General features: G+C 42.1%; 2 non-coding genes across 2 annotated transcripts; both read left to right on the top strand.

Moving 5' to 3' along the window:
- The first annotated feature begins 48,332 nt into the window (after positions 1–48,332).
- TRNAA-UGC (transfer RNA alanine (anticodon UGC)) lies at positions 48,333–48,404 on the top strand. Its single transcript has one exon. It is a non-coding gene; the product is annotated as a tRNA-Ala (tRNA).
- Positions 48,405–63,298: 14,894 nt separating this feature from the next.
- Positions 63,299–63,370, top strand: TRNAA-UGC (transfer RNA alanine (anticodon UGC)). Its single transcript has one exon. It is a non-coding gene; the product is annotated as a tRNA-Ala (tRNA).
- Positions 63,371–72,089: the final 8,719 nt, after the last annotated feature.

The following is a 72,089-nucleotide window of genomic DNA, read 5'->3' as shown; positions in this document are numbered from 1 at the left end:
ACCCGTACACCGTACTGCCATCAAGCCATGAGAACCCAAAAATCTGCGTAATCAGTAAGGATGGAGGAGAAACCACAGCCATTGTCTCCAGAGACCACCTGAAGAAGTGTCCCGAGCAGCTGCAAAGCCCTGAAGAAGATCAAGAAAACCCTCAACCCGCAGAGGAAAGGGAAGAAATGATCAGTACTGTACTCGGAGACTTCCCCCGGTCTTGGACACAAGTAAACGGCGCTGTCGTAGTACCCGTCCTCACCTTTCTCCAGCCAGCCCCGCAAGTGCCTACAGAGGAACCGGTAGAGCTGGAAGAGCAGCCGGCCCAAGAGGCAGAAGAGTCCACACCAGCAGTACAGGAGGATCAACCCTCTGCTAGTAGTGAGCCTGCTGTGCCCCTAGTGAGCCAAAGAGTGCGCAGAAAGCTGCCCAGCTTGCCCATAACACCTCCTACACCCTGTAGTGCAGAACCAGTTAGTGAGCTCCGTAGGTCCACTAGAGTCACTAAAGGTCAGATGCCCGCTCGCTGGAGAATCTAAACCAGTGCACTGTAAAGTTGACTGTTTATTGAAAAATGTTTATGGTTTATGTTTGTTGCCTGTTACTAATTATGTTTCTCAGTTACCCTGCAGATTTATTTGGACTAACAGGTTATGGACACTGGATAACCGGAACAGTTTTGTAGATAGTTGCACCTTGGTGCCTCTTGTGAAGATGGCCGCAGAAGAGAAAACCTGTCTGGCGTGGCCTACTGGCGGCCCAAAGTAGCTAGCTCCAGCCTTGCAGCCACGCCCAAGGACAACGCAAGGGGTTTGCTTTGGACAGGTCCCCTACTTCCCTTAAAACTTCACCTTGGGTGATATGGACACCCGGTCACGGAAACGCCGTGACCTCTACAGACTAAAGCTTCTTGTAAATATGTTGTCTTGTTATTGTTATACCTTGTATTTATGTTTCTTTAAAAAATGTGTTTAGTCCCGGAGTACTAAAATTTACTAGGGGGGAATGCGACACCCCAGGGGTATGGTTGCCACAGTAATAGAGATATTATGTCTGAGAGCAAGTGGGAGGTTTCTCTGGTCAGGATCCCTAAGCATGCAACACGGTCCGCCCAGACCTGGGAGGGGAGGAATCTGCCCTTTTAAACTGGGTCTGGGGCGGGATTAGAGCAGTCAGAGTGAAGCTGCAGACAGAGTCAGAGTCTGGAGAGGGAAAGTGAGATCAGGAGCTCTGGAGGAGCAGTAGCAGAAGTCCAGGGGCTGGAGCTGAGCAGAGTTCGCCCTGGACGAAGATACTAAAGCCGGACACAGGAGTCCGAGGCTGTGGGGACTGATATACACCCAGCAGCAGAAACCAGCCGGCAGGGGATTCCAGGTCCTCTGGCCATAGAAGCCCGGAGGCTCAGTCACAGAGAAGGGACCAGCGCCGCCATCCAGGAGCGGAGGCTAACAGAAGGCCCCAAGTCACCAGCCATACGGGTGAGCACCACACGGTATACTCAGGGACGTGGGCTACTTGTAACCGCTGATAGCAAGGTAGCCAGGAAGAGTGCAGATTAACGGGGAGGCCTACAACTCCACCTGGCCAGGGGAACTCCTGCTTGCTCGCAGACTGACCAGGCCCCTTATACTAGCCAGTACTCCCGGGAGGGTCTGCCTTGTACCATCAGTAAAGACCCTGAACTGCACCACACGTCTCTGTGATTCCTTGCCGCTCCAGCACCATTAGCGCTGGGACCCTCACACCATCACTCCCATCATCTTCCACATTAGCTGCCCTGAGGCAATACTCCTCCCGTGGGGAGTTATCCCATACTCGGCTGCGCAACCAACATCAGCCTCAGCGGTCGGCAGCGCAGCGGCGGTCCCCACTGACCGCAATCCACGGGTGGCGTAGTCGGACACTTATTACAATACAAATAGACTGCCACTGGTTTGACCGCCCTGGGCACAGACCGGGTCACCGCCACGGAGAACTACAACCCCCAGCGATCCGGCTCTGGGTATTCCCCCTACACAGCAGCAGCAGCACAGGCCCAGGGGGCGCGTCAGATGCAGCTAAAAATTATTATTAATTTTAAATCTGGTGGAGCTTAGTATAGATGGCCTAATAGGATCAGTGCTGCACACTGCTACAAAGCCCAAATTATTTTCCAGTCAAGATACAGATAAACATGATTAGTAATTTGAAAGCTTAAAACGGTTGGTAGGGTGAATTTAACCAATCATCAAGCTTTTACTCTCCCCAGGATGACACAGGGGTAGAAAAGTCGTTTCGGATCCATGATTTGTTCATCTTTATGAACGTGAGTCTGTCTACATTATCAGTGGAGAGCCGCGTGCGCTTATCTGTCAGCACACCACCAGCAGCGCTGAACACACGTTCAGACAGAACGCTGGCTGCGGGGCATGACAAGATCTCCAAGGCGTAAGTGGCGAGCTCCGGCCATTTATCCAGATTGGAAGCCCAAAAAGAGCAAGGGTCCAGTGACACAGTCATGGCTTCAATGTTTACTTGGAGATACTCCTGTACCATCGTCTCTAGGCGTTGACTATGTGTCAGACTTCTTGTCTCCTGTGGCCTTGCAAAGGATGGGCTAAAAAAGTGGTGAAATGATTCCGCAAAATTGATGTTACCAGCAGATACTGTGGTTCTGTTACGGTTTGAGTGCTGAACACTTGACAGTCCCACGGTTGGCAAGTTGGAACTGTGAGATTCACTACGTGCACCACTGGTGTTTTGTGGAAAAGCACATGTAAGATTCTGCAACAGTCTCTGCTGATACTCCTGCATGCGTGCATCCCTTTCTATGGCAGGAATAATTTCTGCAAATTTACTTTTGTACCGGGGATCTAACAGTGTGGCAACCCAGTAGTCAGGATTATTTCTAATTCTCACAATTCGAGGGTCATGTTGCAGGTAGTGCAGCAAGAAGGCACTCGTGTGTTGCGCATCCAGGAGCACCAAGTCCCTGTTGTGTTGGTGGCGAGGTAACAATCATGCTTCCTTCCTCTGTCCTCTCCCCCCAACCTCGCACAACAGAAATGTGATCAAGGTCTCCCTCATCTGATGAGTCTTCCATCAGTTCGTCCTCCACTTCTTCCTGGGCTCCTGCACCTTCCTCACTTGTTTGGCTGCTACCATGCGCCCTGGTAAAACCATCTCCCCCACCCTCACATGCCTGCCGCCTTGGTGCTGCCGACCGTCTGGACCTTGCAGATGTTAGCCCTTCCGCATACAACTCCTCCTCCTCTACTTCCTCCACCTCCTATTGTCGCACCACCTGACTCCGAATTCTGTTTAACATGTGCTCCAGCATGTAAATCACCGGAATAGTCATGCTAATAATGGCATCGTCAGCACTAAAAATCTTCGTCGCCATTTCAAAACTGTGCAGAAGGGTGCATAGGTCCCTGATCTGAGACCACTCCTCCAGCGTGATTTGCCCCACCTCCGGATCTCGTTGGCCCAGGCTATACGTCAGAACGTATTGCACCAGGGCTTGTCGGTGCTGCCACAGTCGCTGCAACATGTGCAGAGTTGAATTCCACCGGATAGGCACATCGCATTTTAGCCGGTGAAGTGGCAAGCCCAACGACTTCTGTAGAGATGTAAGTCGCTGAGCTGCGGGATGCGAACGGCGGAAGTGAGCACACAGCGACCGTGCCCTCTGCAGAAGGCCATCTAGTCTGGGATAGTGGGCTAAAAATTGCTGGACAACCAGGTTCAACACGTGAGCCATACAAGGCACGTGTGTGACATTGCCCCGGCGAAGGGCCACACCCAGGTTTGCAGCATTGTCGCACACGGCCTTCCCTGGTTTCAGGTCCAGTGGAGACAACCATTCATGAAATTGGTTCTCCAGAGCTGACCACAACTCCTCAGCTGTGTGACTCACATTTCCCAGACATTTCAAAGTAAAAACCGCCTGATGACGTTGAGCCCTACTGCCAGCATAGTAAGGAGGTGTGCAGGATCCCTTCTGCGCAGTTAGAAAGCTTGTGGCATGACCAGACAGGCTTTGGGTGCAGGTGGAAGACCGAGAGGAGGTTGAGGAGGCAGAAGCAGTGGAGGAACTTTGACATAAAGAGGATTGACGCACAACTCGTGGGGACGGCAAGACTTGGACAGCAGCCCCTTGTCCTGCTGTCACCATAGTTACCCAGTGCCCAGTCAGCGACATGTAACGCCCCTGTCCATGCCTACTCGTCCAAGTGTCTGTGGTGAAATGCACCCTGTCACACACAGAGTTTCTCAAAGAAGCGGAGATGTTGTGTGCGACATGCTGGTGGAGCGCAGGCACACCTTTCTTTGAGAAGTAGTGCCGACTGGGCATCTGGTACTGGGGCACTGCGAAAGACATAAGGTCTCGAAAATCCTCTGTGTCCACCAGGCGGAAAGGCAGCATTTCTGTAGCCAAGAGCTTGCAGATGGTGAAATTCAACCTCTTAGCTTTCTCATGGCTAGGAGGAAATGGTCTTTTACTTGTCCACATCTGAGGGACCGAGGGCTGGCTATTGTGCTTAGACGGGGTTGATAAGGGTGTCCCCGGCAAACTGCCGGTCTGTGAGGAAGATGCAGGCGGACATGTTAGGTTGCCTTGATCCAAAGGTGGTGCTATCGATGTCGGACAGCGCTCAACACCAGCTGGTGTTACCACCTCCAAAGAAAATGATGACCTGCCAATCACGCTGGCTGTTGCGGGTAAAGAGGTGGCAGGTCTGCGCCCCAAAACAGGTGTGACTGCTGTCCCCCAAGTCACAGAGGATGAAGAGGCCGCGGATGCACAAGATATGGCAGACGGTGGTTGGCCCGGCCGGCTAGGCCGCATTGTAGCACACTGAGCTTCCCACTGCAACTTATGCTTCATGTCCATGTGCCGGTTCATGCATGAAGTACTCAAACTATGTATTTTTTGGCCTCTACTTAGCTTTTGCTGACAAATGTTACAGATAACACGAGTTGGGTCATCTTTATCGATCTGAAAAAATGCCCAGGCTATGCAAGGCTTAGCACCCATGCGACCTGAAGAGCCACCACGACTTGTGGTGAGAGGCAGAGTTGTGTTTGAGGATGCAGTTGTTGACGAGCTTCCAGTACTACGTCTCTTTCCAGGAAGGCGCAACCTGACCTCGTCGTCACTAGCATCTTCCTCCACCTCCTCTGCTGACCTCATCTCTTGGCTGACTGTGGGTTGACAGTAAGTGGAATCTCCAGCCTCATCATCATCACCCTGTGCGTTATCACACCCGTCGTCCTCAGAGCCAACCTGTTCCTGCCCTGACAAAAAACTAAAGTTGTCGCTCCAATCAGGTATTTGAGTCTCATCATCGTCTTCCTCATTGTCTCCACCAACAGGAGTTACAGTTTGGGAATGAGGGTCTACATTATGGTCAGAACCTTCTGCGTCTGGTCCTGGATCCGATTCATAAAGATTCTGGGCATCAGTGCAGATCATTTCCTCGTCTGGATTCACAGAAGCGCTGGAGTCGACCTCTGATTCCCAGGCTATAGTATGAGTAAACAGCTCTGCAGACTCAACCATCTGTTCTACCTCATACTCAGACGGGCAGCTGGAGATTTGGGAGCTGTGAGGAAGCAAGTGCGATTGGGGTGACACCTTTGAGGACTGGAGTATTTGTGATGTTGAAGTTGATGTGGAGGAGAGCCCACTTAAAGGAGCACTTGATATCCGTTGAAGCACCTGCTGTTTTTGTGCCTCATCTGGAATTTGTAGCGATTGGCGTGGCCGTAAGAAAGGGATCTTATCACATTGTCCGCTAAAAGAAGTAGACATTTTAGTTTGGCTGGAAGATGGTCTTTCTTCTGCAGATGTTACTGTTGCTTTAACACCTACCCCACGGACACAACCTTTTTTCCCCTTCCCAACACGCCTATTCCCCTTTCCACCAGCAGCAGGCCTTTTTCCACTCATTTTGGTGGTTAACTAATTCACAACTCTGGAGTTGTTTGCACAAAAAAACAATGGATGGGAACCGAGCAGAGCTGAGTGGCCAAACTGTGGTATTAGGCCAAAACTATTGGCTGGGTTAGATGCAGAAAAAAATTATATTCAATTTGCAACCTGATGGAGGTCAGTATAGATGGACTAATAGAGAAAGTCCCACACACAGCTAGAAGCCCAAATATTTTTTCAGAGGTAGATGCAGATAAAAATTATTTTTAATTTGCAACCTGATGGAGGTCAGTATAGATGGACTAATAGAACAAGTCCCACACACTGCTAGAAGCCCAAATATTTTTTCAGAGGTAGATGCAGAAAAAAATTATATTCAATTTGCAACCTGCTGGAGGTCAGTATAGATGGACTAATAGAATGATGCTATGCCCAAAAGATTTTACTTCACTAGGTGCAGTAAAAAAATTGGTATTCTATACACAGGTGGTATATCTTGCAACACAGATAGGCTACTCCACTGACTAACACACTCTGCAATAGGCCAAAAAGGATTAGCTTTGCTAGATTCAGCCAAATGCTGTGAAAAAAACTTGCACAGCACTGGCACAGACCTGCCTGGCAAAAACTGATAGGAACTGATGTAACCTAGTCCTGAAAAGGACTGCAATTACAATTAGTCTTTACTCCCACAATCTATCTATTTAAGAGCACAGACCTGCCTGATAAAAGTCGTAGGAAATGCTGTAACCTAGTCCTTAAAAGGACTGCAATCACAACTATTCCCTACTCCCAAGCTATCTGTAGATTTGTGCGAAAATTGGCTTGAAATTAACAAGGTATAGCGCACACAGCAACAGCGGTGCCGTCTAACACGCAGCTGCAGCAGTGAGAAAATGGTGGCGACGGGGAAAATGGCTGGGTCTTATAGGGCAAGGACATGTGACATACACTGCCAATGACACATGCCCTTGCTTGTGTGAAAAAAGCACTTCGCTCCGTGTGTGCGCTGCTGATAGGCTGACAGATTGCACCTCCCCACTGTAAATGCGGGAAAGAGAAAAAAAAATGGAGATCTTCATTGTTCCTGCAGAGATCCATCCCCTGCCCCTCCCCCCGCCCCGCTGTACACTCAAACTGCGTATTAACATTAATTTTCATCATTACTGAGAAAAAATCCAGTTATGATTTTGGTGCACGAACAGTTATCGAACATAACCTCGAACAGCCGAATTTTTCTCAAATTGTTCGTGTTCGCCGAACGGCTCGAACACCGCCCAAAACAGCTCGAATTTGAGATTGGCGAACAGTTCGAGTAGAACAACGCTCATCTCTACACAGTACAGAGATAATGCACATAGTGATGTCACAGTACATAGATAATGCACATAGTGATGTCACATTACAGAGATAATACACATAGTGAGGTCATATTACATGGATAATGCACATAGTGAGGTCACAGTACAGAGAAAATGCATATAGTGAGGTCACAGTAGAGAGATAATAAACACAGTGATGTCACATTACAGAGATAATACACATAGTGATGTCATATTACAGAGATAATACACATAGTGCTGTCACAGCACAGAGATAATGCACATAGTGAGGTCACAGTACATAGATAATGCGCATAGTGAAGTCACAGTACAGAGATAATGCAAATAGTGATGTCACAGTACATAGATAATGCACATAGTGAGGTCACAGTATAGAGATAATAAACACAGTGATGTCACATTACAGAGATAATCCACATAGTGAGGTCACAGTACATAGATAATGCACATAGTGAGGTCAGAGTACAGAGATAATGCACATAGTGAGGTCACAGTACAGAGATAATGCACATAGTGAGGTCACAGTATATAGATAATGCACATAGTGAGGTCACAGTAGAGAGATAATAAACACAGTGATGTCACAGTACAGAGATAATGCACATAGTGATGTCACAGTACAGAGATAATGCACATAGTGATGTCACAGTACATAGATAATGCACATAGTGAGGTCACAGTACAGAGATAATGGACATAGTGAGGTCACAGTACATAGATAATGCACATAGTGTGGTCACAGTACAAAGATAATGCGCATAATGATGTCACAGTACATAGATAATGCACATAGTGATGTCACAGTACATAGATAATCCACATAGTGAGGTCACAGTACATAGATAATGCACATAGTATGGTCACAGTACAGAGATAATGCACATAGTGATGTCACAGTACATAGATAATGCACATAGTGAGGTCACAGTACAGAGATAATACACATAGTGAGGTCACATTACATAGATAATGCACATAGTGAGGTCACAGTACATAGATAATGCACATAGTGAGGTCACAGTAGAGAGATAATAAACACAGTGGTGTCACATTACAGAGATAATCCACATAGTGATGTCACAGTACATAGATTATGCACATAGTGAGGTCAGAGTACAGAGATAATGCACATAGTGATGTCATAGTACAGATATAATGGACATAGTGATGTCACAGGACAGAGATAATGCACATATTGATGTCACAGTACATAGATAATGCACATAGTGAGGTCACAGTACAGAGATAATGCACATAGTGAGGTCACAGTACAGAGATAATGCACATAGTGATGTCACAGTACAGAGATAATGCACATAGTGAGGTCACAGTACATAGATAATGCACATAGTAAGGTCACAGTACATAGATAATGCACATAGTGAGGTCACAGTACAGAGATAATGCACATATTGATGTCACAGTACATAGATAATGCACATAGTGAGGTCACAGTACAGAGATAATGCACATAGTGAGGTCACAGTACAGAGATAATGCACATAGTGATGTCACAGTACAGAGATAATGCACATAGTGAGGTCACAGTACATAGATAATGCACATAGTAAGGTCACAGTACATAGATAATGCACATAGTGAGGTCACAGTACAGAGATAATGCACCTAGTGAGGTCACAGTAGAGAGATAATAAACACAGTGATGTCACATTACAGAGAAAATACACATAGTGATGTCACAGTACATAGATAATGCACATAGTGATGTCACAGTACATAGATAATGCACATAGTGAGGTCACAGTACATAGATAATGCACATAATGATGTCACAGTACATAGATAATGCACATAGTGATGTCACAGTACAGAGATAATGCACATAGTGATGTCACATTACAGAGATAATAAATACAGTGATGTCACGTTACAGAGATAATACATATAGTGATGTCACAGTACAGAGGTAATGCACATAGTGAGGTCACAGTACATAGATAATGCACATAGTGAGGTCACAGTACATAGATAATGCACATAGTGATGTCACAGTACAGAGATAATGCACATAGTGATGTCACATTACAGAGATAATAAATACAGTGATGTCACGTTACAGAGATAATACATATAGTGATGTCACAATACATAGATAATGCACATAGTGAGGTCACAGTAGAGAGATAATAAACACGGTGATGTCACATTACAGAGATAATAAACAGTGATGTCACAGTTTAGAGATAATGCAAATAGTGACGTCACAGTAGAGAGATAATAAACACAGTGATGTCACATTACAGAGATAATACACATAGTGATGTCACAGTACAGAGATAATACACATAATGAGGTCACAGTACAGAGATAATAAACACAGTGATGTCACATTACAGAGATAATACACATAGTAATGTCACAGCACAGAGATAATGCACATAGTGATGTCACAGTACATAGATAATGCACATAGTGAGGTCACAATACATAGATAATGCACATAGTGAGGTCACAGTACAGAGATAATAAACACAGTGATGTCACATTACAGAGATAATACACATAGTGATGTCACAGTACATAGATAATGCACATAGTGATGTCACAGTACATAGATAATGCACATAGTGAGGTCACAGTACATAGATAACGCACATAGTGAGGTCACAGTACAGAGATAATGCACATAGTGATGCCACAGTACATAGATAATGCACATAGTGAGGTCACAGTACATAGATAATGCACATAGTGAGGTCACAGTACAGAGATAATGCACATAGTGATGTCACATTACAGAGATAATAAACACAGTGATGTCACATTAGAGAGATAATACACATAGTGAGGTCACATTACATAGATAATTCACATAATGAGGTCAGAGTACAGAGATAATGCACATAGTGAGGTCACAGTACAGAGATAATGCACATAGTGAGGTCACAGTACAGAGATAATGCACATAGTGAGGTCACAGTAGAGAGATAATAAACACAGTGATGTCCCATTAGAGATAATGCACATAGTGAGGTCACAGTAGAGAGATAATAAACACAGTGATGTCACATTACAGAGATAATGCACATAGTGAGGTCACAGTACAGAGATAATGCACATAGTGAGGTCACAGTACAGAGATAATGCACATAGTGAGGTCACAGAACATAGATAATGCACATAGTGAGGTCACAGTAGAGAGATAATGAACACAGTGATGTCCCATTAGAGAGATAATGCACATAGTGAGGTCACAGTAGAGAGATAATAAACACAGTGATGTCACATTACAGAGATAATGCACATAGTGATGTCACAGTACATAGATAATGTACATAGTGATGTCACAGTACATAGATAATGCACATAGTGAGGTCACAGTACATAGATAACGCAAATAGTGAGGTCACAGCACAGAGATAATGCACATAGTGATGTTACAGTACAGGGATAATAAACACAGTGATGTCACATTACAGAGATAATACACATAGTGATGTCACAGTACAGAGATAATACACATAGTGAGGTCATATTACATAGATAATGCACATAGTGAGGTCACAGTACAGAGAAAATGCACATAGTGAGGTCACAGTACAGAGATAATGCACATAGTGAGGCCACAGTATATAGATAATGCACATAGTGAGGTCACAGTAGAGAGATAATAAACACAGTGATGTCACAGTACAGAGATAATGCACATAGTGATGTCACAGTACAGAGATAATGCACATAGTGATGTCACAGTACATAGATAATGCACATAGTGAGGTCACAGTACAGAGATAATGGACATAGTGAGGTCACAGTACATAGATAATGCACATAGTGTGGTCACAGTACAAAGATAATGCGCATAATGATGTCACAGTACATAGATAATGCACATAGTGAGGTCACAGTACATAGATTATGCACATAGTGAGGTCAGAGTACAGAGATAATGCACATAGTGATGTCACAGTACATAGATAATGCACATAGTGAGGTCACAGTACATAGATTATGCACATAGTGAGGTCAGAGTACAGAGATAATGCACATAGTGATGTCATAGTACATAGATAATGCACATAGTGAGGTCACAGTAGAGAGATAATAAACACAGTGGTGTCACATTACAGAGATAATCCACATAGTGAGGTCACAGTACAGAGATAATAAACACAGTGATGTCACATTACAGAGATAATACACATAGTGAGGTCACAGTACATAGATTATGCACATAGTGAGGTCAGAGTACAGAGATAATGCACATAGTGATGTCATAGTACAGAGATAATGGACATAGTGATGTCACAGGACAGAGATAATGCACATATTGATGTCACAGTACATAGATAATGCACATAGTGAGGTCACAGTACAGAGATAATGCACATAGTGAGGTCACAGTACAGAGATAATGCACATAGTGATGTCACAGTACAGAGATAATGCACATAGTGAGGTCACAGTACATAGATAATGCACATAGTAAGGTCACAGTACATAGATAATGCACATAGTGAGGTCACAGTACAGAGATAATGCACCTAGTGAGGTCACAGTAGAGAGATAATAAACACAGTGATGTCACATTACAGAGATAATACACATAGTGATGTCACAGTACATAGATAATGCACATAGTGATGTCACAGTACATAGATAATGCACATAGTGAGGTCACAGTACATAGATAATGCACATAATGATGTCACAGTACATAGATAATGCACATAGTGATGTCACAGTACAGAGATAATGCACATAGTGATGTCACATTACAGAGATAATAAATACAGTGATGTCACGTTACAGAGATAATACATATAGTGATGTCACAGTACAGAGATAATGCACATAGTGAGGTCACAGGACATAGATAATGCATATAGTGAGGTCACAGTACATAGATAATGCACATAGTGAGGTCACAGTACAGAGATAATGCACATAGTGATGTCACATTACAGAGATAATAAATACAGTGATGTCACGTTACAGAGATAATACATATAGTGATGTCACAGTACAGAGATAATGCACATAGTGAGGTCACAGGACATAGATAATGCACATAGTGAGGTCACAGTACATAGATAATGCACATAGTGATGTCACAGTACAGAGATAATGCACATAGTGATGTCACATTACAGAGATAATAAATACAGTGATGTCACGTTACAGAGATAATACATATAGTGATGTCACAATACATAGATAATGCACATAGTGAGGTCACAGTAGAGAGATAATAAACACGGTGATGTCACATTACAGAGATAATAAACAGTGATGTCACAGTTTAGAGATAATGCAAATAGTGACGTCACAGTAGAGAGATAATAAACACAGTGATGTCACATTACAGAGATAATACACATAGTGATGTCACAGTACAGAGATAATACACATAATGAGGTCACAGTACAGAGATAATAAACACAGTGATGTCACATTACAGAGATAATACACATAGTAATGTCACAGCACAGAGATAATGCACATAGTGATGTCACAGTACATAGATAATGCACATAGTGAGGTCACAATACATAGATAATGCACATAGTGAGGTCACAGTACAGAGATAATGGACATAATGAGGTCACCGTAGAGAGATAATAAACACAGTGATGTCACATTACAGAGATAATACACATAGTGATGTCACAGTACATAGATAATGCACATAGTGATGTCACAGTACATAGATAATGCACATAGTGAGGTCACAGTACATAGATAACGCACATAGTGAGGTCACAGTACAGAGATAATGCACATAGTGATGCCACAGTACATAGATAATGCACATAGTGAGGTCACAGTACATAGATAATGCACATAGTGAGGTCACAGTACAGAGATAATGCACATAGTGATGTCACATTACAGAGATAATAAACACAGTGATGTCACATTAGAGAGATAATACACATAGTGAGGTCACATTACATAGATAATTCACATAATGAGGTCAGAGTACAGAGATAATGCACATAGTGAGGTCACAGTACAGAGATAATGCACATAGTGAGGTCACAGTACAGAGATAATGCACATAGTGAGGTCACAGTAGAGAGATAATAAACACAGTGATGTCCCATTAGAGATAATGCACATAGTGAGGTCACAGTAGAGAGATAATAAACACAGTGATGTCACATTACAGAGATAATGCACATAGTGAGGTCACAGTACAGAGATAATGCACATAGTGAGGTCACAGTACAGAGATAATGCACATAGTGAGGTCACAGAACATAGATAATGCACATAGTGAGGTCACAGTAGAGAGATAATGAACACAGTGATGTCCCATTAGAGAGATAATGCACATAGTGAGGTCACAGTAGAGAGATAATAAACACAGTGATGTCACATTACAGAGATAATGCACATAGTGATGTCACAGTACATAGATAATGTACATAGTGATGTCACAGTACATAGATAATGCACATAGTGAGGTCACAGTACATAGATAACGCAAATAGTGAGGTCACAGCACAGAGATAATGCACATAGTGATGTTACAGTACAGGGATAATAAACACAGTGATGTCACATTACAGAGATAATACACATAGTGATGTCACAGTACAGAGATAATACACATAGTGATGTCACAGTACATAGATAATGCACATAGTGAGGTCACAATACATAGATAATGCACATAGTGAGGTCACAGTAGAGAGATAATAAACACAGTGATGTCACATTACAGAGATAATACACATAGTGATGTCACACTACATAGATAATGCACATAGTGATGTCACAGTACATAGATAATGCACATAGTGAGGTCACAGTAAATAGATAACGCACATAGTGAGGTCACAGTACAGAGATAATGCACATAGTGAGGTCACAGTACATAGATAATGCACATAGTGAGGTCACAGTACATAGATAATGCACATAGTGAGGTCACAGTACAGAGATAATGCACATAGTGATGTCACATTACAGAGATAATAAACACAGTGATGTCACATTAGAGAGATAATACACATAGTGAGGTCACATTACATAGATAATTCACATAGTGAGGTCAGAGTACAGAGATAATGCACATAGTGAGGTCACAGTAGAGAGATAATAAACACAGTGATGTCACATTACAGTGATAATGCACATAGTGAGGTCACAGTACAGAGATAACGCACATAGTGAGGTCACAGTACAGAGATAATGCACATAGTGAGGTCACAGTACATAGATAATGCACATAGTGAGGTCACAGTAGAGAGATAATGAACACAGTGATGTCACATTACAGAGATAATGCACATAGTGAGGTCACAGTACAGAGATAATGCACATAGTGAGGTCACAATACATAGATAATGCACATAGTGAGGTCACAGTACATAGACAATGCACATAGTGAGGTCACAGTAGAGAGATAATAAACACAGTGATGTCACATTACAGAGATAATGCACATAGTGATGTCACAGTACAGAGATAATGCACATAGTGATGTCACAGTACATAGATAATGCACATAGTGAGGTCACAGTACATAGATAACGCAAATAGTGAGGCCACAGCACAGAGATAATGCACATAGTGATGTTACAGTACAGGGATAATAAACACAGTGATGTCACATTACAGAGATAATACACATAGTAATGTCACAGCACAGAGATAATGCACATAGTGATGTCACAGTACATAGATAATGCACATAGTGAGGTCACAATACAGAGATAATGCACATAGTGAGGTCACAGTAGAGAGATAATAAACACAGTGAGGTCACAGTAGAGAGATAATAAACACAGTGATGTCACATTAGAGAGATAATACACATAGTGAGGTCACATTACATAGATAATGCACATAGTGAGGTCATAGTAGAGAGATAAAAAACACAGTGATGTCACGTTACAGAGATAATACACATAGTGATGTCACAGTACAAAGATAATGTACATAGTGATGTCACAGTACAGAGATAATAAACACACTGATGTCACATTACAGAGATAATACACATAGTGAGGTCACAGTACAGGGATAATAAACACAGTTATGTCACATTACAGAGATAATACACATAGTGATGTCACAGTACATAGATAATGCACATAGTGAGGTCACAGTACATAGATAATAAACACAGTTATGTCACATTACAGAGATAATACACATAGTGATGTCACAGTATATAGATAATGCACATAGTGAGGTCACAGTACATAGATAATAAACACAGTTATGTCACATTACAGAGATAATACACATATTGATGTCACAGTATAGAGATAATGCAAATAGTGAGGTCACAGTACATAGATAATAAACACAGTGATGTCACATTACAGAGATAATACACATAGTGATGTCACAGTACAGGGATAATAAACACAGTGATGTCATATTACAGAGATAATACACATAGTGATGTCACAGCACAGAGATAATGCACATAGTGAGGTCACAGTACATAGATAATGCGCATAGTGAAGTCACAGTACAGAGATAATGCAAATAGTGATGTCACAGTACATAGATAATGCACATAGTGAGGTCACAGTATAGAGATAATAAACACAGTGATGTCACATTACAGAGATAATCCACATAGTGAGGTCACAGTACAGAGATAATAAGCACAGTGATGTCACATTACAGAGATAATACACATAGTGAGGTGACAGTACATAGATAATGCACATAGTGAGGTCAGAGTACAGAGATAATGCACATAGTGAGGTCACAGTACAGAGATAATGCACATAGTGAGGTCACAGTATATAGATAATGCACATAGTGAGGTCACAGTAGAGAGATAATGCACATAGTGATGTCACAGTACAGAGATAATGCACATAGTGATGTCACAGTACATAGATAATGCACATAGTGAGGTCACAGTACAGAGATAATGGACATAGTGAGGTCACAGTACATAGATAATGCACATAGTGTGGTCACAGTACAAAGATAATGCGCATAATGATGTCACAGTACATAGATAATGCACATAGTGATGTCACAGTACATAGATAATCCACATAGTGAGGTCACAGTACATAGATAATGCACATAGTATGGTCACAGTACAGAGATAATGCACATAGTGATGTCACAGTACATAGATAATGCACATACTGAGGTCACAGTACAGAGATAATACACATAATGAGGTCACATTACATAGATAATGCACATAATGAGGTCACAGTACATAGATAATGCACATAGTGAGGTCACAGTAGAGAGATAATAAACACAGTGGTGTCACATTACAGAGATAATCCACATAGTGAGGTCACAGTACAGAGATAATAAACACAGTGATGTCACATTACAGAGATAATACACATAGTGAGGTCACAGTACATAGATTATGTACATACTGAGGTCAGAGTACAGAGATAATGCACATAGTGATGTCATAGTACCGAGATAATGGACATAGTGATGTCACAGGACAGAGAAAATGCACATATTGATGTCACAGTACATAGATAATGCACATAGTGAGGTCACAGTACAGAGATAATGCACATATTGATGTCACAGTACATAGATAATGCACATAGTGAGGTCACAGTACATAGATAATGCACATAGTGATGTCACAGTACATAGATAATGCACATAGTGATGTCACAGTACATAGATAATGCACATAGTGATGTCACAGTACAGAGATAATGCACATAGTGATGTCACATTACAGAGATAATAAATACAGTGATGTCACGTTACAGAGATAATACATATAGTGATGTCACAGTACAGAGATAATGCACATAGTGAGGTCACAGGACATAGATAATGCAAATAGTGAGGTCACAGTACATAGATAATGCACATAGTGAGGTCACAGTACAGAGATAATGCACATAGTGATGTCACATTACAGAGATAATAAATACAGTGATGTCACGTTACAGAGATAATACATATAGTGATGTCACAGTACAGAGATAATGCACATAGTGAGGTCACAGGACATAGATAATGCACATAGTGAGGTCACAGTACATAGATAATGCACATAGTGAGGTCACAGTACATAGATAATGCACATAGTGATGTCACAGTACAGAGATAATGCACATAGTGATGTCACATTACAGAGATAATAAATACAGTGATGTCACGTTACAGAGATAATAGATATAGTGATGTCACAGTACAGAGATAATGCACATAGTGAGGTCACAGGACATAGATAATGCACATAGTGAGGTCACAGTACATAGATAATGCACATAGTGATGTCACAGTACATAGATAATGCACATAGTGATGTCACAGTACAGAGATAATGCACATAGTGATGTCACATTACAGAGATAATAAATACAGTGATGTCACGTTACAGAGATAATACATATAGTTATGTCACAGTACAGAGATAATGCACATAGTGAGGTCACAGTACATAGATAATGCACATAGTGAGGTCACAGTTGAGAGAAAATAAACACAGTGAAGTCACATTACAGAGATAATACACATATTGATGTCACATTACAGAGATAATACACATAGTGATGTTACAGTACATAGATAATGCACATAGTGATGTCACAGTACATAGATAATGCACATAGTGATGTCACATTACAGAGATAATAAACAGTGATGTCACAGTTTAGAGATAATGCAAATAGTGAGGTCACAGTAGAGAGATAATAAACACAGTGATGTCACATTACAGAGATAATACACATAGTAATGTCACAGCACAGAGATAATGCACATAGTGATGTCACAGTACATAGATAATGCACATAGTGAGGTCACAATACATAGATAATGCACATAGTGAGGTCACAGTACAGAGATAATGGACATAATGAGGTCACAGTAGAGAGATAATAAACACAGTGATGTCACATTACAGAGATAATACACATAGTGATGTCACAGTACATAGATAATGCACATAGTGATGTCACAGTACATAGATAATGCACATAGTGAGGTCACAGTACATAGATAACGCACATAGTGAGGTCACAGTACAGAGATAATGCACATAGTGATGCCACAGTACATAGATAATGCACATAGTGAGGTCACAGTACATAGATAATGCACATAGTGAGGTCACAGTACAGAGATAATGCACATAGTGATGTCACATTACAGAGATAATAAACACAGTGATGTCACATTAGAGAGATAATACACATAGTGAGGTCACATTACATAGATAATTCACATAATGAGGTCAGAGTACAGAGATAATGCACATAGTGAGGTCACAGTACATAGATAATGCACATAGTGAGGTCACAGTACAGAGATAATGCACATAGTGAGGTCACAGTAGAGAGATAATAAACACAGTGATATTCCCATTAGAGATAATGCACATAGTGAGGTCACAGTAGAGAGATAATAAACACAGTGATGTCACATTACAGAGATAATGCACATAGTGAGGTCACAGTACAGAGATAATGCACATAGTGAGGTCACAGTACAGAGATAATGCACATAGTGAGGTCACACTACATAGATAATGCACATAGTGAGGTCACAGTACATAGATAACGCAAATAGTGAGGTCACAGCACAGAGATAATGCACATAGTGATGTTACAGTACAGGGATAATAAACACAGTGATGTCACATTACAGAGATAATACACATAGTGATGTCACAGTACAGAGATAATACACATAGTGAGGTCACAGTACAGAGATAATAAACACAGTGATGTCACATTACAGAGATAATACACATAGTGATGTCACAGCACAGAGATAATGCACATAGTGATGTCACAGTACATAGATAATACACATAGTGATGTCACAGTACAGAGATAATACACATAGTGAGGTCACAGTACAGAGATAATAAACACAGTGATGTCACATTACAGAGATAATGCACATAGTAATGTCACAGCACAGAGATAATGCACATTGTGATGTCACAGTACATAGATAATGCACATAGTGAGGTCACAATACATAGATAATGCACATAGTGAGGTCACAGTACAGAGATAATGCACATAGTGAGGTCACAGTAAATAGATAACGCACATAGTGAGGTCACAGTACAGAGATAATGCACATAGTGATGCCACAGTACATAGATAATGCACATAGTGAGGTCACAGTATATAGATAATGCACATAGTGAGGTCACAGTACAGAGATAATGCACATAGTGATGTCACATTACAGAGATAATAAACACAGTGATGTCACATTAGAGAGATAATACACATAGTGAGGTCACATTACATAGATAATTCACATAATGAGGTCAGAGTACAGAGATAATGCACATAGTGAGGTCACAGTACATAGATAATGCACATAGTGAGGTCACAGTACAGAGATAATGCACATAGTGAGGTCACAGTAGAGAGATAATAAACACAGTGATGTCCCATTAGAGATAATGCACATAGTGAGGTCACAGTAGAGAGATAATAAACACAGTGATGTCACATTACAGAGATAATGCACATAGTGAGGTCACAGTACAGAGATAATGCACATAGTGAGGTCACAGTACAGAGATAATGCACATAGTGAGGTCACAGTATAGAGATAATAAACACAGTGATGTCACATTACAGAGATAATGCACATAGTGAGGTCACAGTACAGAGATAATGCACATAGTGATGTCACAGTACATAGATAATGCACATAGTGAGGTCACAGTATAGAGATAATAAACACAGTGATGTCACATTACAGAGATAATCCACATAGTGAGGTCACAGTACAGAGATAATAAGCACAGTGATGTCACATTACAGAGATAATACACATAGTGAGGTCACAGTACATAGATAATGCACATAGTGAGGTCAGAGTACAGAGATAATGCACATAGTGAGGTCACAGTACAGAGATATTTCACATAGTGAGGTCACAGTATATAGATAATGCAGATAGTGAGGTCACAGTAGAGAGATAATAAACACAGTGATGTCACAGTACAGAGATAATGCACATAGTGATGTCACAGTACAGAGATAATGCACATAGTGATGTCACAGTACATAGATAATGCACATAGTGAGGTCACAGTACAGAGATAATGGACATAGTGAGGTCACAGTACATAGATAATGCACATAGTGTGGTCACAGTACAAAGATAATGCGCATAATGATGTCACAGTACATAGATAATGCACATAGTGATGTCACAGTACATAGATAATCCACATAGTGAGGTCACAGTACATAGATAATGCACATAGTGATGTCACAGTACATAGATAATGCACATACTGAGGTCACAGTACAGAGATAATACACATAATGAGGTCACATTACATAGATAATGCACATAGTGAGGTCACAGTACATAGATAATGCACATAGTGAGGTCACAGTAGAGAGATAATAAACACAGTGGTGTCACATTACAGAGATAATCCACATAGTGAGGTCACAGTACAGAGATAATAAACACAGTGATGTCACATTACAGAGATAATACACATAGTGAGGTCACAGTACATAGATTATGTACATACTGAGGTCAGAGTACAGAGATAATGCACATAGTGATGTCATAGTACCGAGATAATGGACATAGTGATGTCACAGGACAGAGATAATGCACATATTGATGTCACAGTACATAGATAATGCACATAGTGAGGTCACAGTACAGAGATAATGCACATATTGATGTCACAGTACATAGATAATGCACATAGTGAGGTCACAGTACATAGATAATGCACATAGTGATGTCACAGTACATAGATAATGCACATAGTGATGTCACAGTACATAGATAATGCACATAGTGATGTCACAGTACAGAGATAATGCACATAGTGATGTCACATTACAGAGATAATAAATACAGTGATGTCACGTTACAGAGATAATACATATAGTGATGTCACAGTACAGAGATAATGCACATAGTGAGGTCACAGGACATAGATAATGCAAATAGTGAGGTCACAGTACATAGATAATGCACATAGTGAGGTCACAGTACAGAGATAATGCACATAGTGATGTCACATTACAGAGATAATAAATACAGTGATGTCACGTTACAGAGATAATACATATAGTGATGTCACAGTACAGAGATAATGCACATAGTGAGGTCACAGGACATAGATAATGCACATAGTGAGGTCACAGTACATAGATAATGCACATAGTGAGGTCACAGTACATAGATAATGCACATAGTGATGTCACAGTACAGAGATAATGCACATAGTGATGTCACATTACAGAGATAATAAATACAGTGATGTCACGTTACAGAGATAATACATATAGTGATGTCACAGTACAGAGATAATGCACATAGTGAGGTCACAGGACATAGATAATGCACATAGTGAGGTCACAGTACATAGATAATGCACATAGTGATGTCACAGTACATAGATAATGCACATAGTGATGTCACAGTACAGAGATAATGCACATAGTGATGTCACATTACAGAGATAATAAATACAGTGATGTCACGTTACAGAGATAATACATATAGTGATGTCACAGTACAGAGATAATGCACATAGTGAGGTCACAGTACATAGATAATGCACATAGTGAGGTCACAGTTGAGAGAAAATAAACACAGTGAAGTCACATTACAGAGATAATACACATATTGATGTCACATTACAGAGATAATACACATAGTGATGTTACAGTACATAGATAATGCACATAGTGATGTCACAGTACATAGATAATGCACATAGTGATGTCACATTACAGAGATAATAAACACGGTGATGTCACATTACAGAGATAATAAACAGTGATGTCACAGTTTAGAGATAATGCAAATAGTGAGGTCACAGTAGAGAGATAATAAACACAGTGATGTCACAGTACAGAGATAATACACATAGTAATGTCACAGCACAGAGATAATGCACATAGTGATGTCACAGTACATAGATAATGCACATAGTGAGGTCACAATACATAGGTAATGCACATAGTGAGGTCACAGTACAGAGATAATGGACATAATGAGGTCACAGTAGAGAGATAATAAACACAGTGATGTCACATTACAGAGATAATACACATAGTGATGTCACAGTACATAGATAATGCACATAGTGATGTCACAGTACATAGATAATGCACATAGTGAGGTCACAGTACATAGATAATGCACATAGTGAGGTCACAGTACAGAGATAATGCACATAGTGATGCCACAGTACATAGATAATGCACATAGTGAGGTCACAGTACAGAGATAATGCACATAGTGATGTCACATTACAGAGATAATAAACACAGTGATGTCACATTAGAGAGATAATACACATAGTGAGGTCACATTACGTAGATAATTCACATAATGTGGTCAGAGTACAGAGATAATGCACATAGTGAGGTCACAGTACATAGATAATGCACATAGTGAGGTCACAGTACAGAGATAATGCACATAGTGAGGTCACAGTAGAGAGATAATAAACACAGTGATGTCCCATTAGAGATAATGCACATAGTGAGGTCACAGTAGAGAGATAATAAACACAGTGATGTCACATTACAGAGATAATACACATAGTGAGGTCACAGTACAGAGATAATGCACATAGTGAGGTCACAGTACAGAGATAATGCACATAGTGAGGTCACAGTACATAGATAATGCACATAGTGAGGTCACAGTACATAGATAACGCAAATAGTGAGGTCACAGCACAGAGATAATGCACATAGTGATGTTACAGTACAGGGATAATAAACACAGTGATGTCACATTACAGAGATAATACACATAGTGATGTCACAGTACAGAGATAATACACATAGTGAGGTCACAGTACAGAGATAATAAACACAGTGATGTCACATTACAGAGATAATACACATAGTAATGTCACAGCACAGAGATAATGCACATAGTGATGTCACAGTACATAGATAATGCACATAGTGAGGTCACAGTAAATAGATAACGCACATAGTGAGGTCACAGTACAGAGATAATGCACATAGTGATGCCACAGTACATAGATAATGCACATAGTGAGGTCACAGTATATAGATAATGCACATAGTGAGGTCACAGTACAGAGATAATGCACATAGTGATGTCACATTACAGAGATAATAAACACAGTGATGTCACATTAGAGAGATAATACACATAGTGAGGTCACATTACATAGATAATTCACATAATGAGGTCAGAGTACAGAGATAATGCACATAGTGAGGTCACAGTACATAGATAATGCACATAGTGAGGTCACAGTAGAGAGATAATAAACACAGTGATGTCCCATTAGAGATAATGCACATAGTGAGGTCACAGTAGAGAGATAATAAACACAGTGATGTCACATTACAGAGATAATGCACATAGTGAGGTCACAGTACAGAGATAATGCACATAGTGAGGTCACAGTACAGAGATAATGCACATAGTGAGGTCACAGTACATAGATAACGCAAATAGTGAGGTCACAGCACAGAGATAATGCACATAGTGATGTTACAGTACAGGGATAATAAACACAGTGATGTCACATTACGGAGATAATACACATAGTGATGTCACAGTACAGAGATAATACACATAGTGAGGTCACAGTACAGAGATAATAAACACAGTGATGTCACATTACAGAGATAATACACATAGTAATGTCACAGCACAGAGATAATGCACATAGTGATGTCACAGTACATAGATAATGCACATAGTGAGGTCACAATACATAGATAATGCACATAGTGAGGTCACAGTACAGAGATAATGGACATAATGAGGTCACAGTAGAGAGATAATAAACACAGTGATGTCATATTACAGAGATAATACACATAGTGATGTCACAGTACATAGATAATGCACATAGTGATGTCACAGTACATAGATAATGCACATAGTGAGGTCACAGTAAATAGATAACGCACATAGTGAGGTCACAGTACAGAGATAATGCACATAGTGATGCCACAGTACATAGATAATGCACATAGTGAGGTCACAGTATATAGATAATGCACATAGTGAGGTCACAGTACAGAGATAATGCACATAGTGATGTCACATTACAGAGATAATAAACACAGTGATGTCACATTAGAGAGATAATACACATAGTGATGTCACAGTACAGAGATAATGCACATAGTTAGGTCACAGTACAGAAATAATGCACATAGTGAGGTCACATTACAGAGATAATGCACATAGTGATGTCACAGTACAGAGATAATGCACATAGTGAGGTCACAGTACATAGATAATGCACGTAGTGAGGTCACAGTACATAGATAATGCACATAGTGAGGTCACAGAACAGAGATAATGCACATAGTGAGGTCACAGTACATAGATAATGCACATAGTGAGGTCACAGGACAGAGATAATGCACATAGTGATGTCACAGTACATACATAATGCACATAGTGAGGTTACAGGACATAGATAATGCACATAGTGAGGTCACATTACAGAGATAATACACATAGTGATGTCACAGTACATACATAATGCACATAGTGAGGTCACAGGACATAGATAATGCACATAGTGAGGTCACATTACAGAGATAATGCACATAGTGATGTCACAGTACAGAGATAATGCACATAGTGATGTCACAGTACATAGATAATGCACGTAGTGATGTCACAGTACATACATAATGCACATAGTGAGGTCACAGGACATAGATAATGCACATAGTGAGGTCACAGCAGGGTCGGACTGGGGTGTCTGGGGCTCACAGGTAGAATGACTCTAGGGGCCACCTACAGCCATATGCAAATATCTGTTATCCGCTCTCCCTGTTATAGTGGAGCATTGACTGGCGGCTCCTGCACATCTACTGGGCGACACTAACTGGGATGAACGATTACAGTAATTTGCTTTAAAGGGCTTCTTTGGTTAAAACAAGTTATCACCGATCCATGGGCTCTACAGGATCGGTGATCACTTATTGATCGTTTGGGTCCGAACATTGGAAAACGCACCTATCGGAAGAATGGGGAAGTTTCATCCCTGACAGGACACTTATCCCCATTTTAAAATGCAGCGGCAGGTGGGACGTCTGACCGCAGCTCTATTCATTCTCTTTGGGGCTTCCAAAAAAGAGCAGCGCTCACAGTCACTGAGGGAATGAATGGATCAGTGGTCGCATCTCACATGCCGCTCCAGTCTAATGGGGAGAAAAGCTTCACATTCTGCCGATTCTGTGCCAGCAGTCAGACCCCCACCAATCAATATTATCACTGATCCTGTGGAGAAGTGATTACTTGTTTTCACCGGAGAACCCCTGTAAGTGCATCTCTGCCGCTCTGGTCCAAGTATTTAATCTCTAAAGCCACGGCCCCACTATCAGTATTGGGTCAGTATTTTTTCTCAGGAGTGGGAGCTAAAACCAGGTGAGGAACAATCAGAGAAAAGGTATAATAGAAACAAGTCACCAATTCTGCATTTATCACCCACTCCTGGTTTTGGCAGCGACTCCTGAGAAAAAATACTAACCAAATACTAATGGTGGGGCTGTGGCCTAATGGAAAAAAATCTTTTCCTAGTTAATATCAGCAAGAACAAAATGACCGCCATACACAACACAGTCCACTATATCAACACCAATAATACCACATACAAAAGGGACAAATATCGCCAGACCATGACTAGATCACATATTACCACCACATAGTGACCGAATAATACCACATACAAGGAACAAATACGGCCACACCATGACCAGACCACATATTACCACCCCAAAGTGACCAAATACTACAATACTGATCATGAATACAAACCACAATACTAACAACACTGTTATTACCACCAGCGACATTATACACAGGAGCTCTGTATATAGTGTCAGTGTACAGGTAATACAGGGATCACCAGTGACATTATACACAGGAGCTCGGTATATAGTGTACAGGTAATACAGTGATCACCAGTGACATTATACACTGGAGCTCTGTATATAGTGTCAGTGTACAGGTAATACAGGGTTCACCAGTGACATTATACACAGGAGCTCTGTATATAGTGTCAGTGCACAGGTAATACAGTGATCACCAGTGACATTATACACTGGAGCTCTGTATATAGTGTACAGGTATTACAGTGGTCACCAGTGACATTATACACAGGAGCTCTGTACATAGTGTATAGTGTACAGGTAATGCAGTGATCACCAGTGACATTATACACAGGAGCTCTGTATATAGTGTACAGGTAATACAGTGGTCACCAGTGACATTATACACAGGAGCTCTGTATATAGTGCACAGGTAATACAGTGGTCATCAGTGATATTATACACAGGAGCTCTGTATATAGTGTACAGGTAATACAGTGGTCACCAGTGACATTATACACAGGAGCTCTGTATATAGTGTACAGGTAATACAGTGATCACCAGTGACGTTATACACAGTAGCTCTGTATATAGTGTATAGTGTACAGGTAATACAGGGATCACCAGTGACATTATACACAGGAGCTCTGTATATAGTGTCAGTGTACAGGTAATACATTGATCACCAGTGACATTATACACTGGAGCTCTGTATATAGTGTACAGGTAATACAGTGGTCACCAGTGACATTATACACAGAAGCTCTGTATATAGCGAATACGTAATACAGTGATCACCAGTGACATACACAGGAGTTCTGTATATACTATATACACACGTGGTCAGAATTGTTGGTACCCCTCGTTTAATGAAAGAAAAACACACAATGGTCACAGAAATAACTTGAATCTGACAAAAGTAATAATAAATTAAAAATCTATGAAAATGAACAAATGAAAGTCAGACATTGCTTTTCTGCTTCCACTGAATTTTTAAAAAAAATAAACTCATGAAATAGACCTGGACAGAAATGATGGTACCCCTGAAAATAATGTAACAAAAGGGACATGTTAAATCAAGTTGTGTCCACTAATTAGCATCACAGGTGTCTGCAATCTTGTAATCAGTCAGTGGGCCTGAATATAGGGCTACAGATACTCACTGTGTTGTTTGATGACATGGTGTGTACACACTCAACATGGACCAGAGGAAGCAAAGGAAAGAGTTGTCTCAGGAGATCAGAAAGAAAATTATAGACAAGCATGTTAAAAGGTAAAGGTTATAAGACCATCTCCAAGCAGATTGATGTTCCTGTGACTACAGGTGCACATATTATTCAGAAATTTAAGATCCATGGGACTGTAGCCAACCTCCCTGGACGTGGCCGCAAGAGGAAAATTGATGACTAATCAAAGAGACGGATAATATGAATGGTAACAAAAGAGTCCAGGAAAACTTCTAAAGAGATTAAAGGTGAACTTCAAGCTCAAGGAACATCAGTGTCAGATCGTACTATCCACCGTTGTTTGATCCAAAGTGAACTTCATGGAAGACGACCAAGGAGAACACCATTGTTGAAAAAAAAAATAATAAAGAAGCCAGACTGGAATTTGCCAAACTACATGTTGACAAGCCACAAAGCTTCTGGGAGAATGTACTATGGACAGATGAGACACAAATGGAAGTTTTTGGCAAGGCACATCAGCTCTATGTTCACAGACGGAAAAATGAAGCATATCAAGAAAAGAACACTGTCCCTACTGTGAAACATGGGGGAGGCTCTGTTATGTTCTGGGGCTGCTTTGCTGCATCTGGTACAGGGTGTCTTGAATCTGTGCAGGATACAATGAAATCTCAAGACTATCAAGGGATTCTAGAGAGAAATGTGCTGCCCAGTGTCAGAAAGCTTGGTCTCAGTCGCAGGTCATGGGTCTTGCAACAGGATAATGACCCAAAACACACAGCTAAAAACACCCAAGAATGGCTAAGAGGAAAACACTGGACTATTCTGAAGTGGCCTTCTATGAGCCCTGACCTAAATCCTATGGAGCATCTTTGGAAAGAGCTGAAACATGCCGTCTGGAGAAGGCAACCTTCAACCACGAGACAACTGGAGCAGTTTGCTCATGAGGAGTGGCCAAAATACCTGTCGAGAGGTGCAGAAGTCTCATTGACAGTTACAGGAATCGTCTGATTGCAGTGATTGCCTCAAAAGGTTGTTCAACAAAATATTAAGTTAAGAAGAAGAAGAACCATCATTTCTGTCCGGGCCGATTTCATGAGGTTAATTTTTTTTAAAATTCTGTGGAAGCAGAAAAGCAATGTCTGACTGTCATTTGTTCATTTTCAAAAAATTGTAATTTATCAGATTCAAGTTATTTCTGTGGCCATTGTGGGTTTTTCTTTCATTAAACGAGGGGTACCAACAATTTTGACCACGTGTGTAGTGTTAGGGTATGTGCACACGATGCAGAAATGCTCAGGATTTTTTCCAGAGCATTTCTGCATCTCCCTGGCAGGAAAAAACGCATGCGGATTGTACATGCGGATTGTACATGCGGATTGTACATGCGTATTGAACATGCGGATTGTACATGCGGATTGTACATGCGTATTGAACATGCGGATTGTACATGCATATTGAACATGCGGATTGTACATGCGGATTGTACATGCGTTTTCCTGCCAGGGACATGCGGATGTGAAGCGGTCTTCATTTTCATTTCCGCATGCGGGTTGACAAGCGCTTCCCAAGCGATTTTAGCATCACTTGGAAAGTGCTTGTCAACTTCACACTATATAAATCCATGCAACCAGCATGGATTTATATAGTGTGTGAATGTCAAAAAATAAAAAATAAATCTATACTTTACCCTCTGATGGCCCCCGGTGTCCGGCTTCGCTCGGTCCCGGCTGCCGGCAGTGAAGACTTTAGGACCTGCCGACGTCAGCGCCACGTGACCCGTCACATGACTCTGACGTCAGCGAAGGTCCTGCCGGGAACCAAGCAGGAGCGCTGCACGGGCCGTCAGAAGGTGAGTATATATATATTTTTTATTTTATTCTTTTTTTTTTAATGGTACCTGGGTCTGGATGAGAGTCCTCTCCTCCACACCCGGGTACCATCCGCACATTAGACCGCACGGAATGCGCATCAACATATACAGTGATGCAGGTTCCATGCGGTCTAATGCTAGTCAATGGCGGCAAGAAAGCAGCGTTTCCGCAAAATTAATTGACATGCTGCGGATTTTTGAGCGCAGCGTTTACGCTGCGGAAAAATCCACATCATGGGCACAGCACATGCGGATTTCAATTGGGGAACATTGCTGCCCTTCTACCATGCGTTTTTAATGCGTTTCCGCTGCGTTTCTGCACCTGCAAAAACGCCGCGGAAACGCATTAAAAACGCATCGTGTGAACTCAGCCTAAGTGTACATGCAATACACTGACTCACCAGTGATGTCTCTAGGTGAAGTCCTTCATCTTCGCTTTTCTTCTTCATCTGGCACAGACGGCCATCACTTCTTCCAGCCAGGAATCATCTCTGCAGAAAATAACACACAGTTATCGATAACTGATCTCTTCTAGAGAATATTCCCACTTTTCCCCCCCGACTTCTACACTACACCAGTTGAGGAAAAAAAGCAACATAGTGCCGTCCTGCACAATAACAGGACCCCTCTTTTGTCCCATCCCATGGAAAACAATTTCCTAAAAAGTAAATTATATTACAGAAGTAATAATGTAATAATAATAATTGGAATCTAAAGTAATAATGTTCCCCACTGGTCACCATAAACTAATAAAGTATGTTCCTCAATCTGGCCCCCAAACAGTAATTAAGTCCCTTGTCTAGCCAGGCACCCCCATTTGTCCCTTCTGGCCCCCATTTGTCTAGTGTGACCCCTCCATATATTGATCCTAGCACACGTGTATCGAGCCTGCCCCCTCCCATATACCCATCCTAGCCCCCCCCACATATCCATCCTTGCCTCCATGCTTCCAGCCTGCGCCCTCATATATCCCCCCCCCCATATATCTTCCATGTGTCCAGCCAGCCCTCTACATATCCATCCTGGCCTCCATGTGTCCAGCCTCCCCCCTCATATATCCATACTGCCCTTACCCCCTGCATATATCCATCCTGGCACCCCCTATATATCCAGCGTGCCCCTCCATATATTTATGTTAGCCCATGTGTATCGAGCCAGCCCCCCCACATATCCATCCTAGCCCCCCATGGGTCCAGCCTGTCCCCCTCATATATCCATCCTGGCCTCCATGTGTTCAGCCTGCCCCCCCATATATCCATCCTGGCCCCCATATATCCATCCTGGCCTCCATGTGTCCAGGCTGCCCCCCCATTTACCCATCCTGCCCACCCCTTTTGCCTGGGTCCAGCCAGGGTTCCCCCTTGTGTGTCCAGCCAGGGCCCCCCCTTGTGTGTCCATCCAGGGCTCCCCCTTGTGTGTCCAGCCAGGGCCCCCCCTTGTGTGTCCAGCCGAGCCCCCCTTGCGCGTCCAGCCAGGGTTCCCCCTTGCGTGTCCAGCCAGGGTTCCCCCTTGCGTGTCCAGCCAGGGACCCCCTTGCGTGTCCAGCCAGGGCTCCCCCCTCGTGTGTCCAGCTTGCCCCCCCTCATGTGTCCAGCCAGGGTTCCCCCCTCGTGTGTCCAGCCAGGGTTCCCCCCTTGTGTGTCCAGCCAGGGTTCTCCCTTGTCTGTCCATCTAGGATTCCCCCCTTGTGTGTCCAGCCAAGGTCCCCCCCTTGTGTGTCCAGACAGGCTACCCCCTTGTGTGTCCAGCCAGGCTACCCCCTTGTGTGTCCAGCTGGGCCCCCCCTTGTGTGTCCAGCTGGGCCCCCCCTTGTGTGTCCAGCTGGGCCCCCCTTGTATGTCCAGCTGGGCCCCCCCTTGTGTGTCCATCCGGGCCCCCCCTTAGGTGTGTCCAGCTAGGCCCCCCTTGTGTGTCTAACCAGGGTTCCCCCTTGTGTGTACAGCCTGGCTACCCCCTTGTGTGTCCAGCTGGGCCCCCCCTTGTGTGTCCAGCTGGGCCCCCCCTTGTGTGTCCAGCTGGGCCCCCCCTTGTGTGTCCAGCTAGGCCCCCCTTGTGTGTCTAGCCAGGGATCCCCCTTGTGTGTACAGCCAGGGCCCCCCCTTGTGTGTCCAGCCAGGGTTCCCCCCTTGTGTGTCCATCCAGGACCCCCCCTTTTGTGTCCAGTCGGCTCCCCCCTTGTGTGTCCAGCCAGCCTACCCCCTTGTGTGTCCAGCCAGGGTTGCCCCTTGTGTCCAGCCAGGGTTCCCCCCCCCTGTGTGTCCAGCCAGGATCCCCCTTTTGTGTCCAGCCAGGCTACTCCCTTGTGTGTCTGTCCAGCTGGGCCCCCCCTTGTGTGTCCAGCTGGGCCCCCGCTTGTGTGTCCAGCTAGCCCCCGCCTTGTGTGTCCAGCCAGTGGGTCCAGACCATTACACACACACACACACACACACACACCTCTTACCTTCCTGCGCTCCCGTGCGGTGTCCTCCTTCTCCTGAGTTGCGCGCCTCCTTCACAGCAGGCGCATGACGATGACGTCATAAGCCGGCCGGCGAAGGGAGACACGCAGCTTCAGCTGCTTCACTGGGACGTGCGCCGCGGTGGTTCAGGTAATGAACGCTGCGTGCGCGCGTCCCGGCATACACTGTGCCTGCGCTTTTAAAGGGCCCGTGCCCCTTAAAACCGCAGGATTGTTTTTTTGTTCTCTTCTCCCCCTCTCCTCTGCAGCAGGGGGCGGGGCCCACCGGGAAAATTCCCGGTATCCCGCCAGCCCAGACCGACCCTGTGTCACAGTACATAGATAATGCACATAGTGAGGTCACAGTACAGAGATAATGCACATAGTGAGGTCATAGTAGAGAGATAATAAACACAGTGATGTCACATTACAGAGATAATACACAAATTGATGTCACAGTAGAGATAATAAGCACAGTAATGTCACATTACAGAGATAATACACATAGTGATGTCACAGTATAGAGATAATGCAAATAGTGATGTCACAGTACAGAGATAATAAACACAGTGATGTCACATTACAGAGATAATACACATAGTGATGTCACAGTATAGAGATAATGCAAATAGTGAGGTCACAGTAGAGAGATAATAAACACAGTGATGTCACATTACAGAGATAATACACATAGTGATGTCACAGTAGAGATAATAAGCACAGTAATGTCACATTACAGAGATAATACACATAGTGATTTCACAGTACAGAGATAATAAACACAGTGATGTCACATTACAGAGATAATACACATAGTGATGTCACAGTAGAGATAATAAGCACAGTAATGTCACATTACAAAGATAATACACATAGGGATGTCACAGTACAGAGATAATAAACACAGTGATGTCACATTACAGAGATAATACACATAGTGAGGTCACAGTACATAGATAATGCACATAGTGATGTCACATTACAGAGATAATACACATAGTGATGTCACAGTACAGGGATAATAAACACAGTGATGTCATATTACAGAGATAATACACATAGTGATGTCACAGCACAGGGATAATGCACATAGTGAGGTCACAGTACATAGATATTGCACATAGTGAGGTCACAGTACATAGATAATGCACATAGTGAAATCACAGTACAGAGATAATGCAAACAGTGATGTCACAGTACATAGATAATGCACATAGTGAGGTCACAGTACAGAGATAATTCACATAGTGAGGTCACAGTAGAGAGAGAATAAACACAGTGATGTCACATTACAGAGATAATAAACATAGTGAGGTCACAGTACATAGATAATGCACATAGTGAGGTCAGAGTACAGAGATAATGCACATAGTGAGGTCACAGTACAGAGATAATGCACATAGTGAGGTCACAGTAGAGAGATAATAAACACAGTGATGTCACATTACAGAGATAATGCACATAGTGAGGTCCCATTACAGAGATAATGCACATAGTGAGGTCACAGTAGAGAGATAATAAACACAGTGATGTCACAGTACAGAGATAATGCACATAGTGATGTCACAGTACAGAGATAATGCACATAGTGATGTCACAGTATATAGATAATGCACATAGTGAGGTCACAGTACAGAGATAATGGACATAGTGAGGTCACAGTATATAGATAATGCACATAGTGTGGTCACAGTACAGAGATAATGCGAATAATGTCACAGTACATAGAAAATGCACATAGTGATGTCACATTACATAGATAATACACATAGTGAGGTCACAGTACATAGATAATGCATATAGTGTGGTCACAGTACAGAGATAATGCACATAGTGATGTCACAGTACATAGATAATGCACATAGTGAGGTCACAGTACAGAGATAATGCACATAGTGAGGTCACAATACATAGATAATGCACATAGTGAGGTCACAGTACATAGATAATGCACATAGTGATGTCACAGTACAGAGATAATGCACATAGTGAGGTCACAGTAGAGAAATAATAAACACAGTGATGTCACATTACAGAGATAATACACATAGTGATGTCACAGTGCATAGATAATGCACATAGTGATGTCACAGTACATAGATAATGCACATAGTGATGTCACAGTACAGAGATAATGCACATAGTGATGTCACAGTACAGAGATAATGCACATAGTGATGTCACCTTACAGAGATAATAAATACAGTGATGTTACATTACAGAGATAATACATATAGTGATGTCATAGTACAGAGATAATGCACATAGTGAGGTCACAGGACATAGATAATGCACATAGTGAGGTCACAGTACATAGATGATGCACATAGTGAGGTCACAGTGCAGAGATAATGCACATAGTGAGGTCACAGTTGAGAGAAAATAAACACAGTGAAGTCACATTACAGAGATAATACACATATTGATGTCACAGTAGAGATAATAAGCACAGTGATGTCACATTACAGAGATAATACACATAGTGATGTCACAGTATAGAGATAATGCAAATAGTAAGGTCACAGTACAGGGATAATACACATAGTGATGTCACAGTACAGAGATAATACACATAGTGATGTCACAGTACAGGGATAATAAACACAGTGATGTCATATTACAGAGATAATACACATAGTGGTGTCACAGCACAGAGATAATGCACATAGTGAGGTCACAGTACATAGATTATGCACATAGTGAAGTCACACTACATAGAAAATGCACATAGTGAAGTCACAGTACAGAGATAATGCACATAGTGAGGTCACAGTAGAGAGATAATAAACACAGTGATGTCACATTACAGAGATAATACACATAGTGATGTCACAGTACATAGATAATGCACATATTGAGGTCACAGTACAGAGATAATGCACATAGTGAGGTCACAGTAGAGAGATAATAAACACAGTGATGTCACATTACAGAGATAATCCACATAGTGAGGTCACAGTACAGAGATAATAAGCACAGTGATGTCACATTACAGAGATAATACACATAGTGAGGTCACAGCACATAGATAATGCACATTGTGAGGTCAGAGTACAGAGATAATGCACATAGTGAGGTCACAGTACAGAGATAATGCACATAGTGAGGTCACAGTACATAGATAATGCACATAGTGAGATCATAGTAGAGAGTTAATAAACACAGTGATGTCCCATTACAGAGATAATGCATATAGTGAGGTCACAGTAGAGAGATAATAAACACAGTGATGTCACAGTACAGAGATAATGCACATAGTGATGTCACAGTACATAGATAATGCACATAGTGAAGTCACAGTACAGAGATAATGCACATAGTGAGGTCACAGTACATAGAAAATGCACATAGTGTGGTCACAGTACAGAGATAATGCACATAGTCATGTCAGAGTACATAGATAATGCACATAGTGATGTCACAGTAGATAGATAATACACATAGTGAGGTCACAGTACATAGATAATGCACATAGTGTGGTCACAGTACAGAAATAATGCACATAGTGATGTCACAGTACATAGATAATGCACATAGTGAGGTCACAGTACATAGATAATGCACATAGTGATGTCACAGTACAGAGATAATGCACATAGTGATGTCACATTACAGAGATAATAAATACAGTGATGTTACATTACAGAGATAATACATATAGTGATGTCATAGTACAGAGATAATGCACATAGTGAGGTCACAGGACATAGATAATGCACATAGTGAGGTCACAGTACATAGATAATGCACATAGTGAGGTCACAGTTGAGAGAAAATAAACACAGTGAAGTCACATTACAGAGATAATACACATATTGATGTCACAGTAGAGATAATAAGCACAGTGATGTCACATTACAGAGATAATACACATAGTGATGTCACAGTATAGAGATAATGCAAATAGTAAGGTCACAGTACAGGGATAATACACATAGTGATGTCACAGTACAGAGATAATACACATAGTGATGTCACAGTACAGTGATAATAAACACAGTGATGTCATATTACAGAGATAATACACATAGTGGTGTCACAGCACAGAGATAATGCACATAGTGAGGTCACAGTACATAGATTATGCACATAGTGAAGTCACACTACATAGAAAATGCACATAGTGAAGTCACAGTACAGAGATAATGCACATAGTGAGGTCACAGTACAGAGATAATGCACATAGTGAGGTCACAGTACAGAGATAATGCACATAGTGAGGTCACAGTAGAGAGATAATAAACACAGTGATGTCACATTACAGAGATAATACACATAGTGATGTCACAGTACATAGATAATGCACATATTGAGGTCACAGTACAGAGATAATGCACATAGTGAGGTCACAGTAGAGAGATAATAAACACAGTGATGTCACATTACAGAGATAATCCACATAGTGAGGTCACAGTACAGAGATAATAAGCACAGTGATGTCACATTACAGAGATAATGCACATAGTGAGGTCACAGCACATGGATAATGCACATTGTGAGGTCAGAGTACAGAGATAATGCACATAGTAAGGTCACAGTACAGAGATAATGCACATAGTGAGGTCACAGTACATAGATAATGCACATAGTGAGATCACAGTAGAGAGTTAATAAACACAGTGATGTCCCATTACAGAGATAATGCACATAGTGAGGTCACAGTAGAGAGATAATAAACACAGTGATGTCACAGTACAGAGATAATGCACATAGTGATGTCACAGTACATAGATAATGCACATAGTGAAGTCACAGTACAGAGATAATGCACATAGTGAGGTCACAGTACATAGAAAATGCACATAGTGTGGTCACAGTACAGAGATAATGCACATAGTCATGTCAGAGTACATAGATAATGCACATAGTGATGTCACAGTAGATAGATAATACACATAGTGAGGTCACAGTACATAGATAATGCACATAGTGTGGTCACAGTACAGAAATAATGCACATAGTGATGTCACAGTACATAGATAATGCACATAGTGAGGTCACAGTACAGGGATAATGCACATAGTGATGTCACAGTACAGAGATAATACACATAGTGAGGTCACATTACATAGATAATGCACATAGTGAGGTCACAGTACAGAGATAATGCACATAGTGAGGTCACAGTAGAGAAATAATAAACACAGTGGTGTCACATTACAGAGATAATCCTCATAGTGAGGTATCAGTACAGAGATAATAAACACAGTGATGTCACATTACAGAGATAATACACATAGTGAGGTCACAGTACATAGATAATGCACATAGTGAGGTCAGAGTACAGAGATAATGCACATAGTGAGGTCACAGTACATAGATAATGCACATAGTGAGGTCACAGTACAGAGATAATGCACATAGTGAGGTCACAGTACAGAGATAATAAACACAGTGATGTCACATTACAGAGATAATTCACATAGTGATGTCACAGTACAGGGATAATAAACACAGTGATGTCATATTACAGAGATAATACACATATTGATGTCACAGCACAGGGATAATGCACATAGTGAGGTAACAGTACATAGATAATGCACATAGTGAGGTCACAGTACATAGATAATGCACATAGTGAAATCACAGTACAGAGATAATTCAAACAGTGATGTCACAGTACATAGATAATGCACATAGTGAGGTCACAGTACATAGATAATTCACATAGTGAGGTCACAGTAGAGAGATAATAAACACAGTGATGTCACATTACAGAGATAATCTACATAGTGAGGTCACAGTACAGAGATAATGCACATAGTGAGGTCACAGTACAGAGATAATGCACATAGTGAGGTCACAGTATATGGATAATGTACATAGTGAGGACACAGTAGAGAGATAATAAACACAGTGATGTCCCATTACAGAGATAATGCACATAGTGAGGTCACAGTAGAGAGATAATAAACACAGTGATGTCACAGTACAGAGATAATGCACATAGTGATGTCACAGTACAGAGATAATGCACATAGTGATGTCACAGTATATAGATAATGCACATAGTGAGGTAACAGTACAGAGATAATGGACATAGTGAGGTCACAGTACATAGATAATGCACATAGTGTGGTCACAGTACAGAGATAATGCGAATAATGATGTCACAGTACATAGATAATGCACATAGTGATGTCACATTACATAGATAATACACATAGTGAGGTCACAGTACATAGATAATGCACATAGTGTGGTCACAGTACAGAGATAATGCACATAGTGATGTCACAGTACATAGATAATGCACATAGTGAGGTCACAGTACAGAGATAATGCACATAGTAAGGTCACAGTACATAGATAATGCACATAGTGAGGTCACAGTACAGAGATAATAAACACAGTGTTGTCACATTACAGAGATAATACACATAGTGAGGTCACAGTACAGAGATAATGCACATAGTGAGGTCAGAGTACAGAGATAATGCACATAGTGAGGTCACAGTACAGAGATAATGCACATAGTGAGGTCACAGTACATAGATAATGCACATAGTTAGGTCACAGTAGAGAGATAATAAACACAGTGATGTCACATTACAGAGATAATACACATAGTGAGGTCACAGTACAGAGATAATGCACATAGTGAGGTCAGAGTACAGAGATAATACACATAGTGAGGTCACAGTACATAGATAATGCACATAGTGAGGTCACAGTACAGAGATAATGCACATATTGATGTCACAGTACATAGATAATGCACATAGTGATGTCACAGTACAGAGATAATGCACATAGTGAGGCACAGTACAGAGATAATGCACATAGTGAGGTCACAATACATAGATAATGCACATAGTGAGGTCACAGTACATAGATAATGCACATAGTGATGTCACAGTACAGAGATAATGCACATAGTGAGGTCACAGTAGAGAAATAATAAACACAGTGATGTCACATTACAGAGATAATACACATAATGATGTCACAGTGCATAGATAATACACATAGTGATGTCACAGTGCATAGATAATGCACATAGTGATGTCACAGTACATAGATAATGCACATAGTGATGTCACAGTACATAGATAATGCACATAGTGATGTCACAGTACAGAGATAATGCACATAGTGATGTCACAGTACAGAGATAATGCACATAGTGATGTCACATTACAGAGATAATAAATACAGTGATGTCACAGTACAGAGATAATACATATAGTGATGTCACAGTACAGAGATAATGCACATAGTGAGGTCACAGGACATAGATAATGCACATAGTGAGGTCACAGTACATAGATAATGCACATAGTGAGGTCACAGTGCAGAGATAATGCACATAGTGAGGTCACAGTACAGAGATAATGCACATAGTGAGGTCACAGTGCAGAGATAATGCACATAGTGAGGTCACAGTTGAGAGAAAATAAACACAGTGAAGTCACATTACAGAGATAATAAGCACAGTGATGTCACAGTACAGAGATAATAAACACAGTGATGTCACATTACAGAGATAATAAACATAGTGATGTCACAGTATAGAGATAATGCAAATAGTGAGGTCACAGTACAGGGATAATACACATAGTGATGTCACAGTACAGAGATAATACACATAGTGATGTCACAGTACAGGGATAATAAACACAGTGATGTCATATTACAGAGATAATACACATAGTGGTGTCACAGCACAGAGATAATGCACATAGTGAGGTCACAGTACATAGATTATGCACATAGTGAGGTCACACTACATAGAAAATGCACATAGTGAAGTCACAGTAAAGAGATAATACACATAGTGAGGTCACAGTAGAGAGATAATAAACACAGTGATGTCACATTACAGAGATAATACACATAGTGATGTCACAGTACATAGATAATACACATAGTGATGTCACAGTACATAGATAATGCACATAGTGAGGTCACAGTACATTGATAATGCACAGTGTGGTCACAGTACAGAGATAATGCACATAGTGATGTCACAGTACATAGATAATGCACATAGTGAGGTCACAGTACAGAGATAATGCACATAGTGAGGTCACAGTAGAGAGATAATAAACAGAGTGATGTCACATTACAGAGATAATCCACATAGTGAGGTCACAGTACAGAGATAATAAGCACAGTGATGTCACATTACAGAGATAATACACATAGTGAGGTCACAGTACAGAGATAATAAACACAGTGATGTCACATTACAGAGATAATGCACATAGTGAGGTCACAGTACATAGATAATGCACATAGTGAGATCACAGTAGAGACATAATAAACACAGTGATGTCACACTACAGAGATAATGCACATAGTGATGTCACAGTACATAGATAATGCACATAGTGAAGTCACAGTACAGAGATAATGGACATAGTGAGGTCACAGTACATAGATAATGCACATAGTCATGTCAGAGTACATAGATAATGCACATAGTGATGTCACAGTAGATAGATAATACACATAGTGAGGTCACAGTACATAGATAATGCACATAGTGTGGTCACAGTACAGAAATAATGCACATAGTGATGTCACAGTACATAGATAATGCACATAGTGAGGTCACAGTACAGGGATAATGCACATAGTGATGTCACAGTACAGAGATAATACACATAGTGAGGTCACATTACATAGATAATGCACATAGTGAGGTCACAGTAGAGAAATAATAAACACAGTGGTGTCACATTACAGAGATAATCCACATAGTGAGGTTTCAGTACAGAGATAATAAACACAGTGATGTCACATTACAGAGATAATAGACATAGTGATGTCACAGTACAGAGATAATAAACACAGTGATGTCACGTTACAGAGAAAATACACATAGTGATGTCACATTACAGAGATAATACATATAGTGATGTCACAGTACATAGATAATGCACATAGTGATGTCACAGTACATAGATAATGCACATAGTGAGGTCAGAGTACAGAGATAATGCACATAGTGAGGTCACAGTACATAGATAATGCACATAGTGAGATCACAGTAGAGAGATAATAAACACAGTGATGTTCCATTACAGAGATAATGCACATAGTGAGGTCACAGTACAGAGATAATAAACACAGTGATGTCACATTACAGAGATCATACACATAGTGAGGTCACAGTACATAGATAATGCACATAGTGAGGTCAGAGTATAGAGATAATGCACATAGTGAGGTCAGAGTATAGAGATAATGCACATAGTGAGGTCACAGTACAGAGATAATGCACATAGTGAGGTCATAGTAGTGAGAAAATAAACACAGTGAAGTCACATTACAGAGATAATACACATATTGATGTCACAGTAGAGATAATAAGCACAGTAATGTCACATTACAGAGATAATACACATAGTGATGTCACAGTACAGGGATAATAAACACAGTGATGTCACATTACAGAGATAATACACATAGTGATGTCACAGTACAGGGATAATAAACACAGTGATGTCATATTACAGAGATAATACACATAGTGATGTCACAGCACAGGGATAATGCACATAGTGAGGTCACAGTACATAGATAATGCACATAGTGAGGTCACAGTACATAGATAATGCACATAGTGAAATCGCAGTACAGAGATAATGCAAACAGTGATGTCACAGTACATAGATAATGCACATAGTGAGGTCACAGTACAGAGATAATTCACATAGTGAGGTCACAGTAGAGAGATAATAAACACAGTGATGTCACATTACAGAGATAATCTACATAGTGAGGTCACAGTACAGAGATAATAAGCACAGTGATGTCACATTACAGAGATAATAAACATAGTGAGGTCACAGTACATAGATAATGCACATAGTGAGGTCACAGTACAGAGATAATGCACATAGTGAGGTCACAGTAGAGAGATAATAAACACAGTGATGTCACAGTACAGAGATAATGCACATAGTGATGTCACAGTACAGAGATAATGCACATAGTGATGTCACAGTATATAGATAATGCACATAGTGAGGTAACAGTACAAAGATAACGGACATAGTGAGGTCACAGTACATAGATAATGCACATAGTGTGGTCACAGTACAGAGATAATGAGAATAATGATGTCACAGTACATAGATAAGGCACATAGTGATGTCACATTACATAGATAATATACATAGTGAGGTCACAGTACATAGATAATGCACATAGTGTGGTCACAGTACAGAGATAATGCACATAGTGATGTCACAGTACATAGATAATGCACATAGTAAGGTCACAGTACATAGATAATGCACACAGTGAGGTCACAGTAGAGAGATAATAAATACAGTGGTGTCACATTACAGAGATAATCCACATAGTGAGGTCACAGTACAGAGATAATAAACACAGTGATGTCACATTACAGAGATAATACACATAGTGAGGTCACAGTACATAGATAATGCACATAGTGAGGTCAGAGTATATAGATAATGCACATAGTGAGGTAACAGTACAAAGATAATGGACATAGTGAGGTCACAGTACATAGATAATGCACATAGTGTGGTCACAGTACAGAGATAATGCGAATAATGATGTCACAGTACATAGATAATGCACAAAGTGATGTCACATTACATAGATAATATACATAGTGAGGTCACAGTACATAGATAATGCACATAGTGTGGTCACAGTACAGAGATAATGCACATAGTGATGTCACAGTACATAGATAATGCACATAGTAAGGTCACAGTACATAGATAATGCACACAGTGAGGTCACAGTAGAGAGATAATAAATACAGTGGTGTCACATTACAGAGATAATCCACATAGTGAGGTCACAGTACAGAGATAATAAACACAGTGATGTCACATTACAGAGATAATACACATAGTGAGGTCACAGTACATAGATAATGCACATAGTGAGGTCAGAGTACAGAGATAATGCACATAGTGAGGTCACAGTACAGAGATAATACACATAGTGAGGTCACAGTACATAGATAATGCACATAGTGAGGTCACAGTACAGAGATAATGCACATATTGATGTCACAGTACATAGATAATGCACATAGTGAGGTCACAGTACAGAGATAATGCACATAGTGAGGTCACAATACATAGATAATGCACATAGTGAGGTCACAGTACATAGATAATGCACATAGTGATGTCACAGTACATAGATAATGCACATAGTGAGGTCACAGTAGAGAAATAATAAACACAGTGATGTCACATTACAGAGATAATACACATAGTGATGTCACAGTACATAGATAATGCACATAGTGATGTCACAGTACATAGATAATGCACATAGTGATGTCACAGTACATAGATAATGCACATAGTGATGTCAAAGTACAGAGATAATGCACATAGTGATGTCGCATTACAGAGATAATAAATATAGTTATGTTACGTTACAGAGATAATACACATAGTGAGGTCACAGTACAAAGATAATGCACATAGTGAGGTCACAGTTGAGAGAAAATAAACACAGTGAAGTCACATTACAGAGATAATACACATATTGATGTCACAGTAGAGATAATAAGCACAGTGATGTCACATTACAGAGATAATACACATAGTGATGTCACAGTATAGAGATAATGCAAATAATGAGGTCACAGTACAGGGATAATACACATAGTGATTTCACAGTACAGAGATAATACACATAGTGATGTCACAGTACAGGGATAATAAACACAGTGATGTCATATTACAGAGATAATACACATAGTGGTGTCACAGCACCGAGATAATGCACATAGTGAGGTCACAGTACATAGATTATGCACATAGTGAGGTCACAGTACATAGATAATGCACATAGTGAGATCACAGTAGAGAGTTAATAAACACAGTGATGTCCCATTACAGAGATAATGCACATAGTGAGGTCACAGTAGAGAGATAATAAACACAGTGATGTCACAGTACAGAGATAATGCACATAGTGATGTCACAGTACATAGATAATGCACATAGTGAAGTCACAGTACAGAGATAATGCACATAGTGAGGTCACAGTACATAGATAATGCACATTGTGTGGTCACAGTACAGAGATAATGCACATAGTGAGGTCACAGTACATAGATAATGCACATTGTGTGGTCAGAGTACATAGATAATGCACATAGTGATGTCACAGTAGATAGATAATACACATAGTGAGGTCACAGTACATAGATAATGCACATAGTGTGGTCACAGTACAGAAATAATGCACATAGTGATGTCACAGTACATAGATAATGCACATAGTGAGGTCACAGTACAGGGATAATGCACATAGTGATGTCACAGTACAGAGATAATCCACATAGTGATGTCACATTACAGAGATAATACACATAGTGAGGTCACAGTAGAGAGATAATGCACATAGTGATGTCACAGTACATAGATAATGCACATAGTGAGGTCACAGTAGAGAGATAATGCACATAGTGAGGTCACAGTACATAGATAATGCACATAGTGATGTCACAGTACATAGATAATGTACATAGTGAGGTCACAGTACAGAGATAATACACATAGTGAGGTCACAGTACCTAAATAATGCACATAGTGAGGTCACAGTAGAGAGATAATACACATAGTGAGGTCACAGTACATAGATAATGCACATAGTGATGTCACAGTACATAGATAATGTACATAGTGAGGTCACAGTACAGAGATAATGCACATAGTGAGGTCACAGTACCTAAATAATGCAGATAGTGAGGTCACAGTACATAGATAATGCACATAGTGAGGTCACAGTACAGAGATAATACACATAGTGATGTCACAGTACAGAGATAATACACATAGTGAGTTCACAGTACATAGATAATGCACATAGTGTGGTCACAGTACAGAGATAATGCACATAGTGAGTTCACAGTACATAGATAATGCACATAGTGTGGTCACAGTACAGAGATAATGCACATAGTGAGGTCACAGTACATAAATAATGCACATAGTGAGGTCACAGTACAGAGATAATGCACATAGTGAGGTCACAGTACAGAGATAATGCACATAGTGAGGTCACAGTACATAAATAATGCACATAGTGAGGTCACAGTACATAGATAATGCACATAGTGAGGTCACAGTACATAGATAATGCACATAGTGAGGTCACAGTACAGAGATAATGCACATAGTGAGTGGGTGGGAGCCGGTGGCGCACGTGTCGGCTTTCTTATTTATTGTTATGGGAGTTCCAAAAACAGAGGAGCAAATACAAGGAGGGAGAAGAAATGTATCAGAATGGTCACATGAGAATAAGGAGAAATATAACCGCAGCGCCGGCGTCATGGATCGTCCATCACTTATGTGACCTCCTATCAGTCTCCATCCAAGGGATGTATCTCAGTGGTAGAGCGCATGCATCCATGTCTTGTGATAAATTAGTAAAATCTCTCCAATTATATTCCAGGAACTTTGTTATTTGATTTTGCACTTAGTTCTCCCTTTGTCAGACCTCCATATACTGTCAGACCCCCATACTGTATACTGTTACACTCTGGAGCATTGTTTGCACACATCCCACTTACTTTCTTTTGTCTTTATATTGTTTCTCTCTTTATTCTTTGCATCACACGACCATCCATTATGTAAATGTCATTGATATTCTGTGTGTGTATACCTATCCATCTTATACAGTTATATGAAAAAGTTTGGGCACCCCTATTAATCTTAAGCTTAATGTTTTATAAAAATTGGTGTTTTTGCAACAGCTATTTCAGTTTGATATATGTAATAACTGTTGGACACAGTAATGTTTCTGCCTTGAAATGAGGTTTATTGTACTAACAGAAAATGTGCAATCTGCATTCAAACAAAATTTGACAGGTGCATAAGTATGGGCACCCTTATCATTTTCTTGTTTTAAATACTCCTACCTACTTTTTACTGACGTACTAAAACACTTTTTTTGGTTTTGTAACCTAATTGAGCTTTGAACTTCATAGCCAGGTGTATGCAATCATGAGAAAAGCTACTTAAAGTGGCCACTTACAAGTTGTTCTCCTGTTTGAATCTCCTCTGAAGAGTGGCATCATGGGCTCCTCAAAACAACTGTCAAATGATCTGAAAACAAAGATTATTCAACATAGTTGTTCAGGGGAAGGATACAAAAAGCTGTCTCAGAGATTTAACCTGTCAGTTTCCACTGTGAGGAACATAGTAAGGAAATGGAACAACACAGGGACAGTTATTGTTAAGGCCAGAAGTGGCAGGCCAAGAAAAACATCAGAAAGGCAGAGAAGAAGAATGGTGAGATCAGTCAAGGACAATCCTCAGACCACCTCCAGAGAGCTGCAGCATCAACTTGCTGCAGATGGTGTCACTGTGCATCGGTCAACTATGCAACGCACTTTGCACAAGGAGAAGCTGTATGGGAGAGTGATGCGAAAGAAGCCGTTTCTGCAAGCACGCCACAAACAGAGTCGGCTGAGGTATGCAAAAGCACAATTGGAGAAGCCAATTTTTTTTTTGGAAGAAGGTCCTGTGGACTGATGAAACCAAGATTGAGTTGTTTGGTCATACAAAAAGGCATTATGCATGGCGGCAAAAAAACACAGCATTCCGAGAAAAACACTTGCTACCCACAGTAAAATTTGGTGGAGGTTCCATCATGCTTTGGGGCTGTGTGGCCAATGCCGGCGCCAGGAATCTTGTTAAAGTTGAGGGACGCATGGATTCCACTCAGTATCAGCAGATTCTTGACAATAATGTTCAAGAATCAGTGATAAAGTTGAAGTTACGCAGGGGATGGATCTTTCAGCAAGACAATGATCCAAAACACCGCTCCAAATCTACTCAGGCATTCATGCAGAGGAACAATTACAATGTTCTGGAATGGCCATCCCAGTCCCCAGACCTGAATATCATTGAACATCTGTGGGATCATTTGAAGAGGGCTGTCCATGCTCAGCGACCATCAAACTTAACTGAACTGGAATTGTTTCGTAAAGAGGAATGGTCAAAAATACCTTCATCCAGGATCCAGGAACTCATTAAAAGCTACAGGAAGCGACTAGAGGCTGTTATTTTTGCAAAAGGAGGATCTACTAAATATTAATGTCACTTTTCTGGTGAGGTGCCCATACTTATGCACCTGTCAAAGTTTGTTTGAATGCAGATTGCACATTTTCTGTTAGTACAATAAACCTCATTTCAAGGCAGAAACATTACTGTGTCCAACAGTTATTACATATATCAAAATGAAATAGCTGTTGCAAAAACACCAATTTTTAAAAAACATTAAGCTTAAGATTAATAGGGGTGCCCAAACTTTTTATATAACTGTATTTACACTGCTCAAAATAATAAAGGGAGCACTCAAATAACACATCCTAGATCTGAATGAATGAAATCTTCTCATTGAATACTTTGTTCTGTACAAAGTTGAATGTGCTGACAACAAAATCACACAAAAATCATCAATTGAAATCACATTTATTAACCAATGGAGGCCTGGATTTGGAGTCACCCCCAAAATTAAAGTGGAATAACACACTACAGGCTGATCCAACTCTGATGTAATGTCCTTAAAACAAGTCAAAATGAGGCTCAGTATTGTGTGTGACCTCCACGTGCCTGTATGACCTCCCTACAACGCCTGGGCATGCTCCTGATGAGGCTGAGTATTGTGTGTGACCTCCACGTGCCTGTATGACCTCCCTACAACGCCTGGGCATGCTCCTGATGAGGCTGAGTATTGTGTGTGGCCTCCACGTGCCTGTATGACCTCCCTACAACGCCTGGGCATGCTCCTGATGAGGCTGAGTATTGTGTGTGGCCTCCATGTGCCTGTATGACCTCCCTACAACGCCTGGGCATGCTCCTGATGAGGCTGAGTATTGTGTGTGGCCTCCACGTGCCTGTATGACCTCCCTACAACGCCTGGGCATGCTCCTGATGAGGTTGAGTATTGTGTGTGGCCTCCATGTGCCTGTATGACCTCCCTACAACGCCTGGGCATGCTCCTGATGAGGTTGCGGATGGTCTCCTGTGGGATCTCCTCCCAGACCTGGACTAAAGCATCCGCCAACTCCTGGACAGTCTGTGGTGCAACGTGACGTTGGTGGATGGAGCGAGACATGATGTCCCAGATGTGCTCAATCGGATTCAGGTCTGGGGAACGGGCGGCCAGTCCATAGCTTCAATGCCTTCATCTTGCAGGAACTGCTGACACACTCCAGCCACATGAGGTCTGGCATTGTCCTGCATTAGGAGGAACCCAGGGCCAACCTCACCAGCATATGGTCTCACAAGAGGTCTGAGGATCTCATCTCGGTACCTAATGGCAGTCAGACTACCTCGGCGAGCACATGGAGGGCTGTGCTGCGGGCTGGTATGTTTATGCACAATCACCAGGGACCTTCCCAGCCTGATAATATCAGCTCTCAGTTGTCTGCTTTAATTAACTTTGCTGGTTACATGGGGGGATACACCATGTCATTTTTTTTTGTTTGTTTTTTTATTTAATCATTAAAAGCTGCCTGATAAGCTCCACAGGGTGCAAAGTTATTATATGTTGGGTGGTTGTGCAATTATTTGTCTATATGTCTGTTCCTATGTCTAAATGTCTCTCTGTACGTCTGTTGGTCAATATATCTGTCTATCTATCTATTCAATCTATCTCCATTATCTATCTCCATGTCATTTATTGCTGTCTAAAAACGCTAGAAAAATGCAGGAAAAAAAGCACGTTTTTGCCGCTGCGTTTTTCCTGCCAAGAGATGTGGAAATGCTGCAGAAATTTCTGCTTTCAAATAAGTGTGAACATACCCTTAGGGTTTTGCATATGAGCATAACACACATGCAGGGGATGTAGCTCAGTGGTAGAGCGCATGCTTTGCATGTATGAGGCCGCGGGTTTAATCCCCAACATCTCCATTGTCATGTATTCCACAGAGATCACTCTATATCTCACCATGCTGTCACTGTGTCAGGATTTCATCAGGGATTCCAACATATGGAATATATGTTAATGCCCTCTGTACAGTCACTGCCACCTTCACAATAGCCCAATTATTAATATTACTCGCTGCCACCACCGGCTGAGTTTGAAATATAGTACAAGGCCTTGCCTGGCCAAACGCCTGCATTCTGGTAGTGTATGGCTTCTGGGAAGCGAACGATTACAGGACTAAAGAAACAGAACGATTAGATTTTATATTTAATCCAAATGGGAGGCAGTGTTTAGGAAAACTATACAAAAATGTTTACAAAAGGAGACAATTCAATACATTAATAGTTACACCAAATAATAAGGATTAAAGAAGAGACTTACTATAAGATCGCTGAGACGATTCAATATAGGTGGATTTGATTTGAACGTTATCGAATATGACCCATTGCTTATAGTATCTATACCCCCCAGCCAACTATTTTATGCTGAAGGGAGAGACCCCCCTGGGATGACGTCACAGGGACTGGGCTCTAGCCTGCACATTTTATTAAAAACTTCTGGGATAACTCATCGCTCGTTGATCCCAGAATCCCAAAAGTGATACCATATTTCTATTATGATTTTACCTTCATTTAAGGACCACACACTGCATAGTTGCGACCTGCTATCCTAGTGCTTTAGTGCTACAGCTCCATGGAGGGGTTTGATAAAATATGCATAGCGTTATGTGATATTTCAGTTTTTCTTTTTTAATAATTTTGCAAAAATTTCTACATTTCAGTTTTTTTTCAGTCAAGATGGGGTGCAGAGTGTACTTTAATGAGGAAAAAATGAACTTTTTAGAGTTTACCAAATGGCTGCAATGAAACAAAGAGTGAAACATTTAAAGGGGTCTGAATACTTTCCGTATCCAATGTATTGCTCCATACAGTATGGGCCCCATATAATGCTCCATACAGTATGGCCCCATATAATGCTCAATATAGTATGGGCCCCATATAATGCTCCATACAGTATGGCCCCATATAATGCTCAATATAGTATGGCCCCATATAATGCTCCATACAGTATGGCCCCATATAATGCTCCATACAGAAAAAAAATAATAATCAAATACTTCCCTCTCCTTGTTCCCCGCTGGCCGCAGGTCCTGTCTCCACAGCGTGTTCCGGCTCTCTGCACTGTGACTGCCCAGCACAGAGGGGGCGCTGTAGTGATCGCGCCCTCTTCCCTGAGATGTCACAGAGTCGGAAGACACCGGAGCTGCGGAGGAACGTGGAGAGATGAGTATCGCGAGCAGTTTAAAGCAATGTGGGACGCGGTGCCACAGCCCATGCTGTACTGCTCTGCCAGCTATATAGTGGCCGATTCCGGGTACTGCACACCTGACCCTATTCATATGATCTGCAGTACCCCGCTGTAGCCACTATGCAGTTGTTGGCGCTGTGCTGTTCCAGTCTGCAAATAATCACATCCAACCGGCACCAAGAACAGCTGATCACGCGTGCCGGGGGTCGCGTCCCCATTAATCTAATATTGGTCGCCTATCCTAAGGGTAAGTCATCAATATAAAAGAGCTGGACATCCCCTTTATCTGTTGCCACTACCCCTATACCAACTAATGGTAAATCCCTCCCTCACTTATCATTATGTGCTGCTAATGTTACGTAACAACATTCTATATAGTGAAGTCACAACCAGACATAGAGATGGTAAATATTATTTATTTTTATGAACATTTGGACAAATAATGGAATATATGAGGATATCATAGTCTGGGGCTGCAGCTGTTATCAGCATCTCTGCACATGATGAAATCAGGGTCTCTATGAAGCAGATGAGGGATCTGTGGATCATTATGGAAATGATCTGTAACTTCTGCAGATTTCTGTAAAGAGAAGACACCAAATTATTACATCTCATCAATAGATTCCCAGTAAAAAGTTAATAATCAGCTGGAAAATATAAAAAAGCAAATTCTAATATCTACTTACATGAAGGACAAGTCATTCTGATCTAATTCCTCAATGTTCTCCAGACTTGGATCATCCTTCTATGAAAAGGAGAAAAGAACAATTACTTATATGTCACATGTGATATAGATATCATGGGGCAGCGGGAATGAGAGGTGACTTACCATCGGGTGTTTTTGGGGTGTTCATGGCCCTTCATGCTTGGTAAGATGTTGACCAAAGCTGATGGTAAACTAAAGAGAGATCAGAACAGCAGGAGGTTAAAGGTGATATTTTTTACAGTCTTGTAATGAATGTAGTGTTAATGTATGCATTGCTCCCTTACCTGGGCTGGGGTCAGTATGTTCTCCACCACTGTCTGCACCATGAACATGGTGCTTCAATGGAAGCAGTGGTTACGGCACAGGGGGCACAGAGGTTTGGAGCGGAGCCATCTAGTAATACATCCCTGATGGAAGGTGTGGTCACATGGAAGGACCGTGACCTGCTCTCCGATCTCATATTCGGTCATACAGATGATACATGACTCGGCCTCCTCCTGTGCGGTTACATCCCTTGTTGGGAGATTTGCAATTAGCAGTGCTCTCCTGCGAACCCAATGCTGCCGCCTCTGCCGCACAGGTAGGTTTTGTGCAGGTGGCTCCACAGCATTGCTGTCGCTCTGACGTCCATCACTGGTAGAAGGTCTTTCCTCGTCTCTTGGAGGAGACCGTCCATCACTGGTAGAAGGTCTCTCCTGCACAGGTAGGTTTTGTGCAGGTGGCTCCACCTGTGGCAGTGGTGGTGTCATCACACCCACTTCCTCCAGTTGAATGGGTGGGAGGGGACGGCCGCCATCCCTGCTGCTCTCTCCGGAGGGCTCTGCAGGGGCTGGTCTTAGAGGAGAGCGGCTTCTATCCCTGCTCTCTTCCTGTCCTCTACGCCGTGGAGGATCTCTGGCCCGTCTCCCTCTCCTCTCAGTGACAGCATTGCTGTCTCTCTGACGTCCATCACTGGTAGAAGGTCTTTCCTGATCTCTTGGAGAAGACCTCCTTCCATCACTGGTAGAAGGTCTTTCCTGATCTCTTGGAGGAGACCTCCTCCGTCCATGGACAATTATGGCCTGACCTATAAACAAATAAGAATTTATCTGAATTATTTCCAATTTTAGTAAACACTTTTGGGCTATAGTGATGGTTCCTTCTACTGCTGTGGTGTTTAGGGAGAGGGGAACCCTAGAAAGAATTGACTTTATTTTGGCCTTAGTTAACCTGCACTGTCTGTCCTGAAATGTGTCCCCTCATACCCCAGGGATATCTCCTCCCAGGAAATCCCTATAGTGTGGGAATATTGTGGATCTCCCCCAAATATTTCACTTACCTTGATTTTCTGGTCGGCGCAGCCATGCCTCATTGTCAGCAATCAGCTGGCGCAGCTCCCGGGCGCTCATGACTTAGGTACCTGGAGCTGGCTGATAGAATATTGGAGAACTAAGCTCTCCGGTGGCACCGGTGTTATTGTGCTCTGATCAAAGATCAAGAAGAAGAAATGGAAGTAATCACCAGATGTGTAACACAAACTAGTTCGCTCTTCCACAACCAAAGTGAAGTCTCAGCAAAAGCATCAACTCAAGAAATGGCGCTGATGTCACAGTGCTCAGAGATTATATACCCTCAGGACATTCCATGATGTCATTATGACATCATAACTGAGTGACCCCCTAATCCTGAGCATTGTGACATCAGAGCAGCCAGGCCGCCATGTTTGCTGCCAACTGGTGAATGAGGCAGAGAATGTGGAATAGAAATATCCCATCTGATTAATAGAATATAAATGTATATAAATCTGTGTTGGAAAAGATAGAAAAATCAGTTTTCTCCATGTTTGTAAATAGTCGTTTTTTTGCTTTGGTAGATATTATATACATGTTATATATGGTATAAATTATCTTCTGCTGTAAATGATAATAATGGAATGTTATTCTTTATCATTTATAGTTGTGGGTGATACATTATTGCTAAACAATAAACAACTCACCGACCTGTCAGGGAAATGATCAGGTTATATAAATGAGTGAAAATAGAATAAATAATAATAGAAGGTAAAGTATACAAATGCCTCTAAAAAAAAAAGTCATCAGTTTTTTTTACTTTTCTGTACCACCAGGGCCGTCCTACATGACATACATGGATTTTACCTGGGTGTCTCGTGCCCCTATAATAATGTGTCCATATCACTCAGTTACCCCAAATCCACAAAACTATCTATTAGAACAGGACCTGGACTGGTAATCTTCCTACCTGGCAGATTCCCTGTGGACGCCTCGGGTGGGCTGGTCAGTGGATCACCAGCAAGGTGCAGATTTAGCCCTCCTAAAGTATAACAATAGTACAGTGGTGGCCAAAAGTATTGGCACCCCTGCAATTCTGTCGGATGATACTCAGTTTCTTCCTGAAAATGATTGCAATCACAAACTCTTTGGTATTATTATCTTCATTTAATTTGTCTTCAATGAAAAAAAACAAAAAGAATTGTCCTAAAGCTAAATTGGATATAATTCCACACCAAACCTAGAAAAGGGGGTGGACAAAAGTATTGGCACTGTTTGAAAAATCATGTGATGCTTCTCTAATTCATGTAATTAACAGCACCTGTAACTTACCTGTGGCACCTAACAGGTGTTGGCAATAACTAAATCACACTTGCAGCCAATTAACATGGATTAAAGTTGACTCAACCTCTGTCCTGTGTCCTTGTGTGTACCATATTGAGCATGGAGAAAAGAAAGAAGACCAAAGAACTGTCTGAGGACTTGAGAAACCAAATTGTGAGGAAGCATGAGCAATCTCAAGGCTACAAGTCCATCTCCAAAGACCTGAATGTTCCTGTGTCTTCCGTGCGCAGTGTCATCAAGAAGTTTAAAGCCCATGGCACTGTGGCTAACCTCCCTAGATGTGGACGGAAAAGAAAAATTGACGAGAGATTTCAACGCAAGATTGTGCGGATGGTGGATAAAGAACCTCTACTAACATCCAAACAAGTTCAAGCTTCCCTGCAGTCCAAGGGTACAACAGTGTCAACCCGTACTATCCGTCGGCGTCTGAATGAAAAGGGACTGTATGGTAGGATACCCAGGAAGACCCCACTTCTTACCCCGAGACATAAAAAAGCCAGGCTGGAGTTTGCCAAAACTTACCTGAGAAAGCCTAAAACGTTTTGGAAGAATGTTCTCTGGTCAGATGAGACAAAAGTCGAGCTTTTTGGGAAAAAGCATCAACATAGAGTGTACAGGAAAAAAAAGAGGCATTCAAAGAAAAGAACACGGTCCCTACAGTCAAACATGGTGGAGGTTCCCTGATGTTTTGGGGTTGCTTTGCTGCCTTTGGCACTGGACTGCTTGACCGTGTGCATGGCATAATGAAGTCTGAAGACTACCAACAAATTTTGCAGCATAATGTAGGGCCCAGTGTGAGAAAGCTGGGTCTCCCTCAGAGGTCATGGGTCTTCCAGCAGGACAATGACCCAAAACACACTTCCAAAAGCGCTATAAAATGGTTTGAGAGAAAGCACTGGAGACTTCTAAGGTGGCCAGCAATGAGTCCAGACCTGAATCCCATAGAACACCTGTGGAGAGATCTCAAAATGGCAGTTTGGAGAAGGCACCCTTCAAATATCAGGGACCTGGAGCAGTTTGCCAAAGAAGAATGGTCTACAATTCCAGCAGAGCATTGTAAGAAACTCATTGATGGTTACCGGAAGCGGTTGTTCGCAGTTATTTTGGCTAAAGGTTGTGCAACCAAGTATTAGGCTGAGGGTGCCAATACTTTTGTCCGGCCCATTTTTGGAGTTTTGTGTGAAATGATCAATGATTTGATTTTTGCTTCATTCTCTTTTGTGTTTTTTCCTTGCAAGCAAATTAAATGAAGATAATAAGACCAAAGAATTTGTGATTGCAATCATTTTCAGGAAGAAACTGAGTATTATCTGACAGAATTGCAGGGGTGCCAATACTTTTGGCCACCACTGTAACTATAACAATAGTATGTTTGCATACTATAGCGCTACAGAGTGCTACTTTATTTGTTGGTTATATATGGAGATGGCTACTCTTAGTAAGCACCTGTACACACCGGTTTTCTGTTTTGAAAGTGACGGTCAGTCTTTTGATATTTGTATACATAGGATTTCTGAATGATCACTCCACCCCTAAGCCTCAGGAGGTTTTAATTATAGCAGGATCCTACCCTCCCATATACATGTAGACTTTAGTATAAGATTGGATTCACACTAGGTAGGTTCCTGGCAACGAGAGTCGCCTTACCATGGCTATCGGGTACACATGAATTGGCTAATTTATGCGCTAAGAATTCTCATTTATTTCTATTTTCTAGAGCAGTAATGCTATTCAAATTTCATACATTTCATGTTTTCATGCTATAGCGCTACAGAGTGCTACTTTATTTGTTAGTTATATAGATGGCAACTCTTAGTAAGCACCTGTACAGACCAGTTTTCTGTTTTGGAAGTGACGGTCAGTCTTTTGATAGCTGTTATTGATAACCAGGGAACATTTTGGGCTAATGGCCCCTTTCCCTGGCTAGTAATATCAGCCCCCAGCAGACGGCTTTCCCTCTGCTGGTTATGAAAATTTGGCCAGAGCCCCCTCTGTTTTTTTAATCTAATTCTTTATTTTACACATAATGTACACTGGGCTTGCTGACTACAATTTCCATCACTGTCGCCTGCTCGCGCTGATCTCAGGCAACAATGATATGAGCTGCATTCAGCTCCCGGCGCATGTCCAGCACTCCGGCATTCAAAAGTCTCGCATTAGAGCTACCGCCGTCAGACCCGGTGGCTTGAACTCCGGTAACCTTGTAGAGTTCAAAGCCACCGGGTCTCCCGGCAGTTGCAAGGCCCAGAAACCTCATGGGAAACTTTGAGGGACATTTTAGGTTTTGGAAGTTTCCAGCTGCTGGAACACCTAGTGGCAGCGAACTAAGGTTACTTTAGGTGTGTATTTTACTGTGCTTGTTAATAAAAAAAGAGAAGTGGGGTCCCTCGTAATTTTTATAATCAGCAAAGGGAAAATCAACGGCTGGTGGCTGATATTATTTGGGAACAGGCCAATAGCCATAAAGATTCCCAGGCTATTAATATCAGCTCACAGCTGTTTGCTTAGCCTTTACTGCTTATTATAGGGGAGACCCCAAACAAAAATTGATGTGGGGTCCCCCTATATTCACTAACCATCAAAGGCTAAACAGACAGCTGCGAGATGATATTAATAGCTTAGGAAGTGGCCATGGTTATTGGCCCCCTCCTAGACTAAAAACATCAGCTCTCATCCGCCCCAGAAATGGTACATCAATAAAATGTGCCAAATCTGATGCTTAGCCTCTGCTCTTCCCACTTGTCTTGATGCGATGACAAGTGGGTTAATGATTGTGGGGTTGACGTCAGCTGTTTTATGGCCGCTAACATCAAGCCCACAAGTTAGTAATGGAGAGGCATCTATAAGACTCCCTATTACTAACCCAATAATCAGATTGTAAAAAAACACACCCAGAATAAAGTCCTTTATTTGAAATAAAGACAAACACTCCTTTATTAAAATAAAAATAAAAAAGTATTATATTCACCTTTACACCTAATTCACCAAAGCCTTTGTCCCCTGTAAAAGAGAAAAAAATAAAAAAACACCATAATGCTCACCTTAACACCTAATCCCTGATGCCCTTGTCACCTGTAAACGACAAAAAGTAGTAAACCACCATAATACTCACCTGTCTGCCGTGAATATAATCCATACTGTCCCACGACAATCCGGATGACTTGGAGAAGAGTCACATCAGCAGTCACTAATGTGACTGCTCTCCACGACAGCCCGCTCACACTGACACAAGAGTGTAATCTCTCCTGCAGGTGATGCCGCCTTTCTACCGCTGCTGATGGCCTGCAACCAATCATCAGACATAAGCAATATCAGGAGATCATCATGGGGTGCAGTGCTTGTCACGGTGCGTATCTGGGAGGTAAGTGCTCTATGCTTTCTTCTTAATTCATTGGGACAATAGAAAAGCGCCATCCAGTAGGGAACAATCTCTTTAAAATACGGGAAAAGGAGAATTGGATTTTTTTAAAATTTGTTCAATAAAAGGCATAAAAAATAAAATCGCCTCCTTTTTTTAACACTGCATACAGAATACTGGCCCCCATATAACGCTCCATGCAGGCTGTTCCCCCCTTACAATGCCCCATTACACGAGCGATATCTATTGTGAATTCTACAATAGCCCAGAAACCGGCAAATCCTCACAGCGCACAGTGCAGACCGGACAGTATAGTCCTCCATACAGTATTATGGGCACCATATAATGCTCCATACAGGATACTGACCCCCTTATAATGCTCCATACAGGATACTGGCCCCCATATAACGCTCCATACAGGATACTGACCCCCTTATAATGCTCCATACAGTATACTGGTCCCCATATAATGCTCCATACAGGATACTGGTCCCCATATAATGCTCCCTACAGGATACTGGTCCCCATATAACGCTCCATACAGGATACTGTCCCCCATATAATGCTCCATACAGAATACTGACCCCCATATAACACTCCATACAGAATATTGGCCCCATGTAATGCTCCATGCAGGCTGTTCCCCCCTCATAATGCCCCATGCAGGATGTCACACATCCCCCCACCAGATAATGCCCCATGCAGGATGTCACACACCCCCCCACCATATAATGCTCCATGCAGGATGTCACACCCACTTTCCCCCCACCATATAATGCCCCATGCCCCATACATGAAAAAAATAAAAAAAATCCAATACTCACCTCACTTCTTACCTGCTGCTGGCGCTGCTCCGGACTCCAGCGTCGCCCGCGTCTTCCCGCTCTGCACTGTGACAGGTCAGGAGAGAGCGAGCGCGGTGTAAAGACATCACCGCGCCCTCTGACCTGAGACGTCACAGTCAGAGGACGCGGAAGACGCTGAGGAGGCACGGGGAGGGGTAAGTATTGTGCCGGCGCCGTCACATGACCGGAGATGTCCCTGCGCTCAGCATGGTGCCGGGGAACCATGTGGAGCGCAGGGACATCTCCGGTCATGTGACGGCGGGAGGTCCTGCGGGGGGGCTCCATGAAGAGACGCACAAGAGGGGGGTCCCGAAGGGGCCCCGACCGGCCGGGCCCCATGCTGGAGTCAGGGCAGTCATGCCCTGATGGCGGCCCTGCTGGAGGCTGGAGGGGCCCCCTCTCCCTCGGGGGCCCCCGTTCAATGAACCGGCTGCACAGGCGGTAGTTCCGCCCCTGACTCCACCAGCAGAATAGTGTGTGCAGCTCTGGATTATAATACAGGATGTAACTCAGGATCAGTAATGTAATGAATGTACACAGTGACTCCACCAGCAGAATAGTGTGTGCAGCTCTGGAGTATAATAAAGGATGTAACTGAGGATGACTAGAGAATCAGTAATGTAATATATGTGCACAGTGACTGCACCAGCAGAATAGTGAGTGCAGCTCTGGAGTATAATGCAGGATGTAAGTCAGGATCAGTAATGTAATGAATGTAGACAGTGACTGCACCAGCAGAATAGTGAGTGCAGCTCTGAATTATAATACAGGATGTAACTCAGGATCAGTAATGTAATGAATGTAGACAGTGACTCCACCAGCAGAATAGTGTGTGCAGCTCTGGAGTATAATAAAGGATGTAACTGAGGATGAGTAGAGAATCAGTAATGTAATATATGTGCACAGTGACTGCACCAGCAGAATAGTGAGTGCAGCTCTGGATTATAATACAAGATGTAACTCAGGATGAGTAATGTAATGTATGTACACAGTGACTGCACCAGCAGAATAGTGAGTACAGCTCTGGAGTATAATACAGGATGTAACTCAGGATCAGTAATGTAATGTATGTACACAGTGACTGCACCAGCAGAATAGTGAGAGCAGCTCTGGAGTATAATACAGTATATAACTCAGGATCAGTGCAGGATCAGTAATGTAATGTATGTACACAGTGACTCCACCAGCAGAATAGTGAGTGCAGCTCTGGAGTATAATACAGGATGTAACTGAGGATCAGTAGAGGATCAGTAATGTAATGTATGTGCACAGTGACTGCACAAGCAGAATAGTGAGTGCAGCTCTGGAGTATAATACAGGATGCAAGTCAGGATAAGTACAAGATTAGTAATGTAATATATGTACACAGTGACTGCACCAGCAGAATAGTGAGTACAGCTCAGGATTATAATACAGGATGTAACTCAGGATCAGTAATGTAATGTATGCACACAGTGACTGCACCAGCAGAATAGTGAGTGCAGCTCTGGAGTATAATATAGGATGTAACTAAGGATCAGTACAGGATCAGTAATGTAATGTATGTACACAGTGACTGTACCAGCAGAATAGTGAGTGCAGCTCTGGAGTATAATACAGGATGGAACTCAGGATCAGTAATGTAATGTATGTACACAGTGACTGCACTAGCAGAATAGTGAGTGCAGCTCTGGGGTATAATAAGGGATGTAACTCAGGATCAGTACAGGATCAGTAATGTAATATATGTACACAGTGGTGCACCAGCAGAATAGTGAGTGCAGCTCTGGAGTATAATACAGGATGTAACTCAGGATCAGTAGAGGATCAGTAATGTAATGTATGTACACAGTGACTACACCAGCAGAATAGTGAGTGCATCTCTGGAGTATAATACAGGATGTAGCTCAGGATCAGAACCGGATCAGTAATGTAATGTATGTGCACAGTGACTGCACCAGCAGAATAGTGAGTGCAGCTCTGGAGTATAATACAGGATGGAACTCAGGATCAGTAATGTAATGTATGTACACAGCGACTGCACTAGCAGAATAGTGAGTGCAGTTCTGGACTATAATACAGGATGGAACTCAGGATCAGTAATGTAATGTATGTACACAGTGACTGCACTAGCAGAATAGTGAGTGCAGCTCTGGAGTATAATACAGGATGTAACTCAGGATCAGTACAGGATCAGTAATGTAATATATGTACACAGTGGCTGCACCAGCAGAATAGTGAGTGCAGCTCTGGAGTATAATACAGGATGTAACTCAGGATCAGAACCGGATCAGTAATGTAATGTATGTGCACAGTGACTGCACCAGCAGAATAGTGAGTGCAGCTCTGGAGTATAATACAGGATGGAACTCAGGATCAGTAATGTAATGTATGTACACAGTGACTGCACTAGCAGAATAGTGAGTGCAGCTCTGGAGTATAATACAGGATGGAACTCAGGATTAGTAATGTAATGTATGTACACAGTGACTGCACCAGCACAATAGTGAGTTCAGCTCTGGAGTATAATACAGGATGTAACTAAGGATCAGTACAGGATCAGTAATGTAATATATGTACACAGTGACAGCACCAGCAGAAAAGTGAGTGCAGCTCTGGAGTATAATACAGGATGTAACTCATGATCAGTACAGGATCAGTAATGTAATGTATGTACACAGTGACTGCACCAGCACAATAGTGAGTTCAGCTCTGGAGTATAATACAGGATGTAACTCAGGATCAGTACAGGATCAGTAATGTAATGTATGTACACAGTGACTACACCAGCAGAATAGTGAGTGCAGCTCTGGATTATAATACAGGATGTAACTCAGGATCAGTAATGTAATGTATGTACACAGTGACTGCAGCAGCAGAATAGTGAGTGCAGCTCTGGAGTGTAATACAGGATGTAACTCAGGATCAGTAATGTAATGAATGTACACAGTGACTCCACCAGCAGAATAGTGTGTGCAGCTCTGGATTATAATACAGGATGTAACTCAGGATCAGTAATGTAATGAATGTACACAGTGACTCCACCAGCGGAATAGTGTGTGCAGCTCTGGAGTATAATAAAGGATGTAACTGAGGATGTCTAGAGAATCAGTAATGTAATATATGTGCACAGTGACTGCACCAGCAGAATAGTGAGTGCAGCTCTGGAGTATAATGCAGGATGTAAGTCAGGATCAGTAATGTAATGAATGTAGACAGTGACTGCACCAGCAGAATAGTGAGTGCAGCTCAGAATTATAATACAGGATGTAACTCAGGATCAGTAATGTAATGAATGTAGACAGTGACTCCACCAGCAGAATAGTGAGTGCAGCCCTGGAGTATAATACAGGATGTAACTGAGGATCAGTAATGTAATGAATGTAGACAGTGACTCCACCAGCAGAATAGTGAGTGCAGCTCTGGAGTATAATACAGGATGGAACTCAGGATCAGTAATGTAATGTATGTACACAGTGACTGCACCAGCAGAATAGTGAGTGCAGCTCTGGAGTATAATGCAGGATGTAAGTCAGGATCAGTACAGGATCAGTAATGTAATATATGTACACAGTGACTGCACCAGCAGAATAGTGAGTGCAGCTCTGGATTATAATACAGGATGTAACTCAGGATCAGTAATGTAATTTATGTACACATTGAATGCACCAGCAGAATAGTGAGTGCAGCTCCGGAGTATAATGCAGGATGTATCTCATGGTCAGTAATGTAATGTATGTACACAGTAACTCCACCAGCAAAATAGTGAGTGCAGCTCTGGAGTATAATAAAGGAAGTAACTGAGGATGAGTAGAGGATCAGTAATGTAATGTATGTGCACAGTGACTGCACCAGCAGAATAGTGAGTGCAGCTCTGGAGTATAATACAGGATGTAAGTCAGGATCAGTACAGGATCAGTAATGTAATATATGTGCACAGTGACTGCACCAGCAGAATAGTGAGTGCAGCTCTGGAGTATAATACAGGATGTAACTCAGGATCAGTACAGGATCAGTAATGTAATGTATGTACACAGTGACTGCACCAGCAGAATAGTGAGCGCAGCTCTGGAGTATATTACAAGATGTAACTCAGGATCAGTAATGTAATGTATGTACACAGTGACTGCACCAGCAGAATAGTGAGTGCAGCTCTGGAGTATAATACAGGACGTAACTCAGGATCAGTACAGGATCAATAATGTAATGTATGTACACATTGACTGCACCAGCAGAATAGTGAGTGCAGCTCTGGAGTATAATACAGGATGTAGCTCAGGATCAGTAATGTAATGTATGTACACAGTGACTCCACCAGCAGCATACTGGGTGCAGCTCTGATCAGCTGCTAGTCAGTGTGCTGATTACGGGTGTGGTGGCTGCAGATCCTGCTGTGAGCTCCTGATCTCTGAGAACCAACACCTCTCCACCTGGGGACCTGCTCTCTCTCTTTCCCGGAGGGAGAACTGGTTTCTGGGATGAGTGATGGAGCCAAGTCCCATTCTTCTGCTTCCCGAACCAGGCCGGCGGGGGGCAGAAGAAACCAGCAACCGGCCTGCACATCAGAGGACTCGGGGGTGAGACGCTGCACCAGGAGTCACAGCAATGTGGCTCCTACTCCCCCCGGGATTGTGGAGACCCCCAGAAGCCGCAAGGCTTCCAGCATGGAGGAAAAGCCTGACAGCGGCGTGCAAGATGGCGCTCCTTCCGGAGGAAAGCTGAGTGCTCACGGAGGTGAGGCCGACCTCCCTGAGGGGGGGTGGGCGCAGCAGGGACCCCGGGAGTCTGTGTCCACATATGCCTCCCGGGTCATGATCCACCTCCGTGAGTATGAAGATGCCAGTAAGCTCATCAGGAGGCTACGGGAGGAGCTGCGCTGCACAAGCGCCAAAGCTGCAGGGGCCTCCAAACCAAGGAAGGCCAAGCTCCAAGCCAAGGTAAAAAGACTGAGCAGTGAAATTCAACGCCTGGAACTTAGGAAAGCCACCATCAGGGAGCAGAGTGGTCCTTTCAAAGAAAAACTTATAAATGAAGACTGCTTTAGAGAAATGGCTGATACCAGAGAGCAAAGGCAGATGGGGCTGCAGCCTGAGAGCCAGGTGGATGATGAGAGTGATGATGACCAGCAGGAAGCCCCACCTGGTAGCCTGCAAAGTCACCCGCAGGCCACGTGCAGCGAGCTCCCTGCAGGACAGGCGACAGTGACATCCGGTCGCAGTTCTGCCGGCTCTGGGGAGGACAGTGACAGCAGCGGCCAGGGAGGGGCGCTAATGGCGGAGATTAAACTCCTGGAGTCCCCAGTGTGCCTCCAAAGCTTCCATCTTGGTGACGATCTACCAGAAGAGGCACCTGGGGGCCACAAAAATCGGATTCAGGTCTGGGGAACGGGCGGCCAGTCCATAGCTTCAATGCCTTCATCTTGCAGGAACTGCTGACACACTCCAGCCACATGAGGTCTGGCATTGTCCTGCATTAGGAGGAACCCAGGGCCAACCGCACCAGCATATGGTCTCACAAGAGGTCTGAGGATCTCATCTCGGTACCTAATGGCAGTCAGACTACCTCGGCGAGCACATGGAGGGCTGTGCTGCGGGCTGGTATGTTTATGCACAATCACCAGGGACCTTCCCAGCCTGATAATATCAGCTCTCAGTTGTCTGCTTTAATTAACTTTGCTGGTTACATGGGGGGATACACCACGTCATTTTTTTTTGTTTGTTTTTTTATTTAATCATTAAAAGCTGCCTGATAAGCTCCACAGGGTGCAAAGTTATTATATGTTGGGTGGTTGTGCAATTATTTGTCTATATGTCTGTTCCTATGTCTAAATGTCTCTCTGTACGTCTGTTGGTCAATATATCTGTCTATCTATCTATTCAATCTATCTCCATTATCTATCTCCATGTCATTTATTGCTGTCTAAAAACGCTAGAAAAATGCAGGAAGAAAAGCACGTTTTTGCCGCTGCGTTTTTCCTGCCAAGAGATGTGGAAATGCTGCAGAAATTTCTGCTTTCAAATAAGTGTGAACATACCCTTAGGGTTTTGCATATGAGCATAACACACATGCAGGGGATGTAGCTCAGTGGTAGAGCGCATGCTTTGCATGTATGAGGCCGCGGGTTTAATCCCCAACATCTCCATTGTCATGTATTCCACAGAGATCACTCTATATCTCACCATGCTGTCACTGTGTCAGGATTTCATCAGGGATTCCAACATATGGAATATATGTTAATGCCCTCTGTACAGTCACTGCCACCTTCACAATAGCCCAATTATTAATATTACTCGCTGCCACCACCGGCCGAGTTTGAAATATAGTACAAGGCCTTGCCTGGCCAAACGCCTGCATTCTGGTAGTGTATGGCTTCTGGGAAGGGAACGATTACAGGACTAAAGAAACAGAACGATTAGACTTTATATTTAATCCAAATGGGAGGCAGTGTTTAGGAAAACTATACAAAAATGTTTACAAAAGGAGACAATTCAATACATTAATAGTTACACCAAATAATAAGGATTAAAGAAGAGACTTACTATAAGATCGCTGAGACGATTCAATATAGGTGGATTTGATTTGAACGTTATCGAATATGACCCGTTGCTTATAGTATCTATACCCCCCAGCCAACTATTTTATGCTGAAGGGAGAGACCCCCCTGGGATGACGTCACAGGGACTGGGCTCTAGCCTGCACATTTTATTAAAAACTTCTGGGATAACTCATCGCTCGTTGATCCCAGAATCCCAAAAGTGATACCATATTTCTATTATGATTTTACCTTCATTTAAGGACCACACACTGCATAGTTGCGACCTGCTATCCTAGTGCTTTAGTGCTACAGCTCCATGGAGGGGTTTGATAAAATATGCATAGCGTTATGTGATATTTCAGTTTTTCTTTTTTAATAATTTTGCAAAAATTTCTACATTTCAGTTTTTTTTCAGTCAAGATGGGGTGCAGAGTGTACTTTAATGAGGAAAAAATGAACTTTTTAGAGTTTACCAAATGGCTGCAATGAAACAAAGAGTGAAACATTTAAAGGGGTCTGAATACTTTCCGTATCCAATGTATTGCTCCATACAGTATGGGCCCCATATAATGCTCCATACAGTATGGCCCCATATAATGCTCAATATAGTATGGGCCCCATATAATGCTCCATACAGTATGGCCCCATATAATGCTCAATATAGTATGGCCCCATATAATGCTCCATACAGTATGGCCCCATGTAATGCTCCATACAGAAAAAAAATAATAATCAAATACTTCCCTCTCCTTGTTCCCCGCTGGCCGCAGGTCCTGTCTCCACAGCGTGTTCCGGCTCTCTGCACTGTGACTGCCCAGCACAGAGGGGGCGCTGTAGTGATCGCGCCCTCTTCCCTGAGATGTCACAGAGTCGGAAGACACCGGAGCTGCGGAGGAACGTGGAGAGATGAGTATCGCGAGCAGTTTAAAGCAATGTGGGACGCGGTGCCAGAGCCCATGCTGTACTGCTCTGCCAGCTATATAGTGGCCGATTCCGGGTACTGCACACCTGACCCTATTCATATGATCTGCAGTACCCCGCTGTAGCCACTATGCAGTTGTTGGCGCTGTGCTGTTCCAGTCTGCAAATAATCACATCCAACCGGCACCAAGAACAGCTGATCACGCGTGCCGGGGGTCGCGTCCCCATTAATCTAATATTGGTCGCCTATCCTAAGGGTAAGTCATCAATATAAAAGAGCTGGACATCCCCTTTATCTGTTGCCACTACCCCTATACCAACTAATGGTAAATCCCTCCCTCACTTATCATTATGTGCTGCTAATGTTACGTAACAACATTCTATATAGTGAAGTCACAACCAGACATAGAGATGGTAAATATTATTTATTTTTAGGAACATTTGGACAAATAATGGAATATATGAGGATATCATAGTCTGGGGCTGCAGCTGTTATCAGCATCTCTGCACATGATGAAATCAGGGTCTCTATGAAGCAGATGAGGGATCTGTGGATCATTATGGAAATGATCTGTAACTTCTGCAGATTTCTGTAAAGAGAAGACGCCAAATTATTACATCTCATCAATAGATTCCCAGTAAAAAGTTAATAATCAGCTGGAAAATATAAAAAAGCAAATTCTAATATCTACTTACATGAAGGACAAGTCATTCTGATCTAATTCCTCAATGTTCTCCAGACTTGGATCATCCTTCTATGAAAAGGAGAAAAGAACAATTACTTATATGTCACATGTGATATAGATATCATGGGGCAGCGGGAATGAGAGGTGACTTACCATCGGGTGTTTTTGGGGTGTTCATGGCCCTTCATGCTTGGTAAGATGTTGACCAAAGCTGATGGTAAACTAAAGAGAGATCAGAACAGCAGGAGGTTAAAGGTGATATTTTTTACAGTCTTGTAATGAATGTAGTGTTAATGTATGCATTGCTCCCTTACCTGGGCTGGGGTCAGTATGTTCTCCACCACTGTCTGCACCATGAACATGGTGCTTCAATGGAAGCAGTGGTTACGGCACAGGGGGCACAGAGGTTTGGAGCGGAGCCATCTAGTAATACATCCCTGATGGAAGGTGTGGTCACATGGAAGGACCGTGACCTGCTCTCCGATCTCATATTCGGTCATACAGATGATACATGACTCGGCCTCCTCCTGTGCGGTTACATCCCTTGTTGGGAGATTTGCAATTAGCAGTGCTCTCCTGCGAACCCAATGCTGCCGCCTCTGCCGCACAGGTAGGTTTTGTGCAGGTGGCTCCACAGCATTGCTGTCGCTCTGACGTCCATCACTGGTAGAAGGTCTTTCCTCGTCTCTTGGAGGAGACCGTCCATCACTGGTAGAAGGTCTCTCCTGCACAGGTAGGTTTTGTGCAGGTGGCTCCACCTGTGGCAGTGGTGGTGTCATCACACCCACTTCCTCCAGTTGAATGGGTGGGAGGGGACGGCCGCCATCCCTGCTGCTCTCTCCGGAGGGCTCTGCAGGGGCTGGTCTTAGAGGAGAGCGGCTTCTATCCCTGCTCTCTTCCTGTCCTCTACGCCGTGGAGGATCTCTGGCCCGTCTCCCTCTCCTCTCAGTGACAGCATTGCTGTCTCTCTGACGTCCATCACTGGTAGAAGGTCTTTCCTGATCTCTTGGAGAAGACCTCCTTCCATCACTGGTAGAAGGTCTTTCCTGATCTCTTGGAGGAGACCTCCTCCGTCCATGGACAATTATGGCCTGACCTATAAACAAATAAGAATTTATCTGAATTATTTCCAATTTTAGTAAACACTTTTTGGCTATAGTGATGGGTCCTTCTACTGCTGTGGTGTTTAGGGAGAGGGGAACCCTAGAAAGAATTGACTTTATTTTGGCCTTAGTTAACCTGCACTGTCTGTCCTGAAATGTGTCCCCTCATACCCCAGGGATATCTCCTCCCAGGAAAGCCCTATAGTGTGGGAATATTGTGGATCTCCCCCAAATATTTCACTTACCTTGATTTTCTGGTCGGCGCAGCCATGCCTCATTGTCAGCAATCAGCTGGCGCAGCTCCCGGGCGCTCATGACTTAGGTACCTGGAGCTGGCTGATAGAATATTGGAGAACTAAGCTCTCCGGTGGCACCGGTGTTATTGTGCTCTGATCAAAGATCAAGAAGAAGAAATGGAAGTAATCACCAGATGTGTAACACAAACTAGTTCGCTCTTCCACAACCAAAGTGAAGTCTCAGCAAAAGCATCAACTCAAGAAATGGCGCTGATGTCACAGTGCTCAGAGATTATATACCCTCAGGACATTCCATGATGTCATTATGACATCATAACTGAGTGACCCCCTAATCCTGAGCATTGTGACATCAGAGCAGCCAGGCCGCCATGTTTGCTGCCAACTGGTGAATGAGGCAGAGAATGTGGAATAGAAATATCCCATCTGATTAATAGAATATAAATGTATATAAATCTGTGTTGGAAAAGATAGAAAAATCAGTTTTCTCCATGTTTGTAAATAGTCGTTTTTTCGCTTTGGTAGATATTATATACATGTTATATATGGTATAAATTATCTTCTGCTGTAAATGATAATAATGGAATGTTATTCTTTATCATTTATAGTTGTGGGTGATACATTATTGCTAAACAATAAACAACTCACCGACCTGTCAGGGAAATGATCAGGTTATATAAATGAGTGAAAATAGAATAAATAATAATAGAAGGTAAAGTATACAAATGCCTCTAAAAAAAAAAGTCATCAGTGTTTTTACTTTTCTGTACCACCAGGGCCGTCCTACATGACATACATGGATTTTACCTGGGTGTCTCGTGCCCCTATAATAATGTGTCCATATCACTCAGTTACCCCAAATCCACAAAACTATCTATTAGAACAGGACCTGGACTGGTAATCTTCCTACCTGGCAGATTCCCTGTGGACGCCTCGGGTGGGCTGGTCAGTGGATCACCAGCAAGGTGCAGATTTAGCCCTCCTAAAGTATAACAATAGTACAGTGGTGGCCAAAAGTATTGGCACCCCTGCAATTCTGTCGGATGATACTCAGTTTCTTCCTGAAAATGATTGCAATCACAAACTCTTTGGTATTATTATCTTCATTTAATTTGTCTTCAATGAAAAAAAACAAAAAGAATTGTCCTAAAGCTAAATTGGATATAATTCCACACCAAACCTAGAAAAGGGGGTGGACAAAAGTATTGGCACTGTTTGAAAAATCATGTGATGCTTCTCTAATTCATGTAATTAACAGCACCTGTAACTTACCTGTGGCACCTAACAGGTGTTGGCAATAACTAAATCACACTTGCAGCCAGTTAACATGGATTAAAGTTGACTCAACCTCTGTCCTGTGTCCTTGTGTGTACCATATTGAGCATGGAGAAAAGAAAGAAGACCAAAGAACTGTCTGAGGACTTGAGAAACCAAATTGTGAGGAAGCATGAGCAATCTCAAGGCTACAAGTCCATCTCCAAAGACCTGAATGTTCCTGTGTCTTCCGTGCGCAGTGTCATCAAGAAGTTTAAAGCCCATGGCACTGTGGCTAACCTCCCTAGATGTGGACGGAAAAGAAAAATTGACGAGAGATTTCAACGCAAGATTGTGCGGATGGTGGATAAAGAACCTCTACTAACATCCAAACAAGTTCAAGCTTCCCTGCAGTCCAAGGGTACAACAGTGTCAACCCGTACTATCCGTCGGCGTCTGAATGAAAAGGGACTGTATGGTAGGATACCCAGGAAGACCCCACTTCTTACCCCGAGACATAAAAAAGCCAGGCTGGAGTTTGCCAAAACTTACCTGAGAAAGCCTAAAACGTTTTGGAAGAATGTTCTCTGGTCAGATGAGACAAAAGTCGAGCTTTTTGGGAAAAAGCATCAACATAGAGTGTACAGGAAAAAAAAGAGGCATTCAAAGAAAAGAACACGGTCCCTACAGTCAAACATGGTGGAGGTTCCCTGATGTTTTGGGGTTGCTTTGCTGCCTTTGGCACTGGACTGCTTGACCGTGTGCATGGCATAATGAAGTCTGAAGACTACCAACAAATTTTGCAGCATAATGTAGGGCCCAGTGTGAGAAAGCTGGGTCTCCCTCAGAGGTCATGGGTCTTCCAGCAGGACAATGACCCAAAACACACTTCCAAAAGCGCTATAAAATGGTTTGAGAGAAAGCACTGGAGACTTCTAAGGTGGCCAGCAATGAGTCCAGACCTGAATCCCATAGAACACCTGTGGAGAGATCTCAAAATGGCAGTTTGGAGAAGGCACCCTTCAAATATCAGGGACCTGGAGCAGTTTGCCAAAGAAGAATGGTCTACAATTCCAGCAGAGCATTGTAAGAAACTCATTGATGGTTACCGGAAGCGGTTGTTCGCAGTTATTTTGGCTAAAGGTTGTGCAACCAAGTATTAGGCTGAGGGTGCCAATACTTTTGTCCGGCCCATTTTTGGAGTTTTGTGTGAAATGATCAATGATTTGATTTTTGCTTCATTCTCTTTTGTGTTTTTTCCTTGCAAGCAAATTAAATGAAGATAATAAGACCAAAGAATTTGTGATTGCAATCATTTTCAGGAAGAAACTGAGTATTATCTGACAGAATTGCAGGGGTGCCAATACTTTTGGCCACCACTGTAACTATAACAATAGTATGTTTGCATACTATAGCGCTACAGAGTGCTACTTTATTTGTTGGTTATATATGGAGATGGCTACTCTTAGTAAGCACCTGTACACACCGGTTTTCTGTTTTGAAAGTGACGGTCAGTCTTTTGATATTTGTATACATAGGATTTCTGAATGATCACTCCACCCCTAAGCCTCAGGAGGTTTTAATTATAGCAGGATCCTACCCTCCCATATACATGTAGACTTTAGTATAAGATTGGATTCACACTAGGTAGGTTCCTGGCAACGAGAGTCGCCTTACCATGGCTATCGGGTACACATGAATTGGCTAATTTATGCGCTAAGAATTCTCATTTATTTCTATTTTCTAGAGCAGTAATGCAATTCAAATTTCATACATTTCATGTTTTCATGCTATAGCGCTACAGAGTGCTACTTTATTTGTTAGTTATATAGATGGCAACTCTTAGTAAGCACCTGTACAGACCAGTTTTCTGTTTTGGAAGTGACGGTCAGTCTTTTGATAGCTGTTATTGATAACCAGGGAACATTTTGGGCTAATGGCCCCTTTCCCTGGCTAGTAATATCAGCCCCCAGCAGACGGCTTTCCCTCTGCTGGTTATGAAAATTTGGCCAGAGCCCCCTCTGTTTTTTTAATCTAATTCTTTATTTTACACATAATGTACACTGGGCTTGCTGACTACAATTTCCATCACTGTCGCCTGCTCGCGCTGATCTCAGGCAACAATGATATGAGCTGCATTCAGCTCCCGGCGCATGTCCAGCACTCCGGCATTCAAAAGTCTCGCATTAGAGCTACCGCCGTCAGACCCGGTGGCTTGAACTCCGGTAACCTTGTAGAGTTCAAAGCCACCGGGTCTCCCGGCAGTTGCAAGGCCCAGAAACCTCATGGGAAACTTTGAGGGACATTTTAGGTTTTGGAAGTTTCCAGCTGCTGGAACACCTAGTGGCAGCGAACTAAGGTTACTTTAGGTGTGTATTTTACTGTGCTTGTTAATAAAAAAAGAGAAGTGGGGTCCCTCGTAATTTTTATAATCAGCAAAGGGAAAATCAACGGCTGGTGGCTGATATTATTTGGGAACAGGCCAATAGCCATAAAGATTCCCAGGCTATTAATATCAGCTCACAGCTGTTTGCTTAGCCTTTACTGCTTATTATAGGGGAGACCCCAAACAAAAATTGATGTGGGGTCCCCCTATATTCACTAACCATCAAAGGCTAAACAGACAGCTGCGAGATGATATTAATAGCTTAGGAAGTGGCCATGGTTATTGGCCCCCTCCTAGACTAAAAACATCAGCTCTCATCCGCCCCAGAAATGGTACATCAATAAAATGTGCCAAATCTGATGCTTAGCCTCTGCTCTTCCCACTTGTCTTGATGCGATGACAAGTGGGTTAATGATTGTGGGGTTGACGTCAGCTGTTTTATGGCCGCTAACATCAAGCCCACAAGTTAGTAATGGAGAGGCATCTATAAGACTCCCTATTACTAACCCAATAATCAGATTGTAAAAAAACACACCCAGAATAAAGTCCTTTATTTGAAATAAAGACAAACACTCCTTTATTAAAATAAAAATAAAAAAGTATTATATTCACCTTTACACCTAATTCACCAAAGCCTTTGTCCCCTGTAAAAGAGAAAAAAATAAAAAAACACCATAATGCTCACCTTAACACCTAATCCCTGATGCCCTTGTCACCTGTAAACGACAAAAAGTAGTAAACCACCATAATACTCACCTGTCTGCCGTGAATATAATCCATACTGTCCCACGACAATCCGGATGACTTGGAGAAGAGTCACATCAGCAGTCACTAATGTGACTGCTCTCCACGACAGCCCGCTCACACTGACACAAGAGTGTAATCTCTCCTGCAGGTGATGCCGCCTTTCTACCGCTGCTGATGGCCTGCAACCAATCATCAGACATAAGCAATATCAGGAGATCATCATGGGGTGCAGTGCTTGTCACGGTGCGTATCTGGGAGGTAAGTGCTCTATGCTTTCTTCTTAATTCATTGGGACAATAGAAAAGCGCCATCCAGTAGGGAACAATCTCTTTAAAATACGGGAAAAGGAGAATTGGATTTTTTTAAAATTTGTTCAATAAAAGGCATAAAAAATAAAATCGCCTCCTTTTTTTAACACTGCATACAGAATACTGGCCCCCATATAACGCTCCATGCAGGCTGTTCCCCCCTTACAATGCCCCATTACACGAGCGATATCTATTGTGAATTCTACAATAGCCCAGAAACCGGCAAATCCTCACAGCGCACAGTGCAGACCGGACAGTATAGTCCTCCATACAGTATTATGGGCACCATATAATGCTCCATACAGGATACTGACCCCCTTATAATGCTCCATACAGGATACTGGCCCCCATATAACGCTCCATACAGGATACTGACCCCCTTATAATGCTCCATACAGTATACTGGTCCCCATATAATGCTCCATACAGGATACTGGTCCCCATATAATGCTCCCTACAGGATACTGGTCCCCATATAACGCTCCATACAGGATACTGTCCCCCATATAATGCTCCATACAGAATACTGACCCCCATATAACACTCCATACAGAATATTGGCCCCATGTAATGCTCCATGCAGGCTGTTCCCCCCTCATAATGCCCCATGCAGGATGTCACACATCCCCCCACCAGATAATGCCCCATGCAGGATGTCACACACCCC

This window comes from Phyllobates terribilis, unplaced genomic scaffold, assembly GCF_046119375.1.
Source record: "Phyllobates terribilis strain yellow unplaced genomic scaffold, ASM4611937v1 Scaffold_208__1_contigs__length_3488620, whole genome shotgun sequence".
Taxonomy (NCBI): Eukaryota; Metazoa; Chordata; class Amphibia; order Anura; family Dendrobatidae; genus Phyllobates; species Phyllobates terribilis.
Note: the sequence above shows the minus strand (reverse complement) of the source record. Positions and strands in the feature narration are given on the sequence as shown.